This window comes from Trachypithecus francoisi, unplaced genomic scaffold (genome assembly GCF_009764315.1).
Source record: "Trachypithecus francoisi isolate TF-2019V2 unplaced genomic scaffold, Tfra_2.0 Lachesis_group0, whole genome shotgun sequence".
In the NCBI taxonomy this organism is placed as follows: domain Eukaryota; kingdom Metazoa; phylum Chordata; class Mammalia; order Primates; family Cercopithecidae; genus Trachypithecus; species Trachypithecus francoisi.
Genome location: NW_022681453.1, coordinates 146,513,495 through 146,584,799, shown reverse-complemented (window position 1 = coordinate 146,584,799; position 71,305 = coordinate 146,513,495). Strand labels below are relative to the sequence as shown.

The 71,305-nt window shown below is 45.1% G+C and overlaps 2 protein-coding genes across 2 annotated transcripts; one reads left to right on the top strand and one right to left on the bottom strand.

Moving 5' to 3' along the window:
• Positions 1-25,109: 25,109 nt before the first annotated feature.
• Positions 25,110-43,293, bottom strand: ZIC4 (Zic family member 4). The gene is given in 6 exon segments (XM_033212381.1): positions 25,110-27,914; positions 29,992-30,307; positions 34,971-35,588; positions 41,927-42,011; positions 43,160-43,206; positions 43,209-43,293. Coding segments are annotated over 6 exon segments (1,152 nt in total). The 3' UTR covers positions 25,110-27,913.
• A 5,284-nt stretch (positions 43,294-48,577) lies between these two features.
• On the top strand, positions 48,578-53,857 carry ZIC1 (Zic family member 1). Its single transcript, XM_033212380.1, has 3 exons — positions 48,578-50,341; positions 51,808-51,971; positions 52,649-53,857. The coding sequence occupies exons 1-3, from the start codon at positions 49,360-49,362 to the stop codon at positions 52,844-52,846; spliced, it is 1,344 nt and encodes a 447-aa protein (XP_033068271.1). The 5' UTR covers positions 48,578-49,359; the 3' UTR covers positions 52,847-53,857.
• Positions 53,858-71,305: the final 17,448 nt, after the last annotated feature.

Below are 71,305 nucleotides of genomic sequence, written 5' to 3'. Positions count from 1 at the left end.
GTAAATCAGATTCAGAAAAGAAGGGACAATGCCAGTATTCATGGGCCTGGGGTGGGGTTTCTCTTGGCCTTCTCCCTCCCTCTCTCTCATATTCTCTCTTAGTCCCTCTCATTCATACAAATATTTCCTCCCTCCCCTTTTCTCTTTTTCTCCTTTTCCTACCTTCCCTCCGCCCTCCTTCCTCTTTCCTCCTCCTTTCTTTCCCTGCCTCATTTTCTCTCCGTTGTTCTCGGGGGAACCAAAGTAGGGGTTGAGATTCTGGTCTCTTCAAGCCTTTCAAGCGCCTTCAACTTTGGCGGCGGCAGCAGCAGGTTGCGTTGCCATGGAGACTGTACTGTATGGCTGCGGCGGCGGCCACGGCGGCCGCAGCTCGAATCCCCTAAACAATGCCGAGCCAAGTGCAGGTTTCTCGCCCTTTTCCGTGCACTTTTCTCTTCTAATGGGGCTAGTGGCCTCAAATGGGCGATGCATCTTGACACGAAAACAATCCTTGCCCCTCCTCTTCTCCCCCCACCCCGCCCCGCTTTTCCTTCCTCCCTCCACGTCTTTGATCTATTAAAAATCAAAAGAACAAAGTCACAGAGGAAAGTTGAGTTTTGTTGTGACTGCCACTGCACAAAATGGAGAGCTTCAAACAGAGTGTGGTGGAACCGAGGTCTGACAATGCCGATCCAAGATTGGTTGTAGCTACAGGTCAAACTGGACAGCTCCATACAAGAGGACACAAATTATAATCAGGCCCGCCAAGGAGCAGCAAACCTCTCCATCCCAAACTGACTGTAGCTAGGAGATTCTGATGGCCAGAAATGCCTCCAGTCAGGCTCCAAGTGCAACGTGAGTGAGGGCTCTGAAGAGGCCCCCAGGTGAGGAGCCACAAGGACCCAGAGCTAGAATATCTGCTCAATCTTAAATCATTTTACAGAGCCCGTGCGTGGCACTAGACTCCACCCAGATCTGGAAAAGCTACAGCTTCCTCCACAGTGCTTGGCGCACAGCAGGTGATCAATAAATAATCGCTGGTGGTTGTTGCTTCTGCACTGCCAAACCCTCCACTAGGGGGCGCGAGAGGAGGTTTACCCAGAGAGAAGGGAGTGGGTAGACACAACAACTCAAGAAACAACAGCCACACTTTACTATAAAGGATAGTTAGATGGCTGGAAAAAATAACGCCAAAGCAAACAGATACTGAATTCAGTTTTTCTTTTCCAAAGGAACAGTAATATTAATATTATCATTATGGTCAGATCTCATTTGCCCCAACTTATTGCTAGTAAGACTAACACTGAGCCAAAACATACATGAGTCATTTTCCCAGAACTAAGATCACTGTAAGATCCTCAACCTTCAGATGCTCAGAGCATTTCTTTAGATAATGTATTCAACGCCCACTACTTAAAAATAGTATCAATCACTGTTGAACTGGTTGTGTCTGGGTCTAATACGCAGATCACACATTTATAGATTCATTTTGCCATGTTGAATGTTCCATTTAAACAGAAAAAAAAAAGAAAAAAAGAAAAAAAAACACAAGTAGATTTGCATTACATTCATTTTTATTTTAAGTCGATGAGAAATGTGGATACTGCATACTTCAAAAATTTACTTAGTTTCGATTCAACATTTAGTATCCAATTTTTTTAGCTACCTTTTCTATGTTAAAAATAACCTTGGAAAAGCTTCTATTTGAAATAAAATACAAAATACAAAAAGGGATTGTAAAGTAAGAGAAAGAAAAGCAGACTCAACTTGAACACCTTTAAATTCTGACCAATTGGATTGTGTAACGTAAAGCCTACCCCAACATTTTCTCAAGGAACTGGTGTGCTGATGATCCCCTGAACATTTTAGTAATGTCCATATACTTCAGAGGCTGAAGGACAGGAATCAAAATGTGCTAACAAATGATAGACATTTGGCAAGATAAATTTTAAATATTTTTATTTTTCAAACCAGGAAGAAAACTATGAATTAACAGAAAATTCTAGTCATTTCTAAAACAAAATTGTAGAAGAAACATGTTAATGTAACTGTGTTTTTTTCTAAGCCATGTTTGAACAGCATAATTATTTGTGATACAAAAAGAAAGGAGGAAAAAAATTAGAATGCAGAATTGTTGCTAGGGATTTGCAAACATCATGGAAAAAGTAGTACAAACCCTTACCAAGATCCCAGAACTCTAATCCCTGGATCCTGCTCTCCAAAGGAAGGCTGGAAAATTCTGCCTTGGCCTCAAAGTCTTGAGAAAATGAGATTGAAAACTGTTGATAAAATCAGCTAGGAGAAAAATATATAAATATTCTTGGCCCAAGTGACCAGGATTGGTATTTAAAACTTATGTTGTTAAGTAAATTCAAATATAAAATCAAAGAAAACTTTTGTCTAGCAACATGACTGCTTATGGTATGTGTTCTCTTACTGGTTAAATGTACCATAGACATATCCACATGCACACACACAAGAAAGTTCCAATTTGAAGAACTTTACCTTTTCTCTCTTAAGTATTTTTTCCTTCATTTATTTACCTTTGCAGTTCCAAATAAATTTAGAAAACTACTCCCTAGACAATTGATAAGGCAGAATGTTAGCTGGCCAAAAGTGTCTGGGCCACATTTTAGCCCTCAGGGAGAACTGAAGGGAGATATCTGTGAGGTCTCATCACAGGTACATGGAAAGGAAACAGGAAGTAACCATAGCAACCACTACCTAGGCTGGAAAAGGTGATTCTGTAGGGCCGTCCATTTTGAATGAAACTTAAATGCAAAGGCAGAGAGCAAGCCTACACACACAAACACACATATCCCCGGGCTCAAAAATAATAAACCTATACAGAGTAACTAGCATTTTCAGTGACTCAAGACCCAGTCCCCCACAAATTCTAAACGTCTTAGCTTCATTTTAAATGGTCAGCGGAAGCTTAGGAAAGGAGATGTCCTGGGTACAGTCTTCTTTCTTCCTCCCTTCCTCTCACAGAAAAAAGCCCTAACCTTGTAGAATAAATCCATACTTTCAAAGTACCTTCTCATTTAGGACATTTTTAGGAAACTGTTCCCATCTATCCATTGAGTGTCATTCTCCTCTTGAACCTCTGAGTTCTGTGGATCTCCCTGCGTCTTCTCACTATACAAATAGAATCACCTCATCCTGCTGAACATCGCTCAAATTGCCTCAAAATGTGGTCCCAGCATCACTTGGGAACTTATTAGAAAGGTAAATTAACATAAACTGTTGGAATGGGGCCAAGCAATTTCTAGTTGTGCTTTATTTTGTCTGTTTTTAAACAAACTTTGGGTGATTCTAAACCTCGATCAAATTGGAGAATCTCTAGTTTAAAGAATCTTTCCTACCCACTTACCCTGCTAATGGAAATGTTGAACATAGGAGTTTGTATCCCTGAACACTGAAGACAAATCTGGAAGGAGAGACAAGGACAAGCCCTCTGAAGCTGAGGGCTGAGAACAGAACAGCCAATGAGAGGCCCTGGTTTCCCACCCGCACCTAGCCCAGCACTGGATCTAGGGAACAACTCTTTAGGTTCCCAGTCCCAGTTTGCTGTGGCTGTGAGCCCTGGTGAGTGAAAAAAGTGAAAGGGAGATAGCCATGTTCTCTTCTCCAAAGAGAACACCAGAGACAGATATGCTGACACTCTGGTATGGAAGAAAGCTCTGGAAGGAGGAGTCAGAGGGGAAGACACTCGAGGCAAAGTTCTCCAACACAAACAGACCGAGGAGTTGAGATCCCACTCATGAAAAGGCTGGGGGAGGAGATGACTTGTGTACCTGACTGGGAGTAGGAATCTGAGTGTGGAGTATGTGTGGAAGGTGTAGAGGATGTGAATATGGTGGGTGTAAGAGTTGGGGGGAAGGGTTGCCTGGAGACATGGGGGGATATGAAGGCATGGGGAGGTGACTGATATGAAAGAGTGAGTGAAGTTCTAATTGTGAGGGGGCAAGGAGAGTCTGGGGACTCTGAAAGAGTGTGTGGGAGTGTAGGGTGTGGAGATGAAGAGATTGGAGCTGGTAAAGGGTCTGAGGGAAGTGAGGAGGGTGAAGTAGATGTGAGGGATTCATGGGATTCTGTGGAAGTGGAGGATGAGTAGTAGGAGGGAGTAAGAGGGGGAGATGGATACAAGAGAATATCAGGGGCTATGAGTGTGAGAAGGTGAGATTTAAGAAGGGCTGAGGGAGTATGAAAAGGTGAGGTGGTGTGAAGCAGTAAAAGAGGGTGGAGGAAGGTGAGAGGAGGGTGGAGTGGGAGAAAGCAACGGGTCTCCAGGTCTTCCAAGCTACTGACGAAGGGAGTGAAGGGTAAAAGGAAATGGGGATCTGATATATGAATGAGAGTCAGGAGCTAAAACAAAACCAAACCAAAAAACAACAACAATAACAACAACAACAACAACAACAAACCATACTTGTGGCCCCTTGTTCCCTCATGAGACAGCATTAGCTAAATCAGAGAATGAGTCTAAGTCCCCCTGAAGCACCTGGTACCTGCCAAATTCTCACTCCCTGTGGGCATCGACTTCTGTGACTAAATTAAGGGGCCCCTGAAATGTCAGGTGAGAGTGAAATGTGGGAGCTTTTCAGTTCTTCGGGCCCTGTACCCTTCTCTAAAAGCTGCAGTGCTCCCTCCCCCTTCTTTAGCTCTGAATTCACAGTTTTTACACCAAAGAGGACTTCTCAAAATCCCAGATTTTCCAGGACTGACCATAGGAAAGATTTCTAAGCATCAAGATCATAAATCTCACTTGCTTGCCAAAACTTGTGTGGCTTCTTCCAAATGCCCCTCTGGAATCCAGTCCCTGAACTATACTGCCTCAGCTTCTGCACTCTCTTTGCCAGAAGCAGGTGATTTGGGCTTGGTGGTGGTGGATGCAATAGGCATTGGAAATCAGAGCGCAATTTATTGGTAAGAGGTTGTGAATCAAAATGAGGGATGAGAACTATGTTTCTCTGTATCAAGAAAGCCACCAGAGAATGTCTGTTCTCTGAACCCCGACTCTAGCATGGCCTGCCTACTCATAGGCACAGACAAAGGACCTGTAAGTGGAATATCTGGGCTATTACAAATTAAGTTCAGTACTTGCTAGTTAAAAACACATGCCTCCAAAGCATCTCTAAATTTTTGCATACAAAGTGGAGTTAAATAAATAGCAAATAATTGTTGAGGATTTTTAGAACAATACAAGCCTCATCTACAAAAATTAGGGGGAAACAACTACCTTGGAAGAAATAGAATGCAAAGAGGGTCTAGGCTGCTCTCTCAGGTACTTCCAAGCCCTATAATCTGACTTTACTTCTTCACTTTAATTTCACTGCATAGTAAAATGTAAAAATTTCACAGACTATAGCAGGTGTCATTTTATAATCCAGTCAGTAAGAATGTTATTTATACAGAAGTTAATGTGTACTAGAGTCATCCAACAAATTTTACGGTGTCCTGTAAGTGCAAACATTTTACCTTTAAGAAACATTAATTTTATATGCAAACAATTTTTCAGTAGACAACTATCACATACTCAACTCTTACAAGAATAAATCAGTTACCTTAATTTTTCAATTATGAATATACTTATATTTTATGAAACATAAAAATTTTTTTCTCATTTCTTCCTCATTTAAGTTGTGTTATTTGTTTGAATAAGAATACTTCTGGCAATTGTGCTGTGTCTTTATTGATATCAATAAATCACTACATGTTCTCTTGAACACTTCTAGGTAAAACCATTGACAGAGTTCATAATATAAACATTTAATGATATTTTTAGCTCTGGCCAGTAATATGCACGAACTCTATTAATAGATGTCTGTCAGCAAAAAAAATGGAATTAACCACATTTCATCTTCAATTTTAGTTTCTATAAGTGAATGAATGGAGTAAGTACTTGAATTTTTGATACTAGAATATATGTGAGACACGTTTTGTATAATAGACAGATTTTTTCTAATGATTTTTTTAAAATGTATCTGTATCAAATTGTGCAAATTTGGAAATTTCTTGAATTCCTAAGCTGATTTTTGTAACAATTAAATTTAAATCTAAGTCCCTTGTGTTCATCATCATGGATTGTAGACTCTAGGTCCCAATTTACCCATTACCCTGAATAAACTTAACCCATCACACCCCCAGGTACAGGGAAGAAAAGGCTAGAAACATATTGCTGCCTTGCCTACACTATGTCACTATAGGATATCTCAGAGAATAGAACACTAATATTTGCATTTCTATGTCTTTCATTCCTAAATTTTCTGAAGATTGTAGGATATAGTAAGTAGCAGACAGTAGAGAAAATTTAGAGCCATTTTACTTTAAAATAAAACAACTTTGAAAAAATAGTTGAGCATACACTTAATAAAATGGACAAATACCCCCTGAGAATTGAAATATGATTTTTATGTATATTTAGTTGCCCATATTTCTGAACCTAAAGCCAAAATGCACAGACATTTACGTTTTGCATCTGCCTTAAGAAAGTGTTTTGAAGTAGTTCATACTTTATCACGTTTTTAATCAAGCAAGAAATGAGAATAACTTAACAAATTATTTCTGTTAGTTAAGAAATTATTATGGAGATTATTGAAAAATGGAGAGTCCCCTTAATTTTCTTTTAGGTGCTTGTTCTTAAATATACTATTTTTTTCATTCTAAGATTGCTGTTTTTACCTTTCTGCTACTTTTGTGCTGTACCTAAAGTCAATGTGGAACATGGCTTTTAAACGAACTTTCTTCTACCCTGAAAATCTCCATAGCCCAACAGAGAGAAGGCAAATTTTGCCCAGAAATCAAGAGAAAGGGCTTCCAAGGGAGAACTGGTGGCCCTCCCTCTTCTCCACCTGAACACAGTTCATGCAAACCTGAAAAATACCTTGTAAATGTTTGGAGAAATCACAGTGGCTTTCACATATTCAAATCTGCATTCCCAGGCTGTGGCATGAGTTGGTGCTACCCTGGTCTACTGCATACCTTGTACTGAAAGAAGTAAATACTCCTCTCTTTCAAAGGAATGACACTCCCTGAAAGAATATTGAAAGTATCCTCATTTTTCCTAATTTGCTCTCCCTGTCTTGGTAGTCCTATCTGCCAACACAATTGAGCCATGGAAATTGGTGAGGTTTTACCTTGTTGCAGATAATGAAAGGAATGTGGAAAATTCTGATCTCAGCTAGAAACCACAGTTGAGGAAAGTTATTTTGCTCCTATGTCAAAGTTCAGGGAAAGGCAGCCCAATTCTCTAAATAATTTCAGATCTACAGTGCGAGGTTTAAAGGACTTAAACCAATTTTAGATTTTTAAAAGGGACTTTTCTCCTCCTGCTAAAGTATTTGGTTTTACTGGAGGAAGTGCTCAAAGTCATAAAGCTCAGTAATCGGGATAACTTCCCCCGCAAGTTTCATGGGGTTTCTGGAGAGCTGAGAGCCTGTTGGCTGGCCATCGCTCCTTCAGGAACAATAAATCCTCCAGAATCATATTCCAAACCTCCCCATTACCAGTTATCCTAATTATTAGTTTCTCACAGCTTTCTCCACTCTCTATTTCTCCTCTTCCTTCATCCACTCCCCATCTTTGTGGAAAAGCCATTTGTGAGAAGACTACATTCATGCGCCCTTTGATCAAACAAGAACCTGTTGACTTCCACAAACATAAACTTTCCTTTGCTCTCAGTTATCTTACCGAGTTTTTTAGTAAGAAAAAAAAAGGCTAGAGAGATACATGTATTCCTCATCTAAATGATCTCTCTCCTATTTAACCAGCAGCTAGCAATCATCCGACATTAATTTATACAGTTTGTGCAAATACCTAAGCTATTTAAAAGGCTTCTCTGGGTCGTGTGTGGCAGGGAACATCTATCTGGTGAATAGGCAGTGTCACACGGTAGCATGCTCTCTTGTCAAGGCCGATTGTGTTTTAGGCAAACATTTGCGCAAACATAAAGGCAAAGGTCAAGGACTGTTCAGTCCCAGTATGTGCTAATTCACCTAGAGAACCAATGGGGCAAAAGTTGCATTTTACATGCTCGCCCCCGCCAGACCCAGCGCAGGAGTCGCTCCTGCTAATGAACAAAATCGCCTCTGATCAGCTCCCTTGTCAATTTCTTTTCCGCTCTCTGGTCCATGTCTCTGGGCTTCCTCAAAAATACAACTGGTAAAGACGTGTTTGCCAACATCTGGATCAGCTCCGCCCAACTTCTGGGACAGCACATGTTTATTCCACGTTTCTGGTAGCAGAAAGCTAATAATAATAAATAAAATGTAGCTTGCTACAGACGCTTGCAGGTACTCAAATGAAGGACCGCTCATTGCTGGCGTCTGAATATCCATGCCATGCAGAAAAATAATATTATTCAAACAGCAGAATCGAATCTCAAAGCCTCAGGTTAGTGGCAGGAAAGTGCATTTGTAACAGACGTTTGTGGAAATGTGGTATGCGCGCACACTGGGAGCCGCGTTTCTTTGGGACACTTTCCTATATTCAGCGAATACAGGGCATCACTTTCCAGTGAAATATGCCTCCCCCACCAATATATCTGAGTCATCTCCCACAGATCATGCCTAGTTATTTTTCCAGCCCTAAAAAAAAAAAAAAAAAATACAGATGATTTCAAGTGAATGTCAACTTGAGCAACTCGGAAGTGGAATATTTTTAGGGTTAAACAAACGTGCGCACGCACCAACCGGTAGGGTTTACTCTGCATCAATAGTCATTTGGCAAGAACCAATGGCTGAGTTTTTGCAAATCGTCCATTTAAGGCAATAGTTTTTTCCCTTGATAAACCCCAGAGTCACAGCTGTGCGCTTCCACAGGCAAGTAGTTTACATGTGCAAAATTCATTCCTGAGTCAGGCGACCCACAGGCTCAGCTGCGGCGCAATGCGGCGCTTGCCTGGGGCTAAAGAGTCCACGACTTGTTGCCTCTGCGACCCGAACGTGGCTCTCCAAACCCCGGCCACTCAGAATTTGAGGGCCTCTGGGTCTATGACGACAGGACTCTGGGAGAAAGGGGCCTCCCTGCGGAACACCCACAAAAACAGAGCAGAGTCGCAGGAGGAAGTCATCCTAGGAGGGAGCTTGGAGTATTCTCTCATTTCTTGAAAACAACAGAAAAACTCTCCCCACAGTACATTTTCACTGCGTTCCAAAACAGAAGAGAAAACAGAAGAAAATGTGACTTACCCCGACCTGCCACAATACTACATTTTGAGAGTCCTTTTAACACTTTGAGTCTTCCTTTAGTGTTGCAGCCTTTTCTTTCCTCTTGTCAGAAACCAACTTTCAAACTAGCTGCGAAAAAAAACAAAAAATAAAAAAATAAATAAATAAAACCAGATCTTACTTTTGTCATATCTTGCCAGCTAGAATCTGCCTCAAAGTCTTCTTACTTCTTTCTCTACCAAAATTTCCTACACACCACCTGGGCAGCTTCACAAGGCTTAAAGTTTGTGTGGTTTGTGTGAGCAAATGTGTGTGTGTGTGTGCGCGCGCGCGCGCGTGTGCGGATGTGGGCAGTTAGTTGCTTTTAAAAAGACATCCTTGTCCTTCAGAGTAATAAAAGTGTAGCCCCCATCTTTGGGTGTGGGGATTTTACATGCACTTCTCATTTCAGTTAACTTTTTTCGAGCTGAGAAAAGCTGCTAGCTTACTTTCGGGAGACTTTGCTCGTTATTCATCTGTTTAGTCGCCTCAGAGGCACAAAAGCGGATCTGCGGCGTTATGAAAAATGGCCTGGGCGCGGAGAATGTCACAGTGGTCGGCGTATTATTTTAGCCCTTCTTAAAAAAAAAAAAAAAAAAAAAACTCAGGGAAAGTTTGCTTTTGATGAATTCAATAAAAGCAAAGCTGCAACAGAAGAGATTTTCAGCTAAAATTATACAGCATGGGGCAGAGCTTAAAACAGCCAGATGGCCAAAGGTAGAGGGACCCTCTCGGTTTCAAACCCCAGATCTAGAATTCCACCGGCTGAGTCTCTTAGTTTATTTAATCCCGCGTGTATCTTTTTTTGTTTGTTTGTTTTCTTTCTTTCTTTTTTTTCCAATTGATTTACCAGCTCTTTTTTCCACCTCACTTTTGGTTTCCCACCCTAGAAGTTGCTGGTGAAACCCTGTCTTGGGATTTGCAGAAGTCACTTTTCAATTTCCCCTTTGATGATAAAGTTAAACTTTCCAGCGCCAGCAGCCTGGAGTGAAGCGAACCCCTTAGGCGGTAGGCGGGTTCATTGCAGGCCACCATTCGGTTCCGGGTTCAAATCCCGCAGCCTTTGACGTCTCAGGCCACCTGTGGCTTTTGAATATAAGGACAAATATGTTCATTCCAACCCCTCCCATCCCCACCGCAACGGGGGAAAACCCGAAGAGCTTGGCTCACCCTCAACCTTACACGCTCATGGATCCTTCCCTTTCCTGTAATCGCAACTGCAGATCATTGTATTCCCGGCAAATTCATCAGCACTTCTCCCCATAATTTTCTTAGAAGTGAGGGACACACAAACTGAGGTGATCACAGTGGCTTCTCAGATTTTGGAATGGGAATTAAGAACATGCATCCTATTTGAGCCACTTTCTTGGAGTCGGATGTTGGCAAAGCAGAAAAAAGTGGAGGGGGGGAGAGTGAGGTAAAGAAATTGGAAGTTTACTTTGAAAGTCTAAACAAAAATCAAACTTAGACCCTGAAGCCCTTCCTCTGGAAAGGAAGGAGGGGGGAGAGGTTGGGTGGTGGTGGGGGGACATTGGAAGCCACCCAGGATCCCACTTTTCAGCACCAGCCCTGACAGGATTTAGTCTGGTGTGTGAGTTCTGCTGCCACTTCCAGGAAGTCCTCCGAATGAACCCTACCCAAATGTAACCACAGCTCTCCAGCTAAGGAACAGAGTGTGGCAAGGGGCAGGTTTTCAAAAGGATTTGGCAATTTGAGGACCCTCAGCCCAGAAGACCACTCCTCGCCAATCACCCACTGGCAAGGATTTGGGGGTATGGTGGGAGTGGGGGCCAGAGAGATCCTGCAGGTTGAAGGTTAACACTGGGGTGATACTGGCTTCAAAGAACCTGCTGCAGTGAAAGGGGAGGTAACCACTCTGAACTGGATTTTCTGAGCCCCAGCGTTTCTACGCGGGGCGGGGTGGGGGGGAGAGGCAGTCCAAGGAAACAAAACAGTGGACCCTTTGGCAGTGCACTGCTCCAAGTGTCTGCTCTGTTACTTTCAGGCTGAGTGACCCCAGCAAAGTTTTTTAACCACTACCTCAACCCTCCATTTTCTCATCTGTAAAATAGTCATAAAATAAAATCTGTTTCAAATCAGTTTTTTGTTTGTTTTAAACAGGGCTGTGAGTACAAAGCATTTACAGCAAATCCACGGTAAATACTGGTGTGTTGTGGGTGTTGCCACTGTTGTTGTTTTGATTATGAATACTGAAGTAGGTTTTGCCGCGATACTACCACAAAATACAGGTTCCTAACGAGCGGTTCGTTGGACCCATGCCCTCACTCTATTAGCTCTGAAGATTGAAAAGTGTCCAGAGTTGGACACCGAGAGCCCTTCCTGCACCTCTACCATTCTGGAATCACACTCACAAGATAAGAGCCTCTCCCCGACTGGGATCAAGCCCACAAGCTGAGAGTTGTGAGCCACGACTCAGTCGTGGTCTGGGCAACTCCCTCCTTTCCCTGCGCTGGGCTGCAGAGCCCCCTAGAATACCTGAGGGTATCCCCAACCTGGTCTCTCAAAGATGCCCCGACACTGGAAGAAACCTTTAAAGATGGACTGGAGAAGCTCTTTTGGAAAAGATAAGGCGCTCACTTTTCTACTTTTGGGAAGTAAAGTAAGAGAACCAGAGGAAGGCGTCGCGGCAACTGAGAGGATCCCACCGGCGCACACAGCCTACTTCAGGTTCACATCTCCAGTATTCCCACTGAAGTATTTTTTGGCAGAGAATGCCGGGAAGAAACCCTCTTCTCCCAGGAGGACTGCTGGGGGTCTGGGTAGGGAGAGTTTGGTTCCTGAGTGGGAGTCGCGACCTCCAGCTGCTCCCAGGCCTGAGGAAAGGAGGCACAACTGCAGCTTGGAACCCAAGACACACTTTTAAAATACACTGCCAAAATTAATGACCTCATATTGTAGGACAAAGGAACTAAACAAACAAACAAACAAAACCCACAAGATTTGGGGGCCCGTTTACTCCAACCAGCACTTAATGACACGTAGAGGAGAGGTGCTTTGACCGCTGCTTGGAGTTTCCCCACTTATTTGTAATGTTTGAAGTGCAGAATGGTTTGAAGTGCAGAATGGTATCTACCAGAACTGAGGATTCAGTGAGGACTAAACTTTCTGTCAATATTTTCTCAATCTTGACTGCCACAACGACTCCCAGGATGTCTCATGCCTCAGACTCAAATTGGAGCCCTGCCTGGCACCCAAGTTAGAAATTGAGCAGTACTCAGCGTCCTCAAGAGAAGGGACTATCAAGAGTCTAATACTGCTAGCCCTGGCTTTGGACTCTCTCACCTGCAGGGAGCTAGGGCCAAGAGCTGTTGCTTAGGCTGCAGCAGTTGGTCTGCTAGCCACCCCACCCCTACTGCTAAGGCTCCTGACCGTGTAGACGATGGAATTCCCAGGAAAGTGTCATCGGAATATTCACACCCTGAAGAACGGAGATAGGACAGAGAGAAATTCATGGACAGAAATTGGTGTCTTGGTTTTTTGTAGATAAAGAAAATCCACTGGGTTTAAACCCAAAGGTTTCCATAGTTTAAACTCAGAAAAACAATCTGTCTGTGCCCAATAGATGTGTGTGGAAGTGGGGTGAAGCTGACTTAAATAGCTGTCCTGACAGATCCCTGAACTACTGAGCTGAAGATTTCTATGACTAATGAACTTTACTTTGTGCTTTACAATTTTCATGGAACTATCAGAAACTATGCCCACTTAAATACGTGACCAGTTTTGTACTTCACAAATTGTGGTATATCCAAAGCACTCATTTGCTTCACCTCAGCTTTTGTGGCGCTCCACTTGGACAATTCCAGAGACCCCAAAACTTTGCACAAGACAAATCATGTTCCCACTCCCAACCCACCATCTCTCTCTTAATTCTCACTTGTTTGTGACTTTCTATGTTGGGCAGTATCAGTGGAAAGGAACTTGGGCATTGGGTGGCTAACATTCCTGCCCACCAGAGGTGGGGTCCCGGCGTTAATTGTCCCAATAAATTGAGATATACTGTGCATAATGCAATGGAGCAATATGGTTATAGTCCACATGTATGACTTAATTAAGCTATTTCCAAGCAACTTGATGTTGCAAGTCAACGGGTGTGCAAGTGGATTAACAATTGCTGGCTTCCTTATCCTCAGAATGGTGCATAATTACTTTACTAGTGGTACATATCAATTTTTGATGATTGTGGAAGCTGTGTCCCTTGCACCAAGAAGCCGTTTAATAACTCTCCATTGCATATTTTTTTAAAAAGTAGTGTTTGGACATATTTTGAAGTCCCTCCCAACATTTGAATACATTCTTATTGTGGCTTTTAAAGGGGTGCTGTTTTATTCCTGATGTATTTTTTACAAAGGGGCAAAGGCTAAACTCTAAGTCCTTGCTCTGAGAGGGAATGGGAGTTCTTCTCTTGCCTTCCATGCAGAGAATGCCTCTCACCTATGCTCAATGTCAGGTTGGCAGGAGAGGATGTAGTGCACCAGAATAAAAATATGCAGCTGAGCAGCTGCCTCTAAAATTGTCTGTCTGGCCCCATCTCTCTCTCTCTCTGGATAGATAGATAGATGGATGGATAGATAGATAGATAGGTAGATAGATAGATAGATAGATAACACACACACACACACACACACTTCAGCTTAAAGATAAGTGAGGACTGGAAGTGCTCTGCTCCTTCCAGCACCCCTTTCCCAATTTCACCAATGCTACAATATCCCAAATGCTACAAAACTCCTCATGGTTGAGGCTTAGGAAAGCACGGAGTCTGGCAGCCCCACAGGGTAGTGTGTACCAACACGGGTTGATGAAATTTGCAAGAGAGCTAATAAAATTACCCAACCTGATGACAGAGACATCGACATTCCTACTTCCTGGGCTCCTTGCCCTTTGTTTAGAGTCAGATGGCTCCAAAACCCCAGCTCACTTCCATCCTGTCTGGGGATGAGTGGCGACGATGTGCATTTGTTCCATGTGATTAACTATTTAAATCTTAAGTCAAGGTTGATAATTTGACCTCTCTGGATTGAACTAAATTCATCACCTATAATTTTATTAAAAAGCCCAGTGGCCATCAATCATAATGGGAGCATGGGGAGCCAACATTTTCCAGGAAAATGTGTCAACTTCATTGGCACACGGTGCTTCCACCATCCCTTTTCTATCTTGAGTTGAGCAGGCATGTACCTGGGGTTTCCTCTGAAGATCCAAGGTCAATGCAGCACCCAATGGGTGGTGGCACTTGGGAGGAGGGTTTTTTTAGTTATTATTTTCCTTGACTGGACGAGATGGTGTCCCACTGTCTGATTTAAATCAGTTCTAAACTAGGTCCCCATCTTTGGACTAGTGAGATAATTTGGCAACTATGTGTCCCAACCTTAATCCAAATGATATTTCATATAATTCCAAAAGGTGACATCAGGATCAGGGCTGATCTTCACCATTTCTGACAATGCTGTTGTAAATCACTTTGAAATCATAGTATATCAGCCTGTACATATGCAGAAGTATTCATGTTATTGCCTGCTGGTGAAATAAATACAACAGCACTCTCATTAAAAAATTTAAGAAGGGTAAAATTTTCCAGTGATCTTTTAAACCCAACTCGGCATTAATTCTGTAAAACTAAGGTTGCAGAGTCCCTGTTTTTAATGTTTCCTGGTCAAAGTCGATTTGTTCTTATACCTGAAGCAGGTGATGTTTCTGTAGAGACATCTGAATGACAGCGGGAGTGAAGGACAAATGTAATAAAGCCTAATAAAGCGTGAGAGCCAAAATGTCATTAAACTTACAAAGATGAGACTCAAAATCACTAAAAAGGTAAATGTCTTCATTAGTCTGATCTCTGAAGACTGTCGAACATTTCATTAATTTATAATTTATGATTGTTTGACAAATATTGAAAAGTATGTAAATATGAGCTGGATAATGTCTTTTCTGCGGGAGATGAGGAAATGACCCAAACTGTACGTGCCTGCAAGATTACACATAGGACCTAGCTCTCTGTTATCAAACTGTGCCGCCCCTTTAGCCAACATATTGTGCAAGTGACAAGTGAAATAGTGCAGATAAACCAATGGTTTAAAACGTAATAAAGACAACAGCCATTTGCATTTTTTACATTTTATTACAAAGGTAATTTACTATGACACATTTCTGAATGTAATTTATGAAAACATGTTAAAGCAATTACATCGTGTATACAGCACTCAGAGCTACAAAATTCAGATAAATATTAATATTATAGATCTTTAGAGACTTTCACTATTGAAAACATATCATAAAGGGAATCTTTTATATAAAAAATGGTTTGTACAGAAGAAAATAATGACATTAAAATCAAAACTTTAGATAAAATCTTGAAGAACAATAGTAAATGAATACTATGCTTTGCTGGATTTGCAAAAATAAATCTTCATGATGCCAATTTGCTTATTTCACAGGGTGTGTTTTCAATTATTTTTTTCTTTTCTGGAGTTGTTAGGTGAAAAGTATTAAAGGCTTCTTGAGAGGGAGATACAAGATGAATATATGTTTCCTTTTTCAAATTTGTGAGGTGATTTCTTCTCTCCATTTCTCTTTTCTAAAGTACAGGGCTGTGCTAACTTTGAAAAGTAAAAGAGATATCTATTCCATTATAATCAGTACTGTGTGAACCAACCCTTCAAGCACACCAGCCTGTCAGGAGTTATCAAAATGGGAGAACATTTGATGGAGGAAGATGAAAGAAAAGTTTGCATAATAAAGCACAAAATGAAAACTAGAAATATTTCATATCTCCTCCTACTCCCCAGATCAAAATTTATATTGTAGTGTTTCCTTAATATGTTCTAAAACTGGTAGTGCATGATAAGATACTAGAGATTCAGTCTCAAACTATTCTTAACAACTTTTTTTTGAAAGGAAAGAATCTTCCTTTCATCTGTATTTATAGGTACAATACTTTTCTTAAATATTTTAGCTTTAAAAATCAATCCTAATGCAAGCCTGAAATGGAACCTTTTCCTGCCTATGGGGCACTGTCCTGAGTTTGTTTCATAACCTTGAGACAATCTACTGGGCCTTCTGTACTTTTATCTGAAATATCCCCTAGGGAACATTACCTGCTGTGACAGACTTAAAGCCACAACCCCCCTCCCACATGTATTAAATCTCTTCAACCTAAAAAACAGGCCCTAGACCCAACTTAGATCCAAATTACAGTGGCATTGGAAGCATGTGATAGTTGCACTGGTTTCTTCTCTTTCAGTTGGCTATCCTAGCAACCCACAGTAAATGGCCTCCAAACCTTCACCTTCCTCTGCTGTTCAAACATTCAACATCCTCAAGTGTGGGTGTGTATGCAAAGGGACTGGAGCCTTTGAAGTATGTCCGTGCCCATAGAGCCCATTCAGCTACCAAAGGTGGACCATCGCTAAAGTTGGACCACCGCTATGTTCAGGTAGCCAACTCTTTCTTTGAAAATGTTGGGCAGGTGAGTCCCAGATCTACCGAACCGGACTCCTGAAGTCCTTACTATAGACTCTTGCTCTAACCCGCCTTTTCCTGCTAGGTGTTTTGCGACCCAACTGGCCATGCTGTTCACGCTACTATCACCCTTAGGCAAAGCTAGCGCCCCTCTCCTATCAAGGATCAGGCAAGTCGGCATTCCTGGCGGATAGACAGGCATCTCGAAGGGCTTGAACTCCAAGATGCGATCACTGACCCTCTTTCTTGCCTTTCATTGGCGTGGGTCACCTTTCTATTTTGCATTGGAACCTACTTTTACATTCCCACCAGAAATTGCCCCACCACCGATCCCTAGCCCAGCAGAGGCAGGGGCCTAAGTAAGTATGAGAGCTCCTGACCCTAGGAGGGTCTCAGAGTCCCCACATTACCCTGCAAAGCTCTATCGGGCAAGAGGGTGAGCTGTGAGTTAGTTTTAACTAGGGTTAAAGTCAGTCCTCGGCTCCAGCCTTTGTCTCTCTTGGAATGTTTAGGGGCTGCATATGCTTTTGTGTTGCAAACAGCAAGCAGGGTCCCCAGGAGTCCCTGACCCCGTGCCTTGGCTGGAGCGCCGTTTCCCTGGACAACTGTGGCTGAGCTGGCCTCCCGGCAGTAATCTTGTGCAGACACACTGCCACGCGCAAAGACGCCAGCTCAGACACACAGCGCCCCGCGCATACAAAGGAAAGTTCCCTCTAGAAAGAAAGAAAGAAAGAAAGAAAGAAAGAAAGAAAGAAAGAAAGAAAGAAAGAAAGAAAGAAAGGAGGGAGGGAGGGAGGGAGGGAGGGAGGAAGGAAGGAAGGAAGGAAGAAGGAAGGAAGGAGGAGGATGGGGGAGAGGGAGGAGGAAGAGGAAAAGGAGAAGGAGAAAAAGAAGGAGGGGGCAAAGAATAATAATAGATATAAGAATGCATTTCTCAGTTGGTAAACTACCCACGAAGGGGGAAATGTAGTGGGGAGGAGTGTTGAGTAAAAGGAGAAGAGGAGAGGGAAAAATGATACCTGCTGAGATGTCAACACCAATAGTCAAATAATCTCCTAATAATAAATGAAACAATGAAATGGCTGCATTGTTTCCTATTAAGCTTTTGTACTTGACCCCACCTAAATCTGCACCTCCATGCTTTGATGATTTACAGTATATGCAAAAACAAAGTTTCCCTCAATGTTTTTTTTTTTTTCTTCTTCTTCTTCTTCCCCTCTACTTGTCAATCGTTTCCTTCCAAACAGTCAGATGGTTTTAGAAGAAGGAAAAGGAGAGGAAGAAAAAACCCTCCACCATCATCACCACCCAAGAAATGATAAATAGCATCGCATAGCTAATCGCTGGAGGGCGCATTTACCAATTCATAATCATTTATTCTTGGTGATGTATGGTTCTTACTCCTAAATCTGAAAAGCTTCTATTTGAAGGTATAAATAGCTTTTTTTTTTTCCTTTCCTGCAGTAAACCTTCCTGCATTAGCAGTGATTGATCTCATGTACAATTCGTCCCAGAGTGCTATTTTACAGGGGGAACACTAGCTTTTGGAGATTAACTGGGGAGTCTGTTACATATTAATGAAGCTGGGAGATATACTAACGTTTTGGTAATTTAGTTATTTGTGTCTATAGCTATCCTCGTTATTTTCTTTTAGACCCCTGTGGTTGCTATCCATCGAATTAAAAAGTGGTCCTTAGAATTTTTTTTTCCACTGGCAACTCATGCCATTTAATGTGAAAAACAAATGTTGACTTCTCTCTGGAAGGAAGTGTGTTTCTTGGCAAGACATCAAAGTGTTTTATACTGTATTAGTAGGTTATGTTAGTTTTCTTCCCAGAGCCTGATCTAAAGTAATAACCAAGGAGGAAGAAAAAAAAGAAGTCTTAGACATCTCTATACTAGAAAAATTATTTGATCTTCTATGATAAAGGGAGGAAGTTAAAACACTAGGAGAAAAGTGTTTTTGGCAAGAGGGTCCTTAAAACATGTGACAATCCAAACTGAATAAATGTTGGGAGTGGAGGTGAGGGAGGAAGAGCAGTGGTTGCTCATTGATTTGCAACCTGATAATTAATATCCACCAAATGAGACATCAACGTCATTAATGTCCCTGTGTTCCTAGAGAGAGACTGAGTGAATTCCCATCCGGAGTGAAAGCCAGATCCAACAGAGGTTGCTTCTCCACCCAGTATAAGATCGTATTAATCCTCTGTTTTCCTGTAGGATTTGTATGGGGTGAGAGCTTTCCTAAAATACTCAGTGGCCCCCCACAAAAGATCTGGGGCATTGTCTGTGGGCAGGAAGCTCCTCCATATGCCCCCACAACTCCCTTGGCTCTTTGGAGAATGCAGGACTACAGCCAATTGAGGGAGTGAGGTGAAGTAGGAAGAAAAGTTTGCAAAACGCTGTGGTCAGAGTGCAGTGAGTGCCAGCACCTGCCTTGTGTAAGAAACGTGGGTCACTCCTTTCCACTTTCATGAAGTCCAGAAACTGCCTGATGAGTTCCAGTTAGCCCAGGGGATCTGCATCACATTCCTAAAAGACACATCTTCCTCTGGGTTCCTAGTATATGAATCTTAGCCCAATTGCCCTTCTGAGTGTCTACATCCCCCACCCACTAAAAAGGAGGCCCCTCTACTTTTCCCTTTAAGGAGCCCAGTCGCCATCCTCCTCCCAGAAGCCCAGATCTGGAGCTCTGGAGAACTGGGGCCTTCCAGCCCAGTGTTTGCTGAGATGGAAGCCTCAAGAACCAGCAATCTTTCTGGAGCCCTGAAACGCTGAAGCGTGATAGTGCCAGTTGGCCAGGGCGCGCCCCTTTTGTTTTCGGGGGGCGATTTATGTCCTTTATAAAAATGTGGTTTGGAAAAATAGAAAGGGCCTTGAAAATGTTGTTACAATGAAAAAGGGACAAATTAGAAGACATTTGCCGTGATCAAAGGAAAGAGGGAGAGCACGCATGGACATTCACAAAGCTTGACTTATTCACTTCCCTCCTTTGCAAGCCAGGGCAACAAGCGTGTCCCCCATTGACAAGGAGTCCTATTCAGACTGCAGGTGCGAAGTGGGCCGGCGCGCCCGGCCACATTATGTCAAGGTTGTTGGAGATTAGTGTTCGGCCCTAATAACTAAAGCGCTTGATTTACATTGGAAAAAAGCCCCCTCAGCCGTGAAAGCAAAATCGTTGAACGCGTGATCATTGCGAGGGCGGCTGATATCCTAATACTTGCATTGTCTGGGCCTGGCCCAGGCACGTCCGGCCTCCTTAGGAAGGGCAAGGCCTGAGCTGCTGGCCGTGGATCAGGTCCCCAATCACACACCCTGTCAGGGTCTGAGAAGAAAAGGTGATGGGTGGGGCCTGCTTTAGTGACGCCCAAGGAAGGCAGAGTGAGGTCTTCCCTGAGAGTCCTGATCTGGGATCCGAACTCTGGCAAAATCGGACATAGGAGAATAGTGGGGGCTCTAGGGCCTCCACAGGTCTAACACAGTCAAGTGTTCCAAGGCTGAGGCAGCTCTAGCTTTACTATGGTGGAACAGCTGGGGAACTTGCCTTGAAGTATTGTGAGTAAGAACAATTTTACTCACAGGTGAAGAACACTTCGGGGTAACTAAGGAGCCGAAAAACTTACAAAGAACTAAGCCACCCCCACTGGGTTTGGCTGCCTCCAAAACCACTATGGAGTGTTCAGGCCAAATTTACTTCCTGCAAGAAGAGTCCACTTCAGAAAAGCCCAGAACAGCCTGCATCCCATGACTTGGGTGTTTTTTTTTTAATTTGTTTTTGCTGTTGTTGTTTTGAGTTTTTTCTGTTTTGTTTTCTCAGGAGTGGAGGGGTGGGGGTGTCCATTTTGGCCTTGGTTCTGTGTGCCCCTGTATGCCTATTTCAGAGCAGATTTTATTCCCTCATCTACTTTCTGTGCCTCCTAGACACCACCCTCCCCCACCCATGAGAAGAGATTCAGAGAACAAGAGATCTGTAGTTGGGACTGAAGAGCAGGCATTTCAATATGGATATGTATCCATTCTATCCATTCTAACTGCAATATCTTTTGTAAAAGTGAAGCTACTTAAGGCAATTTCCATAAGATCCGTCCTAGAAGAAAAGGTTCTGTGGGGACTAGGTGAGAAAGCTGTTAACTATTGTCTGGCCCTGAAAAGGTCGTAAGTCAGAGCCTCAGTAGCTGACCTGTCAGGGGAAGGTATAAAGGCTTTATTCATGCAGTTGCTGCCATGTTCTCAGCTCTCACAAAAGTGTTTTTATGATTCGATTTTCTTACCTCTTTTCTTAATTAAAAAGCTGAACCGTTAGAATAGCACCTGCATCGGTCCTGACAGTGCCTGCATACTAATTCCAGAGTCTTTACAGCTTGTAATTATAACATAAAATCAGAGATTGAATAAAACAGAAGGATTTTGCTCCCAAAGCCCTGCTAATCCCCTTTTAAAAGGGTCTGGTGAAATAATTCACAACAGTTTCCGGAAGTTGGATTACCACTCCTTTTTTTTTTTTTTTTTTTTTTTTACTTTTTACAATGAAATGATATTTTACACTTTTTAAAAGACTGTTTTTCTACAACAGGTTTTTATTTAATTTTTTTTAATAAAAGAAAGCTTTCCAGCCTTGGGGGCAATAGAAAACATTTCACTATAAATTTCTTACTCACTAAATGCAGTGGGGAAATGTAGGGAAAAATTCGTGGTATGTTTGAAACTATTTTCTCAGGTGAAAGTGGCTAAAGTGTGAGGAGGAACTGCTTATGTGCATCAGGCAACTCACTTCTCTCAGAGGAAATAAATAAGCAAATCTTTTGGGGGCAGATGCCTATTTTTCATGGCTTAGAAATATGAACATTTCAGGAAAAATGTTTTTCACCAAGATGCTGGGTGTACTCTTTAGAGGATTAATGAATACATTAATCAGTTCAAAAGCTAGAGGCCTCTGTTAAACCCTAAGTAAGACCTTGCAATGACACAAAGCAAGGACCTTGAGGTGTCTGCAGTTTCTCCTTAGTTTTGGCAAAGAATACTATTCTCATGTGGCTAATCTGGTCTAGCATGGGCTAGCCTTCAGTCATAGACAAGGGAAAACTAAATCATCCTTCTGATAGCCTATATACATCATCTAATGTTATTGGTAGATTATTTTTTCTTATTTTTGCAATTCTACAACTACATGTCACAGCTATAATGATAGATAATTCTCTAATTTTGCTTTATTCTCTCTGTAGACATTTCCCAAGGCTGTTCAGATTCAAGATCATGTACAGCCTTGTTCACCTTGTTTTGCCCTGCATTTTGGCTCATGTAGTCTACACTGGCTCTAAATGAGGAAAAAAAAAAAAAAAAAAAAGAAGGCAGGACAAGTTTCAAAGTGTATCTTCATGGTCACATTTACACTAGATGGACCTGTACCCATGCCCTAAGGTATTTTTTTCGTTCTCTTCTTATCCACGCAGTTGCTTTGGATGTTTGCAAAGCCACTAGACAGTTTGGACAATTCAGGGACAAAACTCAACACCTCCCCAAAGTGTCTACTGAATTTCTGTTTTTCCTGAAGGACTTTGGGTTCTGAGCTCCAAAACATTCCTAGGAAACTCCCGCTTGTTTTTCTCATTGGAGATATTTGGGTGAAAAGGCAAACCTATCCTGATGCCTAGAAATGAAGTTGGTAAAGTATGTAATTTGGGGATCTTCAGTCACTTGTTGATCAAGATATTATTAATTTTTCTGAAATAAGGATTTAATAAGAAAAAAATCATGATTGTGAAAAAGGTCCTGATGTCTTCTTGAGAAAAAAGTACTTTTGTGTGACTTTTGCCCAAACACCCTGTCCTCAGACCCCTAGCTGCCTGTCTCCTCTCTCAACTCACATTTTCCCACCTTACACACCCAAGACTTGAAAAGCCCAAACCGCAGAGGTTTATGATAAGATAAATTGACACAAGGCAGACTGAACCATTGTGTCTACTGCAATGCCAGTCTTAACAAGTCATAGAGGTGACATTAAGGCAATTGGTTTCTTCAGCTTTTTTCCTCTCCAAAATAAACTCAATTCTTTCTAACTTTTCTTGTGTCTTTAAAAACTAATTTACATTTTTGCCTCAGTGTCTGGGTGCCCTGGGCTCTGGAACTATCAGAGAATAAACTTCTTAGAGAGTTGATATCAGAAAACAAAGTGACATCGGGGCTCTCCGTTATCCTTTGGACTGCCTGAAGGAGGTGCACACTGCTGTAGAGTTTAGGGTCCTTGAGGGTGCCACCATTTCTGCTAGGGACCGAAAATATTCACCTGATTCAATGAGGAGCTAGGGGAATGTTTCTGAAAGACAGAATCCCAAGATAAGTAATAGTAATAACAACTAGCACTAGCAAGTACATTCTAAATGTTTAAAGGATTATCTTATTTAACACTCAAAACAAACTTGCAAAGGAGGTTCATTTTAATTTCATTTTACAAATGAAGGAACTAAAGCACAGAGAGGTTTCATCATTTATCCAGGGGCACAGGGCCAGCAGGTGGACAAGTGGGCAGACTACCGCCTCTTATCCAAGATCTTTTCACCAGGCCAGCACAGTTTCTACCTGGTGCTCTAATGAGGAATAGCGAAGAAGAGAGCAGGATGAGGTGGAGGGATCATTAGATGACTAAAGCGCACCCAAGCTTCTCTGAGCATTGTCAGTTCAGGGTGGGAGGTGGGTAACTTCCCCAGAGAGCAAGTGAGATAATTCTAGGGTGAGGCTAGCCAAGAGCACTTGGGGACCAGTAAATTCAACCCTCTGTCAAAGGTTACACTATTCAGCTCTGCCAAACAATAATGACTCAAAGGAAATCTCAGCTCTCCTAGTGGCTGGGGCACTGAGGTGTCTAAGAGCACTGTCTCTTTCCTCTTCTACTGCCTCACAGTTGGAATTTGAAAGTTTCGAAGACAGGCCTTTCTTTCTCCAAAACCCTTTGACGGAATGTCAAGGACAGCGGAGCCTCCTGGGCACCCTGTCTTTTCTCTGCATTCTAGGGAGTGATTCGGACCTCAATTCCTGAGTGCCCTCTCATGCAAGGCTTTCCTGGGAGAAATGGGAAGGTGTGGGTAGAAAGGCTGGGATCCTCTCTGGAGCCATGGGCAGAAACAGCTGTGAAGACTCCAGGCAGCAGGATTGAGCAGAGATCTCCGAGCCCCAGAAAAGCCTTGACTGGAAGTCCCGAGTTCATTCCTAATCCCCACTTGCTCCTTACCACAATGCTCAGTCGGTTAAAGGGCTTTAGTGAGTGCTCTTTCTCAAAAAGGCCGGGTTGAGAAGAGGCCCCTCTAATCCGTCCCTGAGACGGAGGAAGGGGGCCCTTCCGCGAAAGGAACGGGAGGGGGCGCTAACTCCAGTGTTAACGCCTAGGGACCTCCTTTCTCAGGGATCCCATTGACTGGGACACGTCTTGGTTTCCCCTCGCAGCCGCCTTTATCACACCCGTGCGTCTCTCTCACGCCTTTGCGCGCTGGGGTCCTTTCTCCCAGTGTTTTACCCAGGACTGCAGCCTTTGCCCTACGAATTGAGACTACAAGGTGTTCTCTAAGGAGACCCAGCATTCCCACCCTAGGAGTCATTGTCTTCCCACTCCATCTAGCCGCTTGCCCCAACCAAGCCCACGGGAACCAACTTCTCAGGAGTTAAAAAAGTGTCAGGCGAAAGCCTCCTGAGCGGTAGGTGCAGGGGCAACAAGGTATGCGGGTATCTAGAGGTCCAGTGGCCACGCAGTGGAGGAAGGAAAATGGCTCTGGTGATTCATTTGAAATAAGTTTCCCAGTGGCTGGGCCAGGTAACAGTGTGCGTGTATCAGATGCTGAAACTCACCAGATATCTCAATCGCGGCCCAGGGAAGTGTCATGTGGGCTGTAGCCCCCCAGTCTTCAGGCATAGAGACCTTCGCAGGTATCTGAAGGGAGCCTTGAGGTCTGAGCAATCACTTCTCCCAGATGGGGCAGGGTCTAGCTAGGAAGATCTCTGCGGTCAACTGTGCCTGAGACACTCCACCAGCGCTTAGTCAGGTCTTAAAGCCGAACTGTCCTGTCTTTTTCTTTCCTTGTTTTCATTCCCACCAGCTGTTGGCCTTTTCCCTGGGAATTCAGACGTGGTTTATTAGATGTTGCTCTGAGCTGGAAATGCAGAAAGGTAGCCTTTCCTGGCAGACACTGAGAGCATCTTTTCAACTTTTTCCATTCTATAATGTATTAATAAATTGGTTGATGATGTCAGTGTCATTAGGGTGAAACTGGGATGAGAGAAGTCTTTGTCACAATGGCTTCTTTAGGGGGTCCCTCCATTTTGCTGTCCTGAGACTAGGCCCCCAGAGATATTTGTGTGAAGCAGTGAAGAAAGACTGAGGAGAGTATTGGAGGCTTCTGGGGGGCCTCAAATCTCTCCCAAGATGAAGAAACAATAACAGGACACCAGGATTCAAAAGAGGAAGGGAAACATCGCATAATTTATTTCCAAAGAAAATAGCCAAATGGAGTGCCATGTACACAAAGGCCTTTGGAGGGAAAAGGAATCACAGATTTAATATCATTTATATTTACATATTTACAAGATCAAGCCATGGCTTTCAACTTTGTTGTTCATTCAACAATCACTTTCAGTCAAACAACTTTTTATCTTCAAGTTAGTTCATCATTTAACTGACACTAAGGAGACAGATGATAAATCACAAACAGTGTGGGTAGAGAGGGTACAAATAGTCTAAGGTTTCAGCCAGGCTTTTGTGTATATGTGAATTATGATTACAAAATGTTTGCCTGTCTGTATAATTCACATTCATTGCGATTATTACATTTTCTCATAAATTAGCAATATAAACAAACATATGGAGACCTCCAGTTAACAAATAAAATCAATATCAGAAACAACATTTTGCAGCAACTATAGTAACAGCATGGGTTACAGCTTGGAAAAACTTTACAAGTCATTTATTCAGCACACACAGTGTAGGGGGACTAGCACATCCTTATTTATTTAAACCACTTTTAAAACCACAACAGCAGTTTTGGGGAAACCTGAACTGGGTGAAAGTTTCTTTCCTGGGCACAATATAAAATGAACAACTGCACATGTGAATGAGGGGAAGGATGGGCATTTGCATGCATTTTCGATCACTATATTGTAGACCAAACCTTCTAAGCTTCAATTGCCAAGATTCTGAAGGAAACAGGAGATTAATAAAACATCTCTCGCCTTCAGCTATTCTCCTTCTTATTAATGGCAGAAAGGGCTTGTTGATTGCTGCTAGTGAGAAGAAATACACAATGGGTCTATTTTTAGCAGAAGTGGCTTTGAAGGAGCAGGAGATATTAACAATTGCTTGGCTGCAGTCTTAAGTTCCAAGGATCCTGGGCAAGAATATAGCAGCCTGAGGGGTACCCAAAGGAAACCCATCCAGGTGAACCAACTTGGGCTGATTGAGTGCAAGTCAGAGCAGAAGGAAGCAGACACACAATTATGGACTTAGGGTATGTATTCTACTTGGACCCTCTCTGCATACTTTTCCTCATGTCCTAAAGCTTGTCTCGAGGGTCCCCCAACTTCTGCATACTTCACCAGGCCAAGCCCTGACCCTGATGTCTACGCATTGCTTTTGCTTATCCCTTAGCAAGACTTAGTCCGAAAGTTATGTATTGGTGGAGTGTGTGGATATTTTTTTAAAAGAAATTTGATTTTTATCTCTTTAGAAACGGTTTGAAACTAACGGGGCAGAGGGAGTTTGACAGAGAGGAGAACAAATCGCTGACAAAGAACCTTTTACGTTTCATCAGCGTTGTTAGGACAACAAGCAGGAATGTCTCAGATAATAACTCCCACTTCAAAGATTTCTCAGCTCAATAGAAAGCGGACCATCCTTTTTATTCAACCACAAGGACTGGCACTAAAGAAGACTCCACTGTTTGATTTTTTTTCACTGTGTTTATTTTTCCCCTATTCACTGGGGTACTTGGATAAAATAAACAACAAGACAATTAAGGGAACATGGCCTTCTAACTTTCCTGCCATCTTCCCCATATCCCCTTGGCCTTGGGCTCTTGAGTTTGCATCTAGGACAAGTCCAGGCCTAAGGGTACCACACACCCTGCCTTAGAAAGAAACAAGTTTGAGGGGCTGCAAGAGACTTAAGGGATGGAGAGGAAGAAGAGTGGTAAGGAAAGCCAGAGTGGAAATGTCCCAAGAGCACAGTCTGAACTCCTCAGACTCCCCCAGGGTGGCTCCCTTCCCCACAAGTCCCCATTAAACTTAAGCCTCCATCCTACTCAAGAGTCAGAAAGGCGATTTGCACAAAACTGAGCTTGGAATGCTCATTTGTTAAGCTTCGGAGGCTGCTTTAAAATCTTTCACTCCTGATCTTGGAGCCTCTTTGGTGGACAGTCAAGATGCACAGAGTCCTTGTGCTCCTCCCTTTCCTGAAAGTGTCCCCGGCTCCAAAGCCTCCCATATCAGGGTGCAGAGTGAACCCCTAAACGCGGGCAAGTCGGGTTCTAGGAAGGAAGTATATACTGGAGAGCGCAGTGACAGTATTAAATGACGTGAAAGCAAAGGTCAGCGCAAATGTATCTTAATAGAGTGTCTGTAGTGAAGTGTGCCGCCTTTGAAGCGGCCGCTCCCCGCGCGTATTTCCATGGCGAGCCAAACGCGGCATGCTGATGCACCGTCAAACTCACACTTTCAACCCCAAAACCCGACTCTTTGAACAACCCAAGCTTGATTAGACCTTTCTCCTTTTCTTTCCCCTCTTACAAACCATTTCCTCGCCTTTAGAAACTCGCCATCAAACCCAAATGCGCCCTCTGATCACCGCAGAAAGCAGAAACAAAGAGGGCTGAGCGGCGATTCAAGCGGCTCTTTTCTTCCTTCACATTATTATCCATTTTTATTATGATCGGGTACAAGTGCCCATTCGCGTGGGTTTTGTTTACCGGAAATTAAATGAAAATGATTTAGTCCGCGTCAAACAAAAATATATACTTGTATACACAAGAAAAAAGGTCTGTTAGACGTAAATATTATGTCCTTAATGAAAAGCCTGGACGGGCTCCAGGCTTGGCCTTTCAGGATTTCAGTGCGACTTGCCCATTGCCATAGAAATCCTAACTTACCATGAAGATGCACCGTGGCGAAGAAACACTGCTTTGTGCGCGGGCCCTTTGATGTAGCAGGCGCAAGATGCGGGGCTCTCAGCTGCGCGGAGCGAGATTACCTTGCGAGCAACGCGATGGACATCTGTAACAAGCAAATGAAAAATTAAAGGCGATTAGTGGCTGACCAAACATTTTTGTTTTATTTCATTGTTTTAGATTAGGATAGAAGGCAAAATGTGGGGGAGGGGCTTAGAAACAGAAGAGAAAGGAAAGAGTCCTACTTCAGGAAGGGGGACTTTTTAAACATAGGCAGAAGCAGTAAGTTCCGCAAATGCCCTCTGTACCTTAGTGGTGGGGTTGGTGTTTGACTATGGGAGAGAGTTGTTTGTTGCCGACTGCTCGCGCTGGGTCAGGCAGCCTCTGGGCCCTATTGTATTAGGGGGAGGCAGGAATTTCAGTCCCCCTTTCTCAAGGACGGATTCACTAAGGGTGTATTTGGAAGATGGCATTTTTTATTTGAAGTCATGAAAATAGTTCCACTCCAGTTAGGATGTTATTTCATCTGATGAAAGTTGTGGGGACTGCAAGCAGGAGTGCTAATTGTCTAATGGTGTCTGAAGAGGAGAGAGCAGAAGAAAATTCATTAGTGACAGGGCCAGGACTTGTTTGTTGGGCTCAGATTTTAAAATTGAGCTCTTTTGTGGGGCCCTCCCCAGAGAGAAAACCCACCTCCCTCCCCAACACACACATACTGATTTTCAAATTCTTAGGGAACTGGGATGAATCTGCCATAGCTTTATTATTTTATTTTCTTTTACTTCTTCAAATCGTAGCTAGGATTTTGGGGCAGCCCTATTCTCCCTGCAGAGGGGGGGAGGGGGGGAAACAGGACCTGATTTTTTTCCCTTTGGCAACAATTGTAAAGGTCTTTCTCCCGCCCTCCTTCAACATCTGGTTCTTTTTTTCTGGAGACTTCATACGCAGCATATCAAATACACATTCAATCTAGACTCACTGGTTGTTTGCCTTTACAATATTTATTACTGTTGATCATTTCTCTAGTCTCTTCTACACCTTTTTAAAAATAAAACCAACATTGTGCAATTATTGACAAAGACCGTCACCGAATTGACGCGATTCACCCAGACACGGCCGCCTAGGTCAGGTCCCTCCACTTTAGAGGCCTCGACTCAGTGACGTCATCAGCTCGCTCTACACCCGGAGCCCAAGAACCTACAAGACTTCACAGGCAACGCCTCTACAGGGGATGGGGTGGGAAAAGGACCCGGGGAGGCCTCACAGCATTGAATCCTGAAGCCTCTCTGGTGTTCCTTTGTCTGTATTTCTTGTTGTTTTGAATTGACTCGCCACTCCACGTATACAATGTATATCGAGTCTGTGGACGACAGGCAGATATTTATCTGTGTGCCCAGGCCACTACATAGGGGTGGCAGCGTGTAACCACCACCTACCCATCCCCTGCTGAAAAGACGATGAATCTCCCTTATCTCCTTTATAGAGGAGGTCGGAAAAATTAAGACTTGTGTACACTTTGTTTCAAAGGATACCTAGGGAAGGGGAAACCATAGGAAGGCAAAGAGGAAAGAAACTGGAGTCAAGAAAACGGCTCTGGAATTCCCTTTGCCGCCTTCCATCTATCTGAACTTCTGAGGTTGGAATTAATGTGGGGGAGGGAAGTGTTAGAGTGGGGGTGGGAGCGGCCCAGTTCTCGAGAAAAATATTTCCCATCCTGCGAAGCATGCGGGAAATTTGTGGCTTTACTTTTGTCATCTGAAGTGGCCAGGATTGCACCTAAATTCTCCAATTTTTTTCCATCTCCCTGTCTCTTTTCACCCCTAACACTGGTTTTATGATACTCAATCATGAAGGCGCGTGTGGGGGTGATGGTGCTGAGTGTGACTATAGAATAAATAGGGGGACCATATTTATCTTTTAAAATAATGGACATTATATTAGCGTATTCAGTGAGCTGTAGCAACTATTACAGGTGGCCGGCCGGCCTTCCTTCCTTCCGCCCTCTCCCTCTTCATGCCTCAGAAACGTGGCCTACTCTGCATCCGGTGTGTGCGGAAGTAGCAACCACAGAGGCAGCCCTAATACCGGGGGCAGCGGCGGCAGCAGCAGGGCCAGGTGGTAGCTCTTGGCTGAGGATCGCGGCGGGGGTAGCCGCGGTGGGGCCCAAGCCCTGACACACGTACCATTCGCTCAAGTCGGCGCTACGCGCCGCCACCGCCGCCGAGGAGGCCACCTGGGACTCGTGGCCGCAGTCTGACGAGGGCGACACCAGGGCAGACGGTGTAGCCGAATCGTAGCCAGAGCTGGGCGGCGGCGAGCGCCCGTGCACCTTCATGTGCTTACGCAGCGAGCTAGGGTGCGTGTAGCACTTGTCGCAGCCCCGCACCTTGCACGTGTATGGCTTGTCGCTAGTGTGCACGTGCGAATGCTTCTTGCGGTCGCTGCTGTTGGCGAAGCGCCGCTCACAGCCCTCGAACTCGCATCTGAAGGGCTTCTCGCCTGGAGGAGGCAACGCAGAGACATTAGTGCTCGCCACCCTCCCCCTCCCCCCAATTCGTCTCTCATTTTCTGGAAAAGAACTGCAAAAGATTTTCAGAAATCTCTTTCCAGGTGCTCAGGTCGAGCACCCCATTCTCTCGTGCAGAGAGCGCCCCCGGTGCACTCTCCTGAGCGCCTCCATCCCTCCCGCCTTCCTGGTCTGGGCTCAAGGGGAGGGTAGGGAGGAGGAGCGACAGTGACTCCATCTTAGTCGAGTTTTCATCCTGGAAAATCCTATTCCACTCTGATTATTTCCTCCAAATTTTCTCCACTTGGAACCAGAAGCACCTCTGTTTGGAAATACATTAACGGAAGAGCTCACAATATAGTTAACGGGAAAGCTCACATCTGCTCGATTTAAAGTTGCCGTTTCAGCCAAACGTCTCTGCCCCTACCCTGCCCAGCCGTTCATCGCCCCCCGCCCCCACTCACATCCTGGCCCAAATTGTTTACTAAAGTAGGTTTTGCGCAAACGCCAAAGCGATGAGATAATTTAAGGATGCGCAGCCGATGCACATGTGTGTGCATAAAGTGGATTCGTGCTGCAGGGAAAGGTATTCTGAGCAATGATTCACTTCAGAGGAGATTTTTACTGGATGTGGAGCCCCCTCCCTCTCAACTTCTACCCCCCGAGGGCAAACATTTAGCAGCATTCTTCAAATCTTGCCTAAACCGTCCGGGATCCCTCCAGATACACTCGCCAGCAATAATATTTTATTACGCTGCTCCAGAGGCCTCCCGGAGACCTTGCTGTGGGCAGCTGGCCCTCCCAGTCCGAACTGACGTGCGATGTCGACCAGTCTCCCCAGACCACCCCCACCTGGCTGTCGGGTCTCTCGGGCCTAAGACGAGGAGTTGGCGCAGTAGGGTCCACACAGGCCGAGTGGGATCCGAGGTCTCTACCGCAACCACGCCCTTGAGCGCTGAGGCTTCGGGAAGAGAACAGCTGCAGCTCTTAGGGCAGGCCCGGCTCTGCAGACTGGAGGGCGACCGGGCGGCTGGGATAGGCCTGGGAGGGGCTGGGATCGGTGGCTGCGATGCCCTGTAGAGCCGAGGGAAGGCGCGAGTGCACGTTAGAGTGATAATATTGGCCGGACTGAGCCCCAATCGGGGAGCTCACGGCCACCTGAACTCGCTGACGTGTGGGAGAGGAAAGGATCCCGAGAATCCAGAAGCCTAGATTCCTGCCGGACCTGCAAGTGCTGCGGAAATGGGGGAAGAAGGTTCCTGGGCGCTTTAAACAAATGGCTGCCTCCCAGCGCTATGAGTTAAGGGACCGGCTACCTAGCATCTAGCTGAGGAGGAAGACGCACAGTTGGAGAACTGCTGCCTTTGTAGTTGCTTCTCCCGCCGCATCCAGGAAAGACAGGCGCTTTCCTGGGGCTGGTTAAAACAAACAAAGCCCCAATTTCCGAGCCCTGTCGAGGCTCGGACAGAGAGGTTTGCGCACAACCCGCACTTCTGCGCAATCAGCGCCTCCTGAGCCCGGGTCTCTGGCACCACCCGGTCGCTGGATTCCCGCTCTACAGGAGCACAGCTAGTACACTGAACCCTCTGGAAGGCGTTGGCACCTGCCATTTAGCAGAACACAGGCACCATTTTATAAAACAGTGAGAGAAAGATGCGGAATAAATCAGTATTCCTATTTACCCCTCGTTTTATCTCCTCTGATTCCTGCCAGCATTTGCAAACCCAAAACTTGCTTCCTTCTCTTTCAAAAAAAGAAAACTTACAAAACAAAAAAAACCAAAAAAACCCAAAGCAAAAAAACAAGCAAAAAAACGTACAATTCAAGGCCCGCAAGAGAAACCAAGGTTAGTTTAAGAAAACAGAAGTGAAATGGAATTTGAGGTTGGTGCCCCTCCCCAACAACCCCTCCCCGCCCCCGCGCCACAAAAATCCCGCCAAACGCTTATCCGATCTCGTGAGCGCCTCGCTGGACATTCACGTAAAACAAAAACAATTATTTCGCTCCAGACGAGGAGCAGAGGAGACAACAGCAGTGCAATGAGTGATACTGGCAGCCGGGAAGTTCGCAGGCCCCTAGGAGGCCAGGTGAGGCTGCGCCCCAGCTTGCTCCGGAGCTGCAGGAGGCGCCCTGGTCTCCGCGCTTGACATCACCCCCGCCCCCCGCCAACTCCCGGCCTCCAGTCCTTACCCCTCCCTCCAACTCCCTGCACTGCGCCCTGGGTGGGTGGGTGAATGTGAAGAGGCAGCGTTGGGCTAGGCCCCTGCAGCCAGCCCGGAGCGTCCTAGGCCTGGGGCTGAGCTGTGAGACACCCAGATTGTCATCCCAGAGGCTCCGCAGCCCGGAAAGGCCTCCTCTCCAACCCTGCGCCGGGTCCACTGGACAAAGTTCGGAAGCTCGGGGCAGCTGGGCCAGCGCCATTTTCTCGCACTTGTGGCTGGATCTGGTTGTCCCGGCGACTGCGCCCCGGCGCGGTCTCTTCTCCTCTACCTCGGATCCCCAGCGCTGACTCGCCCTCAGACGCCGGGGAAGGTGTGACGAGCTCCCGGCCCCGGCCGAGGGGTCCCAGGAGAGAAGCTGGGTGGCAGCGGCCAGGCAGACCGCGGTAGCTGGCCCTCGCCTCCCTCCTCGAGGCACCATTGTTCCGGGATCGCTGTGACCGCCGCAAAGTGAATCCTTTCGGTGCAGACAGTCGCCTTCAAAGCCAGGCCCGGGATTCAGGTCAGGGAGAATCTCAACTCCGGAGAAATTTGCTCCTGTTTGCCACTTCCGCGACTCGAGGAAATGAAACGCCATTAATATTTGAAAAGGCAATTATTTTCCTGTTGAATCGAGAACTGTCTTCATGAATTATTTGTACTGAGGTCTATTGCCATTTGAGATACATTTTCTCTCTCTCTCTCTCTCTCTCTCTCTCTCTCTCTCTCTCTCTCTCTCTCACTCTCTCTTTCCTCTTTTTATTACTTAGGAGGCGGATTTGAGGGAAATGCCCGAGCAGGCCAGACTCTGTAGTTTGTTGTTGGTGGTGTGTGTTGTGTTTTTGTTTGTTTGTTTTTGTTTGTTGTTCCCCCCACCCCCACCCCCACCAGGAATGAATCAGGGGAGCCGAAAGAACGTAACAAAATTCTGTCCTGAAAAGACGAAAACCTGAGCCAGCCGTGGCGCACTGAACTTGCTTCTCTGCTGTAGGTCGACTGTGCTAAGAATTTAACCATTTTCTGCTTCACAGACTTCAAACAGTGGGCCGGCAAAGAGCTGTAAAAGTTTGTTTGTTTTAAAAAACAACAACTCTGTCATTAAAGATGAGTTCCTTCTCCAGCTCAGGACTGCGAATCTACCTTCTGGGTGTCCGCCGCCAGCTCCCGGAGTAGCAGGCCTGGGACCAGGATTCGAGAGTGACCTACCGCCCCTTCCCGGAGCTAAAACTTCGGGTGAGGGGGTGAGATCCTTGTGACATTGTGGGAAACCCTGAAAAGAGCTCAGGGAAACTGTACACTTCCAGACAAGCTTTAGAAATAAAGTGTCAGGTTCCAAGTGGACTTTGGTCCGGTCTCCGCGTGTGCCAGTGTCCGGGCCATGGACCTTCCCCGGGAAGGGAGAGTTTGGGGAGAAGACAGGCTTTAGCACAACTAGCCTTAGTCAATTCTTTGACTCCAGCAATTGTCGACGTTCCAGCAAGAATAGGGCGAGTAAGGTAAGGCACCGGGCAGTAGGAGAAGTCGGGCACCAAGCTGGAATTTATTTTCTCCTGTCCCCACTAGTCCCCTTCTCCTGCCCCCAAAATGGGGGAGGGGAGAAAATGTTGATTTCTTAAACTTCCAGGGAGGAGGAGCGAGAAAACCCTAACTAAGGAGAGTACAAACAATGGCTGCTAAACTAATTAATGTAACTTCACAGGCTATCCTGGAAGTGTGAAAACTTTCTCCTTGCAGTTGCATTAATTAGAGATGCTCTGGCCAGAGGAGTTCAATTTTGCAGGCTCTTAAACGGGACTCCTTTTTTTCTGTTAACTAGAAATAGCAGATGTAGTTGACACATGTCCCCATTTCCCTTAACAACTTGGTAAATGATATTTAAGGTGGCTAGGTCCTATTAGGTCTGTGCTAAAGCAAAAGTGAGTGTTCACCAAACATCCCTAGTGTCTGGCCACCAAGGCTCAAAAATAGGCACAAAGTTAGCCCATTCGACTCCCAACTCCTAAAGAAGGCTCCAGGGCCTGGTAAACCCTCAGACCAGGTGGGCCAGGTTATCAGGAAGACAGGTGGAAGAGTTCTGCCCTGCAATTCCAAAGGGACCAGGAAACAAGTTAGACAGTTGTTTTTATGTCTTTACGACTTTGGGGAATAATGCTGTTTTTAAATATCTCAAAATCAAGCTCTTAAGCAGAGATCACATATCTGCACACACAGGGTCTTAGGCACGTTCACCCTTGTCCGCCCAGAACAGAAATCCCTCACTATCCTCCCTACACACAGCCTCTGGAAACTTCTGTGATTCTAAGAATAGAAGCGCATAATTAATATTTTATGGCCTTGTCTCATGGTAACAACACCAAAATATCTTCCCCCTCCCCTCAGTTGGGACTTGAGGAAATCCAGACCTGAGGGCCTGCTTCCCCAGAGGGTCCACACACGACAGACAGCGCCGAATACTGACCTGTGTGAGTTCGTTTGTGTATTTTGAGATTTTCTGATCTAGCAAAGACCTTCCCACACCCCGGGAAAGGACAAGGGAAGGGCTTCTCGCCCGTGTGCACGCGGATGTGATTTACAAGTTTGTATTTGGCTTTGAAGGGCTTGCCCTGGCGCGGACACTCCTCCCAGAAGCAAATGTGGTTGGCCTGTTCCGGGCCGCCGACGTGCTCCACGGTGACGTGCGTGACCAGCTCGTGCATGGTGCTGAAAGTTTTGGAGCAGAGGCTCGGGGGCGCGGTGCCGTCGACCGCCAGCCACTTGCAGATGAGCTCCTGTTTGATGGGCTGGCGCATGTAGCGGAAGAAAGCGCCAGGACCGTGGGGCGCAGCGAGGTTCACCGTCAGGTTCATGCCCCCGTAGCCATGCAGAGCTGCGGCAGCTGCCAGGGCGTCGCTGCGGGCCGCAGGCCCTGGCGGGAAGGGTTCTGGCCGTGCGTACATGTCTCCAGGGAGCCCCAGACGCAGGAGTCCATTCAAAGGATGGCTGGGGGAGGCCTGGGGAGGCTCCTCATGGAGGCCCGGGAACACCGAGGGGCTGGAGGCGGCGGTGAGCTGGGGGCCATGGTGTCCAGAGCTGCTACCTGTTGTCGAAACAAATAGCACGCATGAGAACCGGTGGGGTGGGCTGCGCGCTCTTCCCTGGGCCCCGGGGGGCAGGCCCAGCCCAGACGCACTACGGACTCTGCAGTCAGCCGTGGAACTCAGAGCCAGACCGCGCCAGCCGTGAACCCGGTGGACAGAACAAGGCCAAACACCTTCGCCGCCGTTGGGCCGGATTGCTGTTCGGCCAGGTCCCCTGCCGTGCCATGAGCTGGAGAAGGATGGTAGCGGCACAGTAGATGTAAGGGGTAATGGAAGGCGCAGGGCTGAGTCTGTGGGTTGCTGGGGGTTCTGCTCCAGAGGGGTAGGACCTGAGCCCCAAGCGCACTTTGGCGGCCAACACCCCGGGGCGCTCCGGGGCACGGTACCCTGCCGGGGAGTGGAGGTGATAGAAATGATGGTGTTGGAGGCGGTAGTGGTTCAGAAGCGCCCCAGCCATATATATTTTCAGTGCCCCGCTTGGTTAGGAGAGAGCGACCGGCTGCATGCCGGCCCAGGTTCACCGGAGCTCCCTTTACCGGGCCACTAACACCACTGCCACCTGACAGTGGGGAGGGGAAAGGAAAACCACACAAAAAAACTTCTGTAAAGTTTTTTTTTCTTTCTTTCGTTCTCTCCTTCTTCTCAAGGTTTGGATTTGGGCGCTCCTACCCCCTTGGCTATTAATGCCAACGCGAAATCCTGCACACTACAGAAGTAGCAGCAGGGCGCGTTAGGAAGTCAATAGAGATCCAGCGCCGTGGCCTGGACCCACAGAGAGGAACAATTGCCTGGGTCGCCCATTGGCCAGCGGCCGGGTTCGACGTCAGTGATGACAGGTCCTGCCGCACGCGGTCGATTTCCCTCTCTCTCACTTCCTCGCTCCACCCCCAACCCCCTCACACACCTCTCCCTCAAACACACACCCTCCTTCCCTCCCTCACCCCACCCCCACAGCATCTCACGCTTCTACTGCTCATGCGCTCTGACCTGGGCACAAATCCTTTTCTCTCCCCTTGAGCCTCCTCCCCCTCCTCTCCGGAAAGCTGAGTGGATCAGTTTTGACTCAGGGCTCCTGGAAGTACTCGGGACTGGGTTATGCCACCATTCACTACAACTTTGGGGAGGGAGCATTGCGCTGCTCCTAAAGTCCTCTCGGGACCTCAGTCGGGGCTGATGGCTGGCATAGTGTGCGCAGAGATGGCGGTCTGGTTGGGCAGTTTGTCCCTGTAGCCTGCAAGAGGAGGGGGTCGGGATCGAAGGACCAAAGGAAGCTGCTGACTCGGGGGCCAGGAGCTGAGAAACTCCTAGGCTAGCAGTCGTTGAGCCTAATTTTATTTTTTGGCTTTCTCCGAAATGTCTCGTTTCCCTCATCTTTCTGGTTCTTTTCGTCTCTCTTATTTTCCCCAAACCCTCTACCTCACTTCGTCTTCTTTGCTTCTCCCCTCCCCCTCTTTTTCCTCTATACTCTCTTCCCATTTAGCCTTGCAGGCCCCTCCTCCCCGGTGTTGGAGAGCTCAAAGACGCGCGAAACCCAAGGATCTGGCCCTTACCGGGGAAGGGATTAAGCGGGAAGTGGTGACGGCCTGGAAAGGCTGGGCTCGAACCCATGCCTTCCTGAAAGGACCCTCCCCTCCACAAGTCACACCCACCGGCGGGCCGGCTTTCCAAAGAAACAAAGGAGTCGGGCGTGCATCCAGGAGAAACAGGTTTTCACTCCGGAATCTCCCTGCGCCAATCAGGGATCCTGAGCGCTATACCCTGCAGTCGTAAGGAGCCTCTGGGAAAGGGGATTTAAGGGTGACTTCCACTTTCAGCAAGCTTCCTCTGCTTCCTCCTAGCTCGCCTTAGGCCTCTCTAGAGAGTGCACGCCGCGTTTCCCCGTCCAGGCTCTGAGAGGGCCTGCAGGCCGCCTCCCACAAGATGCCCTCCAGTGCTAGGGGGGCCACTTTGGTGGGAGGGGGGTCGGTCGGTTGAAAAAAACTTAAGTTCTGGCCCAGTCGAGTGTGGCAAAAGCCGAAGGGCGGGGAATTGGGGGGCTTTGGGGGCGGGCGGGAGTCCTTTGTCTGAGCAGACCGGCTTAGGTCAGCTGCTTGGTCCGGCGATTTAAAGGGCTGCTGACCTGGACTCCTGCCTTGTCGCTGCAGCCGAAAATGCCAGCCTAAGTGCTTGGGCTTCCCTGACGGCCATAAATAGTGCTCCCCAAACAGAGAAAGGCTTGTATTTTTAAGAAAAGTTTTAAAGATTGAGTAAAATATCCTATACCCCTTAGCAGAGGCTAGAAGTTCCGGCAGATTACCAGCAATGCTGAATAGAAATGGACTGAATTGCCCCTCCCCCCATCACCAGCACCAAGGATTATTCTTTTACATTTCCTGGTCGGTAAATAAGGGTTAAAAAAAATTTTTTTTAAAATAATTAACTGATGTATAACAGTTGGCAGATTCTTTGAGACCTTCATTTAATGCATTGTTCCTCCCTTGGGTGCACTTTAGGGAGGGATTAACTTCCACAACAATTTCTCTCCACTTAGACACGTCCAGGTCTTTCTGCTCCTCCTACAGGAAGAGCTTGGCTAACTCTACCAATAGATACTCTGTCAGTATTAAAAATAAAACAAAACAAAAAACAGAAGAGTATTTGACTGCCAGACCCCCACTCCCTACTCTCAAAACCAAGGGCTTCCACACAGCAGTTTTGAGACCAGACTCTCAGGATATGCCTCCCTGCTTTCATCTTCTCCCATGGTTTACTCCTCCACCACCAGGCACCAATTCTCTGATCCTTCCCCTGTCTTCCCTTCATCCAAGCAGTGGTGTGGCCAGGTTTCCAGTGAAAGGTTTCCACATCTCAGTGAGTCATTTCACGTCTCCCCACCTCACAGGTGTATGTTGAATGATGCAATTGTCTAGGCAACTCTGGACCGAACCCATGAAGGGCTCCAAAAAGCAAAACAAAAGACAGAGTGTGTTTTTCTCTGAGACTCCTTGCCCAGCTGTTTTTACTATCCACATCTTAATACTGAACGTATTCAGCTTCTGTGGTATTCAGGTTTAAGTGCAGGGCACTTCTGCAATAGTCCGGCAATTAAAATATTTTTTCTCCCCTGGAACCTAGGTAATCTACAACTAACAGTTCAGAATGTTTGTCAAACTCATTCACTTTAGCTTTAAGACTCTAATTTGCACAAACATGGACTTTTTTCTTTCTTTCTTTCTTTTTTTTAGAGAGAGTCTCGCTCTGTCACCCAGGCTGCAGTGCAATGGCGTGATCTCGGCTCACTGCGACCTCTGCCTCCCAGGTTCAAGTGATTCTTCCACCTCAGCCTCCCAAGTAGCTGGGATTACAGGCACCCAACATCATGCCCAGCTAATTTTTGTATTTTTAGTAGACATGGGGTTTCACTATGTTAGCCAGGCTGGTCTTGAATTATTGACCTCAGGTGATCTGCCCGCTTCAGCCTCCCAAAATGCTGGGATTAGAGGCGTGAGCCACTGCACCCGCGGGATTTCTTAATATATACACTGTGACCCCACCTCCATTAAAAGCTTGGAATAACAGTATAGACAGACAGGAAAAGAAGGGTTTTTAGTTGTTTGAGGCTGTGGAACCCTTAGGAAGCTTGGTGAGTCTGTTGAACTCCTAATAGTCCAGTATTTGCTGCACATATTCATCATAGAAGAAAACACTAACTTTCCAATAGAAGGTTGTGAAAATAAAGATGCATTTTTTTCTCATCCAAGTTTATGGGCCCTCTGGAGTTCTAACCACTGACTCTCTGGACTCCAGGGATAAGAAACAGAGGTTTCATACACATAGTCTGCTAGCATACTACACACTCTCTGTTAGTCACTTTGCCTTTGAAAAGCTTTGAACTTGTGTATGACTTTTTTGTGCCAGCAGCAAAAGAGCAAACACATCTGATTCAGCCAAAATCATGGAGAGTAGGCTGGCCCCATGGAGCTCCTTCCCAGATGCAGCCTTCTCTTGAAAGCTGAAAACATCTGGACCTATTTTGGGTAGCTGCTTCTTGCTTGAGTAGCCAGGGGTCAGTAGACCTGCAGGTCACTGAGGTTGCCTGATCTTTGGAAGTTCCTTAGAGGCATATGGTCTATATCTTGGTTGGCTAAACCCAGCATTGGGACCAAACATTCTCCTAGAAGGACATTTCCCCAGAGACAGCAATAAGGGAAAACCAATTGTACAACTAATATTTACAGACAAGGAACTTTGGGCAATTACATAAGGGTCTTCAAGGACCTTCTTATATTTTTGAAATAAGCCCCAAAGCAGTATCTAGTTGAAGGTGATAGGGCATCAACATCTGAGAGGCATAGTTTAGTCTTTAGAGAGATTATTTTGAGTCTTCCAGAGCCCGGGAAGCAGGGAACCCAGGCTACAGATATTATCAATTGAGCAGGCTAAGGAATGGTGTCTCCTCAGTGGTCTTCAGATTTTTTTTTTTTTTCCAGAAACGTCTCACTATACATGTCCCCAGCACCAAATGTTTGACTGATGCATTCTATTCCTACCCATGCCTGAAGCTATAGAATTGTTAAGTCTACTTTTCTGCTTCATTTGTAGAGAAAAAGAATATCTCACAACCCACAGATCTTTAGCAGATGTCAAAATGAAGCACTGGAAGCTTGTTTTCATGGGGACCTATTTGGAGTATATTCCATCACTAGACCCCAAATATCTCTCAATCTTCAGAGCCTCTGCAAACCAGTGCCCAGAATCATGCCCTAAGCACTTTTGCTCACCCTACCCAGACGAATATAATGGCATAAACAAGTGATTTCCTAGTTCTACTTTCTAGAAACAGAACATTCGGTTGCCCTACCATCTGCCAGAGCTTCTTAAATTGCTGGTTTGAATGTCTGATCTCACTCTCTTGGAAAGGGGGCTAAAAAAAAGGAGGATATTTCAAATCAACAGCTCGGCTATTTTTCCATTTTAATGTTCTAAGCAATGCTAAATTAAATGATGATTATTTGTTGTAAGTTATGCCCAGATCAGCAGCTGGGCCCTACTCAGCTGAGGGCCACTGTATAGAACCTGGCTAGAAACAAGTCTTGTCATTTGAATATTCTGCATCTGAACCAATTGTCACTTGTTCAGTTCTTTCTTCCCTGTTTCTGTCCAGGTTGCAATCCTACACAGAGGTAAATTTCTTTAGAGGCTAGTCACGGACAGACTTCAAGATTCCTACAGAGGGAGGTTGTCTCTATTCTTATGCAAAGAAATAACTTAAGCCCCAGGAGCCCATCCATATTTCTAAGCCCAAATTGTGCAAAGGAGATGAGATCTTTTAGGATTTTGGCAATAATGGAGGATATTCTTCTCCTCTGCTATGGAAATTTGAGTTTTAAACATCATTAATGGAACTGAGTATGGAAGAAAATATGCTTGGATTGGCTTTAATTTCCAAGCAAGGATTCTACAAAGCATCCTGTGACAAAAGCTTAGGAAACATTGCTTTTGGATCTTCCAAAACAGTATTAAGGAATTGAAACAACTGAATTTACATAATAACTCATACCTCTCTTGAGACTTTTGCCATCACATCATCCCCAAATAATATAGAGAGTCATTTCCTGAGTTGTCTATTTGACTTTGGTTAAGAAATTTCCTTTGCCTACCAATGAGGGAACATCTTTGGAGGCAACCATCAGCTAGTGATATAGTTGAAATGAGGAAAACTAGACGCCTGGAAGGGAAAACACCCAACCCTAAATCATATGCTTATTCTAAATGGAATATTAAATTAAATTCTTCACAATGAAGGTATTCCTGACAGAGCAGCTGTCAGTCACTCCCTGGTCAGACACCACATTGTGGGAACCTCGTTGCTACCACATTGCACAAGGCTGGTATCCCTGGTAAAGATGATGTATATCATGTAAACCCCATCATCCAGATCAAAGTCTGCTTCTTTCATGGAAGCCAATACATGTCAAACCTCATTCCAATCAAATTGTCTGGAAATGAATTCAAGATGAATATGTCATAGAATAACGTGACAGTGGAATTGCAGAAGGTCAGGGGTGGTTGTTTCAATGAGAGAATCGTCAAATATTAATTCTGGAACGTCCAGATGAGTAGGCATTGAGGGGGATTAGCCGGCTGCTGGTGGGACGTTGTGTCATTGATTTGTGTGCAAATGTATTGAACACCAAGGTGTTCTAAGTTTCATTTGAATTCAAGAAACTCCACCCAAACTCTCAACCCAACATAAACGAAAGACAAAACAAAAGTTCCTACTTAAAAAAAAAAAGAAAGAAAGAAGAAGAAGAAAAGAAACTAGCAAACCAATATTCAAAGGAGGATTTTAACTTACTTGACTCTTTCAGAGTGTTTCGATAAAGCCGTAATCGTTTCCTCATCACCAAGGATGTCTTGTATCTCATTTTCTGACTTTGAGCCTGTTTGGGAAGAAAAGAGTGACAGTCACTAGTTAAACAATTTTATACATCTGTGTGGCAACATTCTGTGGCTTAAATGTATGAATGAAAGAAGGTGTTGATCTGAAGATCTTTCGGTCTTTCTTTGATCATTTTCAAATTTTGAAGCTAAAGAAAAGGATTCTGCTGGGAACTGCCCATTTTGCAAAATAATATATCTTTGGTGATAAAAATATTGAAAAATTATAACTTCCCAGCTAGGTTTTTATTTGAAACTCCTTTGTTGTTCTGCCTTGCAATCAGAAGTAAGCTCTCTTTCAGTCAGTGCTCAAAAATCTGTAGCTTCTCGAATTTGAATTAATTGTATAAGAAATCTTATTATTTTTCTGAAGTTTATTAACTGAAATTTAGTGAGGTGTGGTGGGGAGAGTCTACTGAACTCTGAGAGGTTAGCAGTTAAAATTTGATTTATAACTGTTGGAACCAAGAAGAGAGGAATTTCTTTGCAGGTTTTCAAATCCTGCTCTGCCTGTGGTGGTGCAGAATTCCTTAGCCTCACATTTCCCACACCCCAGACCCATTTGGGATTCACCACCGGTTGACTTTTTAAAGTTAATACAAAATTTGTCAGATTAAAAAGGTATAATTTTAATCATTTGGTTCAAATCATCCACATTTCACAGTTGAGAAGGGTAGAAATAACACCTCCCATAAGATGTACACATTACTTATCAGATTCACTTTGCAGCTAAAACTACCAAGCCATTGGCCGCCTTAAATACTTAAAGCCATCCTGAGGACCTCTGCATCTGTCAGGCAAGGCTGAGGCAGTTGAGCAGGCAAACAGAAGCATCTACCCGGCCCCCACCCTCAATTTGGCCTAGAAAGAAAAACAGTCATTGAAAAGGTCTCAGGCTGGACAAACACAGCAAGTCCTCTGTGAATGGGGATGTCTGCCCACAGAACAAGCAGTTGTTTAACTTGTTGAACCACAGGCCAAATCCAAGTGGGACTCTGTTATCTTAAAGTGTATCTAGTTCTCTGTGCACAAAGATCTCTCTCTCTCCCCCTCAACCTCCAACAAGAATTCCAACTAGCTTGGCAGCTTTTACCCTTCCATCTCCCCTCTTTTCTAGGTCCAGGCCTGGGAGGCAGGGGGGTAGACTCACCTTTTCCCAGAGGGTATTATTATTTTCAATTATTTCTAACCAAAAGCATTCTTCCCCAAAGGTAATAAGCTCCTTCCAGTGCAAATCAGGAAAGAAAGGAGGCCTAACTTTGCATTCCTACAGAAGGGTGGCATGCTGGGCGTCCTCGCTCTGAAATTTCCTCATGGCAGGATGTCTGGCATGGAAAAGTCCTGGTTGGTTGGCAACAATAGAATTTACTCTTTTGCTTCTGGGGGAAATGGGTGTGAGCTTCCCTAGAGATCTCTGTCCACCCATAGGGCTGCCCCAACCCAACTTCTAAGAGGTATGGATCACTTCTGCTCCAGATCTTGTCAGCCTTTTGTGCACTGCAGACCCATAGGCATGCAAACAAATGCTGCAGAGGTCGGACTAGGGCAGGCAACTTGGACCTTAGGAGGCTCTCTGTAGCATTTCCATCACCCAGCCTACACAGGGAACCAGGGTAAACATCTCCTTTCGTGCAAACTCTGACACTGCTTAGCAAACAAGCCAGTCATCTTGCTGAAGGAGAGGTGAGAAAATTTGGGAGCAATCCTGAGGCCCCTGGACCTGAGGTCTCAAATAACCACGGAATGTAGAAACTCAGTTTCGTTTTCCCCAAAGGCTTGCTCCCCAAATCAACCACGGCCTCCTAATTACCAGTCCATAGCACATCCTGGAGACTTTTTGGAATCTGCCCTTCTGCCTCCACCTTGAGAAGAGGAACTGGTGCCAGGGAGTTCCAGTGATTGATAGTGCCGGAGGAGAGCCAAGAAGGTGGGGCAGCGGGTAGGTGCAAAAAGCACATTTTTATTTGGGGGAGCCACGGAAGCTGCAAGCTGTGGGGCCGACCTAGCCGGCGCAGGACTACCCAAGGTCAGAGGTCAGCTGCAGTTAGAGACTTCATTTCCCGAGCTGCTCCTTACTGATTAGCCGGCAGCGGGAAAGGCATGCCCACCTCTCCGCTGCAACTTGTCGCTGGCGGGCGCAGAGCAAAAACCCTGAAAGCTGGCTGGGAGCTCCGAGCCAGAGAGGAAACTGATCTCGGCCTTTGCCCGCTGCCTAATTTCCCCATCTGCACCCCGCACCATCCTGGCTTCCCTCCATTCGACCCTCAAGCGCCAGGAGTTTGCTGAGACTGGGTTGTGCAGGGGCTTTTACTCATTCTCCTATTCTCTAGAGGGAGAAGTTTGGGTTTCCCAGCTCGGGGCTGAAGTAAGTGTGGGCAGCCTCCGGGTGCCCAGAATAGAGTTTGTATCAGTAGATCACCTGCAGGATCAGGCTTGGCATTTAGCCCTCCTTTTGAATCACCCCTCCCCCAACCTGCAAGCGGCTGAGATAGGAGAAAAAAGAGCGGCGTGCAGTGGTGTGGGTCGCTGCGAGGCCAATACTGTCGGAAAGCGGGGAAAACATAACCTTGGAATCCAAAGAGAGTTTCCTGAAGACGGTGACGGTCGAAGTGCAACCCTCCAAAGTCCCTCCGCTTTTCTAAGACATTGCCATGGGCCATCCATCAACCCCAACTTTCAGATCCAACCTTTGAGCCAGTCCTAGCTTTCTTTCACAGCTCAGCTCTGTTCCCTCCTCACTTGCCCCTAATTTCCAATGTCCCTGGGCCTAGGCTAGGGGCCAGAATCCTAGGAGCTGCGGCCTGCTCCCCAGAGAGCTAGTTGCTGCTCTTGTTCGCACTGGAGATAAAGAAAGCCAAGTCCCGAACCCACTGCTGGCCGCGCGCAGAGAGCAGATCCCAGCAGTCAGCTTCCTGAGGCAGGACCAGGATGAGGGAGGGCTAGGAACCGCCCGGAGGTGGACTCAGGCGGCATCTGCCATCAGGTTGGGGCGGAGAAGTTCCGTCGTCTTGCTGCCATCTGGGCTAACTTGGCTCTTTGACCCTGGAGAGGGGAAGCAGAGACCCTCCTAGCCATCCCCTTGGGGGCAGAGCAGAGATACCGCCTGTAAAGCCCCCCTCCCGGCACCCGCCTTGTTCATTTTTCGCGAGGGAAGCTCTGGGCTACGACTTCCATTCTTGTGCCCACGGTGGGGCACCCAGGCAATTTACAAGGAGAGAAGGGAAGACAGGCAGGCAACAAACTGCTCCTGGTTCTTGTACCAGTGGGAGCCCCATTTGTCCCCCTTTTCCCTCCTCCTGGGAAGAAGGGATGGACTCATCCTAGGCGCTGCCCCTTTGCAGAAGGGCCCCCCTCCTCCCCTCATTGTCAGTGGGGTGGGGCCTGTATCCACGGTTGTGGTGGGGGGGATGAAGGAGGAGATGGGACAGAAAGACTGGCTGGGCCTCTTCCCCCACTGGGGTTTGGGTGCCAGTGGCCCGCTTGAGGGCACTTGCTACCCGGTCGCTGGAGGTACAGGTTTCATCTGTCTGTCCCCTGGACTCAGGCACTTACCCCACTCCACCTGTTGCCAGGATCGCCTCATTTCTGCACATCATTTCGGGGTGGCTGAGAGGGGACCACAAACCCCTCCAAGCCTCTCTTTTGTGGTTCCAGCGAGGCGGTCATCCTTCATTTCTCCTTTTCCAGCTTTCGGGAAGCAGTTAGGGAATGTATGATGAAGCAGAAATGAGCCGTCAGGATGATATTTTAATGGCTTATATGTCACGTTGGTGCATGTGGCTTTGAACTGGAGCCGCTCGCGTTTCCTGCAGAGAGCGCCGCAAATCCCACTTGATAACTTCTACAACCCACAACTTTTTTTTTTTTTCTCACATTCACTCTTACCCCTGTATATTTGGATGTGTTTCCTAAATATATCCTCTCGTAAACGTCCCCGTTGGATTTTCCACGGACTGGAGAGGAGAAGACTGACTTTTCTTTTTTGAAGAATTATTTTCCCTCTCCCCCTCCCAACAGCTACCCTTCCCCCTTAGGTCCCCTCCCTTGTTGTGTGTGTGTGTGTGTGTGTGTGTGCGCGCGCGCGCGCGTGTGTTTCCTGAAAGGCGGGCGAGGTGGGTTCAATATCTGTTCTCCCTAGTGAGAGGAATACAGCCTCTAGAGAAAACTTCTTGCAGATGAGGTTTTCTCAACTCCAGGGGAAGTAGGATCCAAATTCCCTTTGTAGGTAGAAAGACTTAGTTGCTCCGAGGTATACACACACACACACATATATATATATATATAGTTTTTTTCTAACGAAGTGTATAATAATTTTAAAAATGCCTCAGTCCTTTCTTTACCTCCACTCCTCATTCCATTCCACTCAAAGTTGGTGGGAAATGCTGGGCTGCTAGACTCAGACTTGTTAATGGGAACAGGACAATTGATTTTTTTTCTCGAATTTCTATTTCCCAGCACAAGCACAAATGCTCAGTCAGGTCCCTTCAGGCACCGGGAAATCATCCCGGATACCCAAGCCGACTTTTGAGCAAGCACAGCCCATGGAAAGTGCAGTCCGGCCGGCCAGCCCCAAGCGAGAATCTAGTCGGTGAGAAGACGAGAAAACCAGAAAGGCGAGGAGCGGCGGACGCTGACCCTGCCTTCCTCCAGCCCGTGCAGTCAGCGCTGGCGTCAGGGCAAAAAATATATTCATTTTCATTTTCCTCTCGCTGGGGCACTGGTGAGTTTCCTAACCGGGCCGCCTGTGAAAGGATGAGTTGAGGTTTCTTTGTCTGAAAAAAGAGTTTAGGGCGTTGATTCAGCTGCAAAGAAGCCAAATGAAGTTAGAAACAAAGGGTAAATTGAAGGATTCCGACTCTTGGCTTTTTGTGTTTTCCTTACTAGAAAATAATTAGACCTAATGAATATGCAGACGCTTCAGCTAAACCCTCGGCCAGGACTGCTGGGTTTTAAACAGAGCTGCGGAGAAATGCAACCTTCATCCCCACAACCCCCCGCATCCGTGTGCATTTTTTGAAATGCATAAATGTTGCTCGGCTTAATTGATTGAGTCACAGGGATTTTTTTTTTCCTGCTTTTAAGTACCATACTCCCCTACCTTTCAACAATCATTTTAATATATAGTCAATGGCTCTTTGTGGAAGGGACAAAAAGAAACTACGCGCAGTTGTTGAATAGACTTTGCGCTAGGCAAAGACAGGTTAATCGAGGGCCGCATCGCGAAAACAAGCGAGTGTTGTATGTTTGCACTGAATCCAAATGTCTGCATTTTCCTAACTAAATCAAAGGGAGTGTTATTTCTTTTTCTGCTCACTCATCTGAAGGTAAGTAAATTTTCTCTGGCGATCAAAAGCCTGGTCGGCAACAAAGACCGCGCCCGCTTTTTCCACCGTCCTGGTGTGGCGAGTTGCGGAATTTCAATAACTGTGACAAGGGTGACTGATTTGTGAACTAGAAAAGGTTTGAATGTCACAAAATTTACATTGGTCCTATCTACTGGGGATTTAAATACCAAAAAAGTATTCGGGGATCTTTAGGGAGCTTTGGGCAGCCCAAGGGAACAATGGCGCACTGGGAAATTTACAGTTTTACCTGAATGAAAGGGGCCCAAGTAGGGAACAGGAGTGAGGAGAGACAGGGTTAGCGGGGGCAGTCGAAGGAGACAACGAAAAGGGAGAAAAGAGAAAAATAATGCAAGACAGGGAAAAAGTAAAGGACACTGACAACAACGTTTCAAATTTGCCATTAAAAAACTCAAACCTCAACAACCTGGGAACTTAAGCGTTCATCCACCTGTGTGTGTGTGTGTGTGTGTGTGTGTGTGTGTGTGTGTGTGTTTTTGGGAAGGGGTGCGGTGGTGCAGGAAGTCTGATTAGATAAAAGCGAGAAATACAGAGGCTACCGGTTACACTGAGAAATTACATTTCTTGTAAAGAGAGCATAGTGCCCGTGTGCTCCCAAGATCTTAAATTATAAACAGGAGGGGGACCAAGCAAGAGGGAAACAAACTTCAAAAGGAGCAAATAACAAAAGCCTCTTTTGCTGCCCTTGAAGCAGGGGGAAGGGGGAAGAAAGAAAAGAAAGTTGCTGAATCGGGACATTCTGGAAGTGCCTTTGCTGTGTTTACCAGCCCCATCCCCGCCTCCTGCACCCGGAGACGTCCGAAGTCTCTAATCGCTCAGCGAAGAGTAGGTTTCGGAAAGGGTCGCGCCGGGGTGGTGGGGGCAAGGGAGAAGGAGGAATGCATATGACTGTGAGAAGGAAAAGAAATCATGGCAAAAAGAAAAAGAAAAAAAGAAAAGGAAAGGAAAAAAATTTCCGTGAGAAGAGGGAAAAAATTTGGCTAAAAAAAAAGTTGCTACTCCTGGCAGCCCTGGTTTGTCAAAAGGGGATGTCAAGCGCTTTACAATACCTGGGATTGATGAGGCGGGCGGGCCAATGAGCTGCGCTCGGCGGCTCGGCGCGCCCTCCGTTGGCGCGGCGGCTGCTGGCGGGGGGAGTGCGAACGCACCAATGGGCGCCAGCGTCGGCAGCACGTGACACCTCCCCCTGCTCCCATTCATCAAGGGGGGGACGGTGTCGTCCTTTCAATTCATTTATCTGCAGGAATGATTGCTGCTATCAGTCTCGCGCTCACCGCCCGGCTGAGGAGGTGAAAGTTTCTCCCCAGGAAGATAAACCGCAAAAGACAATATTGTGCATGATTTGCGCCTTTTCTTTGGCTTTTTATTTCTTTATTCTCCCCCCACCCACTTTTTTTTTTTTTTTTTTTTTTTTTTTTTTGCAAAAAGCAGAGAGGGAAAAAAGGAGAGTGAAGGAGCGAGGAGGCGAGCGTGAGAGAAAGGAGAGAGAGAGAAAAGAAAGAGCGAGGGGCTAGTGGAGAAGTGAGGAGGGGCGCGCGGCGCGAGGCGGAGAGAGAGCGAAGCTGTCGCGGCTCTGGCGCTCACATTCCTCTATGCTACAAATCCAGGAGGAAGTTTTTTTGGGGGGCTGAGATGCTCCATGCCTTTCCCCGGGCAGCCTTGACGCGCGGCCCTCTCGGCAGAGACTAAGCGGCGAGAAAGTGCGAGTCGGGCCGGCAGGGTCTGCCTGGCGGGCGCTGGAGCCTGTCTTACTCGCGGCCCGCAGCCGTCCGGCTACTTTGCGTTTGGCCGGGCCAGCGCCCGGGCGCGCAGCGCCGTTGCCTGCAGGCTAGGACTTCGCGAGGTGGGTCGACTCCCCCTCCCTCCTCCTCTTCTTCCTCTTCTTCCTCCTCCTCTTGTTCCTCCTTCTCCTCCTCCCGAATTTCCCTCCTCGGCTGGCGAGGGTGGGGGGGGCGGGGGAGGCCGGGGCTCGCCCCGAGCAGCCACGATGCTCCTGGACGCCGGCCCCCAGTACCCAGCGATCGGCGTGACCACCTTTGGCGCGTCCCGCCACCACTCCGCGGGCGACGTGGCCGAGCGAGACGTGGGCCTGGGCATCAACCCGTTCGCCGACGGCATGGGCGCCTTCAAGCTCAACCCTAGTTCGCACGAACTGGCTTCGGCCGGCCAGACAGCTTTCACGTCGCAGGCGCCAGGCTACGCGGCTGCTGCGGCCCTGGGCCATCACCATCACCCGGGCCACGTCGGCTCCTATTCCAGCGCAGCCTTCAACTCCACGCGGGACTTTCTGTTCCGCAACCGGGGTTTTGGCGACGCGGCGGCGGCAGCCAGCGCACAGCACAGCCTCTTTGCTGCATCGGCCGGGGGCTTCGGGGGCCCACACGGCCACACGGACGCCGCGGGCCACCTCCTCTTCCCCGGGCTTCACGAGCAGGCTGCCGGCCACGCGTCGCCTAACGTGGTCAACGGGCAGATGAGGCTCGGCTTCTCGGGGGACATGTACCCGCGACCGGAGCAGTACGGCCAGGTGACCAGCCCGCGTTCCGAGCACTATGCTGCGCCGCAGCTGCACGGCTACGGGCCCATGAACGTGAACATGGCCGCGCATCACGGCGCCGGCGCCTTCTTCCGCTACATGCGCCAACCCATCAAGCAAGAGCTCATCTGCAAGTGGATCGAGCCCGAGCAGCTGGCAAACCCCAAAAAGTCGTGCAACAAAACTTTCAGTACCATGCACGAGCTAGTCACGCACGTCACCGTGGAGCACGTAGGTGGCCCGGAGCAGAGTAATCACATCTGCTTCTGGGAGGAGTGTCCGCGCGAGGGCAAGCCCTTCAAAGCCAAATACAAACTGGTTAACCACATCCGCGTGCACACGGGCGAGAAGCCCTTTCCCTGCCCCTTCCCTGGCTGTGGCAAGGTCTTCGCGCGCTCCGAGAACTTAAAGATCCACAAAAGGACGCACACAGGTACGGAAACAGCTGCAGGACCCCTACCCATTCCCACTTGGGCCTGGGACCCAAACCGAAAGTCAGCGGCCAGGTCGCACAAACGCAGCCTCGGTGGGATCCCGGGCGTCAGTTTCCGGCAGGCAGGCAGGGAAAGTGTGCGCTGATTTTTAGTTTGGGGCTTGAAATTACGGAAAAAAAAAAAAAAAATCATATATATATAAAACCACACAGAGGGCGGACGAGAAGGATCTGGGGATACAGATTTTTTAAATGAGAAACATAAAAGGTCGGAGAACAGGAAGCCAAACCTGTTGGCGGAGACCTTGGTGCTTTCGAAGCCGGGGAAAGTGGCTGGCTCCGGGCAGCCGCGGAGGCGCCAGCTGCTCAGGCTGCAGACAAATCTAAACGCTTGCTTGCTGCCAACATCTCTCTCCGTGCACTTCACTGAGGACTTTGCCAAAGGAAAGAGCTGAGGAAATTGAGGAGGCCGGATTAAGGGCGTAGAAAGAAACAAAATAGAGACAGAAAGAATTGAGACAGAGTGGGGAAAGGAAATAATTTGGGATTGAGGAGACTTTTGGAGATTTATGCACATTTGAAGAGTTCAGTTTTAGTAGTGACTAGTTTTAAGAGTGGGCTTGAGGGGTGGAGAAAGTCCGAGGAAGGCAAGGAAGACCTTTTTGTTTGTTAGACTCCGTGAGGGTGGTTTTCAAAACACCGGATTCCCCGTTTTTGCCTTTAAAAATAATCAAGACACAGGTCCGGAACAGCTTAAAAAAAAAAAAAAAGTTCCCGCGAGCTCAGGGTTGTAGCCTGGCATCAGGCAAAAAATTCTGGACCCTCTGCCCCCACGAGGCCAGGAATTGGGTTTACTCTCCTATTCTGATTTTCCCGGGTGAGGTCTGAGAACCGTGCTTGGGACTTCGGGTTTTACGCCCGAGTCAGGGAAGAATTGTGGCGTTGAGTTCTCTACGGCCCAGATTACGCTATAAAATGCGAGTGTATGTAGAGAGTGGGGTGGGTTGGAGGAGGCGACGAGGGGATGCGGAGCGTCGGGGAGGGGGCAGGGGGAGGAGAGAAAAGCAATAGGGCAGGAGAATAAGCCGCAAACGTGAAAACTAGAAACCGGGAGCCAGGTGGAAGCAATTCGAAATCGTGTATATAACTCTGGGTAATACGAGTTTCCAGATCTGATGCTAAAAACTGACTCCTCCTACTACTATTTTTTTAAACCTAAAAATAAAATGTAGATCTATTGTATTAGGGATTAAAATAGAATTAAAATATTTATAATTCAACTGCAGATATAATAATTTATTGACGTTCCAGGTTTTTAAACTTGCAAAAAGTGCTAATCCTGGGCTGCTGGCTTTTAAAATTTATTTTATTTTATTTTATTTTATTTTTTACATTTGTTTAGTTTTTGAAAAACGGCCGCTGGATTTTTTTCTAATTAGACCCCTCTCATTCTACTTTCGCACCAGGGGAGAAGCCCTTCAAGTGCGAGTTTGAGGGCTGTGACCGGCGCTTCGCTAACAGCAGCGACCGCAAGAAGCACATGCACGTGCACACGAGCGACAAGCCCTATCTTTGCAAGATGTGCGACAAGTCCTACACGCATCCCAGTTCGCTGCGCAAACACATGAAGGTAATCGCCGCGCTCTTGTCGTGCCCTTTGAGGCAGGAGCTCTCTCGGCTCTCGGCTTGGGGTCGAGCGGCGAGTGGCAGCCAGGCGGTGGCGGGAGCCAGAGGAAGTGGTAAGGCAAAGGTTCCACTCAGTGGAGCTGGGCAGAGAGGGTAGGGCGGGACCTGGAAAAGGGGATGGGAGTGATCAAGGCCGTTTTAAATTCTTGGTTTCATAATAAAAGTTAAAAGAGGCGAGTATGAGCCAAGGCCGCCACTGAATTTGGCCCGGAGCTAGGGCTTTTGATGGGGGTTGACGCTGCCAAAACTGCGGCCCTTGCTGCTGGCCGGTGAGACTCAAGAGTTGGACTCCTGCGCCCAGGCCTGAGCTCCAGCTCACCTAAACACCGGCAAGCAAAGTTCAGGGAAAGAAAGTGCAGTCTGTAGCCTCAAATCCACGCTCCCCCTTCTGAGACCTATTTTTCTTTTTTGAGTCTTGGGGACGCTGACTTTCCCGGGAGCACGGTGTCTGCAGGCCTGTGAAGGGGAACCAAGCCCAAAGTCCCGCTGATCGGGACTCGCCTGTGTTCAGGGGGCTCCAAGAGGTCCAGGAGGAAGGGCACTCGAGGCCGTTGCCACTCTAGGCGGCCGCCACACTGGCTGGCTCTTTATGTCCGTAAAAACGCGACTTTATTCCTGCAGGTCCACGAATCCTCCTCGCAGGGCTCGCAGCCTTCGCCGGCCGCCAGCTCCGGCTACGAATCCTCCACGCCTCCCACCATCGTGTCTCCCTCCACAGACAACCCGACCACCAGCTCCTTATCTCCCTCCTCCTCCGCAGTCCACCACACAGCCGGCCACAGCGCGCTCTCTTCCAATTTTAACGAATGGTACGTTTAAAATCAGAAACAAAACACCGAACAAAACCCTATTTAAGAGACTGATCACACACGTATACACAACATTACTGAAAGAACCCTGCGAATCAAAACAACCCCCCCACACAGACCCCGCAATCCTTTTTAAAAAATCTGCCAATAGACCCAGGACGAGTAACAGAGGAAATATCAACCTTTAAAAATTTCCTTTCGCTTTCATTATTTTTCCTTTTTTGGCAAAGGCTTGGTACCCAAGGTGCGGTAGGGGGTCTAGGGGGAGGAGGCCACCTGACCAAATGCCGCCAACCCCCAGGGCCAGTTTCTTGTCGGATCGGTACGGGCTCTCTGGGGCTTCGGCCTTTTTTTTTTCCTTTGTTTTCTTGTAAATACAGAATTATTAGCTTAAAACTGTACTGTTGAATTCTGTAAATAGTTATATCGCGGTTGGAGCGGGTGGGTGGGATTGTGGCGTTGTGGTCTTTGCATTGGGGGAGGGGGGAGGGGCCGGGCGGGTGGGGGGAGGGGGAGGGGTAGGCGGCCGAAAGCCAACTGTTTGTACTGAATGGCAAGAATGTTCTAGTAAATGTGTACCAAAATGTGAATTACTTTGTACGATTACAGTCTCCACGTCGACCTAACCGAATATTATTGGTATTAATGTGCTTTTTTTGTATAAAGTGCAAACATTTCGTCCCAAAGTCTAAGTACTTTAGTGCAGTAAAATGTTGTTTCACGTCCTGTCAAGAATTCGTATAGTACGAGCCTGGATCTGCGTGTCAAACTGTTCCATTTGTTTCTGTAAAGTGATATTAAAAAAGATATAAACTATAACTGTCCGTTACTTTTGGCAAAAGATACAACCACATAATGTATATAATTCCTAGTTTCCATATTTATCCGCATGTAAAGGGCCGGTTTATCCATGTTACAGCTCTTCAATATTTATGGTTAGAAGAACTCGTATGTACACTTTAGTTTCCAGAACTGTTTGGTAACCTTTCGTACCTTATTAAAGATTCTTAAATCTCAGTGATTGTGGTAGGAATTTCTTCTTCACCCACCAGCAACCTGCTGCCTCTTCTGCCAGTCTTAAAGGGTCTCCGGAAAAGCTCTCCAGTCTCCCTTGCCTTCCCTTTCTGTCATTGCAGGTCGTATAAACGTGATAAATGAATGCTACCCTGCTGGCTCTCCGAGAGAGTGTAATTAGTATTTATATCAAAATTTATGAAACAAATTTTCGGTCGCGGTATAATTTAAATGACCTTTGCAGATGTAGAATAACAACCATAAAAATAACAGAAATAGATTGCACAGGCGACATCAATATTAATGTAGACGAATTGTCAGAAGCTCAAGGGCTCGCCCTGCAACATTGCAAATGAACTTGCAGCCGAGGGTTCCGCTGCCCCCTAGATTAAATTCCCCGGGCTGAAACCGAGTTGCCGATTTACAATATCATATTTTAAATTGCTGTCTTCAATTAAACCGTTTATGACCATAACTAATTTTCAGGATGTCGATGCATGCTTTTCCAGGCCTTCCTTCTTTGTACAAAAGTAAATGTCTATAAAGCGTTTCACTTATATTCTTCAAACATGATGCTAATTTAAATTAATTACTTCCTATGATATGTTATTATTCCTATGATTTTGCCAGTGTTATTAGTTCTCTCAAAAATACATCTAGGGAAGAAGATTATTTTAAGTAATTTGATTATCTTTCTATCTCTTTTATTTATTTCTCATTTACTTAAGAAATTCGTTCCATTGGTTGGCGTTGATACAGTAAATTTGTAAATGAGGAGACAATATAAAAAATCTAAATTACTTGTGCTTAATGACTGTGGCAGAACGCCTTTTCTCTAAATCAGATTGTCTTTCTTGCAGTTTAGTTTGATAGATTTGCAAGCTATGCTGCTTCCATGAAGTTAGCTGCGCTGGTAGGAACGCAGGCTTCTTTGTCTCTGGTTGTAGCTTGCATGATCACCCCATTAGGCAGACAACGTAGCCGGGGATCACAAATCAGGCCCTTGGCTGTAGCTGCTAGGGTGTGGAGGTGCAGAGCAGGCGGCAGAAACTGACCTCACTGGGCAAGGAGGGCCGTGGACCTGATTCTTTAATATATTATATGTGTTCAGGAAGCCACAGACCATATTTGACTCTGAGAAAGAAAACAAGAGGAAAAACCCCACAAAGTATAATAACCCCTTAGGATACATCTATTTTAAAGTGAAATTAATTTTTCAGATTAAACCATTGGCCAATTACAAGATAAAAATGTTCAATTCTCTTTAAGAATCCTTTGTTGACTTGTCTTTTCATCTCTTACTATTTATATTTGTCACTGTTAGTCAACAAAGTCTTATATGCTGAGTAAGGACTTTGCTGCACATCAAACACTGGGGAGGGTGGTGTTTAACTTTTTTAAAAATGTTATTCTGATTATAACAATATTATTGGCTTTTTCATGAAAAGAGCGCCACCTTGCAAGGTTTAGTGAGATGTGTGGAAGTTGAATACCTAAGCAGGAACTGCTGCTAGCTCCAAAAATTTGTGAAGCAAAAGCTAGCCCCAGTTGGTTTGGAAGTTTGAAATTGATTAACAGAGTTGCATTTGAAGTGACTCCAGACATTAAGTACAATAGTTAAAAATAGAGGAATAAAGAAATCTCTTCTCTCTAGAAAACACTGCAATTAATAATCCTTCCCACTTTCATTGAGATCAGGTTGTCTGATAACCTGATATGAGTGTGATAATGACAAACATGATCATAATGATACTTTTGTAATTTTGCTGGTTTTTAAAGGAAAATAGTAAATGATGAGTTCATCTTTTCTTTGAACATTCCTATTCCTAAATGTAGTTTACCTCAAATTTGGAATTATAAGTGTCTAATTTTTGTTATGTACCTGATGCCTCTTTTGCTTTAATATCATAGTGTAATCATTAAATGTCACACTATGACATATGATTTAAGTAGGATATTTTAACGATAAATTTTAGGGGTAAGTGTGTACCTCAAAATGACTTCATATTTCAAATATCTATTTAGACTTTGAAGGCCAAATAATTTTTAAGAAAACATTTGAAGAGTAGTGTGTTAGCATTTGTGAATAATCTCACTCACAGCAAATACACGTAATAGAAGCCAACATTTAAGGCAACCCTCCTGTGCATTCTCTTTTCCAACACCTATCACAAAGAAAAAGTCATTAATGATGTAGGTGGCCTAAAATAATGCTTCAAACTTAAATGTAGTCTATTATTTTGCTGGTACCTTTAATATTTGCTTCTTGAGATGTATTCTTCATACTTTTTTTCATGGACTATTAGGTTTTGAAATACACAAATGTGAATAGCAAAATATATTGTTAGACTCTGTTTAGCAGGAGCTGAAGATGCTGCATATGGCCTGTTTCCTGTTTCTAGATTCTGACTTAGGCAGAATGCTTTCCTGGTTCATTTTGTAATTGCATTGTATTCTGAATACTATCAAATGATTAGAACAGCTAACAAGTTATTAAAAAGTTATGTTGTGTCAACAGAAAATGTCTGAGTACAAGCAATCATATTTGAGAAATGAGTTGTGGTATGTGTGTATGTGCATTTATAGAGCAAGCATATAAATATACAAGCACCATTTATGTGGGGGCTAAGTAATTTTCAAACATTTCAGATCCTTTGTTTTCTTCTTCAAAAGCTACCCCCAACTGCTTTAAGCATTTGCAGCTGATGATTTTGATTTTTTAAAGTCAAGCATTCAAGTTAACCTTTAAAAAGCAAACCACCTCCAAAAGAAAGATGTAACCTTTCAATTGCCCCATCTGCTTATCTTTTTTTTTTTTTTTGCTGACAATGAAAGTAGCACTAACCTTCTTTGCTGATGGGCCTGGCATTTAGATGCTTTTATTGTGAAGTTTTCTCAGAACTTTTAAAGGGCTGGCCAGAGAATTATACCCTCAAGTATCTCACCTAGCCCCAAAACCTTCCAGAAGTTTTCTTTTTGAGGCCAACATTAAATCAGTGTCTGGGACCCCTTGTGAGTCAGTGCTGTTGGAGTTGTTACCTGAGCGTACTGCTTTTCAGGAAGTGAGTTGGAGAAGGCCCTAGACCTTAAAGAGAGGATTTAGTTTAAAATGTTATGAGGAGTTACTCTATGTGGTCTGGCACACTCAAAATAAAGGCACTTGTGCCCTTGGCTGTGGACTAGATATAAAGACATCAGCTCTTACACATTCCTAACTTTCATTTCTTTTCTTTTTCCAACTTAAAATACTGATTACAAATTTATCTCCTCCTCTCTCCGTACAGAGTTCTGTCTTCCTTGTAGCATCAAGTGTAGTTAGTTCTTAGAATTATGTGTTCATATTTGAGGGGGGAAAGCGTTTTCATAAAGATAGTCACAGTTGATATCAACTGTTTTAGAATTATTGAAAATAGTGTGGCAATGGAAGGATTGATCTTGTCTGTGCCGTGAAGCCGCTAAAGGTACAAGTTATCCATGAGAGTCTCTCTTTCAGCTTTTTAACCACCCTGTCCATCCTCTGTAATATATACCATTTAAACTAGTTAAATATAGAAAGTAGAATTATTATGGGTAAGCATACAGCAATTTTTAAAAAATGATAACCACTATTTTGGTGCAAGAAATACAAAAAATGTTAACTTCTTATGTCACATTCAATCCTTTTCCTCAAAGTTTATTGCAAATATAATGGCGTAATAAGTGCAAAATATGAATAATGTTCTCCTTAATCTATGCAAGGCTGGTTTGCTCCAGAGTCTCTTCCTTAGCAAGAGGAAACACACCAGGCCAAACCAGAGGCTATTTTTACTGTGGAAGCTGGAATCTGTCATCAGTTCCTAAAGTTGATATCCATTTTAGAGTGAAGAACTAAAACAGTATGAAGTTTCCAATTGATGTTATGTACTAAAGGTGAGTTTTTAAAAAACCGGACTTAGCTATCTAGAGTGGAAATATCATTTGGCAGTGAAGATGCCACAGACTGACAGTGTGTCAACTGTCCACAATACTTTGGTTGCCTCTGATGGTTGTGAGACATCCCTGTAAGCATATGCAGGAAAATTCACGTGTTGTGAAAGTTACACAGTGACATTTTCACCTACAGTACACACAAGAATCAACTATTGAACGTGGGTTTAAACATATTGGAATCAATCTTTAAAAACAACAATAGCAAGCAAACCCAAGCCGTCCGACCTTAGCAAACTTTAAAAACTTGTTATTTTACATCTTTCTTTTGTGTATCAATGTCCATTAAGTTACAGAAAGCGGGAACGTAAACGGCGAGAGAAACTCGCATCGCGATTCCTTTTTAAATGTGTTCCGTTCATCCGGGAAAATCCTAGCCTCTAAGAAAACTGAAAGTTGTGGAGAAAGGACAGGGGTGAGATGAAGTGCGAAAAGGGAAATTTTTGCATTGGTGGATTTATTAAAAGCATGGAAACAGTCTTCGGGGGTAGGTGTAGGGGGTGCAACAGCGAGACTTCCCCAAAATACCTCCACGGAAAGCTGAGTCGTCAGCATTTGAGGGACCCTCCAGTCACCCGCAGCCCGGCAGGGCGCTTTCCAAATCATCGCGGCAGGCTCTGGCCGGGTAGGGCGAGATGTGCGCATGCGCGGCCTGCGGCCCGCGGTTCCACGTGCTGATGAATATGCATGAGACTCCCCCGCCCTCGCGGGCTGGAGAGAGAACCACGCAGAGGCTCCGGCCTGTGAAAGTTGCTGGCTAGGCTCCCAAAATAGTGCGGCGGGGTAGCTGCACGTGTTTGTTTTCAAACCGCACTGGTTTAAGTGAGTTCACAATGCCGAGCCGACAGCAGAGGCTAGAGCAACCTGGGGCTGCTGCCATTGGAATGGCGACTTGAGCGGGCCTGTCAGGGCCTCTCCTTCGCCGAGGGCCGGGGGCTGCGGCCTGCTGGAGCCCCAGCCGGCCACACCGCAGTGCTTCAGGTGGCTGGGCTTCCGGTTCACACCGGGCCCACCAAGGAGGCCTTCTTCTCTTATCCTCTCCCAAGCCGGAGCTGTCGCCATGGCTGTTCTCATATCCCTAGCCCCTGGGAGAAGACTTAGCCTGCCCCTAGTCAGAGCTCAGGCCCGAGGTGACCGGGCAGCGGCATGGGGGAAGTTTCCTAGGCCCTACCCTCATCCCTTGCCCAGATCCAAGTCTGGGTGTCGGCTTGTCTTTGTCTCTCCGCCTCTTTCTCCCACTCTTTTCTCCTAGTTCCTCTTGTTCTCTGGCATTTCCCCAGCCTCCCACTGCCCCCTTCGGGATACTAGAAGCCATTTGCTTGAACGACTGTTCTAGGGTTTCCACTTGACCCTTTGCAAATAATACTAGTCAGCTTGCCTGTCTTGGAGTTGAAATGGTGCTGTTAAATCCAAACGTGCTTAAGTAGTGCAAACGTCGGGACTGGAGGATCTGCCCTGGCCTAGAGACCAGAAAGTGTAGGGTTTGGTGAGAGACACCTGAATTCAGTCGCTGGATTATTGCTTTCCTCTCTAGTGACATCCTTGGGGATCTGCATGGTATTTTGTGGCCAATGTGCTGACATTTCCAGAGTGAGCGTATAATCTGTCTAGGTGGAGTGGCCAACGCTTGTAAACAAAGAGGAGGGGCAACGGAGGGTCCCTGGGTCACTCCAACCTCTGACCGACGAACATCTACACCTTTGGGTGTTTTAGTCAGCATCCTGGGTCCCATAACAACAGAAGTGGTTGCCAACAGATTCCAATCCTACTCTAGATTTTTACTTTCAACTGAAGAGATAGATCCACTTTGTGGAGGCTATCATTTCATTTCCCTTACTGAGAACAGGAGATGCCTAGGTCAGTGTCCTGGTCGCACTGCAGTTTATCCCAGGGCCAGCTCCATCTGTGCCAGTTCTGGAATACGGGGACCACAATATCATTTCACCTGACAAACGCAACTCCCCAAGCCTTCAGCGTGGAACCTGAGGACGCAGGGAGGGAGGCTTTGGAAATGTTCCTGCCAGGACAGTGCCTTTCTTCCTACCTAAACTCCCGAGTCTCCGAGCTCAATAACGCAAGGATGGCTGAAGAGCCTCTGCTCCAGGTCACTTTGCCGGACTCAACGACCCTCACCCACTGCTACCGAGTGCTAGGCCCACAGAGGCCTGGCAGAAGCCACTCACCCCTCACTACTCATGACTAGGAGGAAAGTGGCCGGGGCATGAGGGTTCGAGTTCTTCTGTCCTAGGGTTCTGGAAGCCAGGGCTCCCAGCGTCTAGTCAGGGGCACAGAAACCCTTGTTTCTCCAAAACCCCGCCACAGGGACCACCTCAGAAGAAACCCATTCGTGATTTGGGTCCCTTTGTGTTTGAGTATTGTGAAGAGTGGGCTATTTAGACTCTGCGGACTCCAAGCTAACGATGACCTGTGTGGGCCTCGCTCTGAACGGAAAACTCAAACCCAGCGTGGGTTCGCGCGTCTTTCCCAAAAGTCCAAGGCCCAAAGAACCCTTTTCATTTGGCGAGGGGTTTGTGGGAAGGGAGGGGCGGGGGCGGGAGTAGGTCGGGGTCTGCAAGCCGGCGGCGGGGCGCAGCGGACTTGTCCGGCTGCTCAGCTTGGCAGCTAGCGTCCGTGCCGGCAACGCGGTTACCCTCTCCCGGGCTGGAGAGTGGCGCCGTCTCTCCCCCGCCCCCAGGCGTCCCTGGGGTCGGCGCCAGAGCCCGGGAGCCCCGGAGGCTCTGGCTCGATGGCGGCGAGGCGGGCTCTGGGTCCTCTCCCGGCCAGGCCGAGCTTAGTATGTGGAGGCGGCGGCGGGAGCGTGGGCATGGACCAAGGGAAGGGGGACCCCCCCAAACCGCAGTGGTGCTTTCCTTTCCCTCCACTCGCGCCCTAGCCCTCCCCAAATTGCCCGTCTCCTGTAGGACTGAATCTGTCTGCTGGCCTCTCAGCTACCAACTTTGCCCGAAATCTAGATCCCAGACCTGGTAAGTCGCGTTCCTCCCCTACCCCGCCCCGCCACCTTACTAGCTGACGCGGCCCGCGACAGCGTGCGCGCGCGTGGCCTGAGGCGCGCGCCGAGAAGTTTTGGGCTGATTTGGAACTGCCGCGCCAATTCGGCCTCTGCCGCTGGGGTGTATCCGTTTATACGCGGTACACTCCAGGGTAGTCAGGATTGTCTCGGGGCCCCCCAGTGAGGCGGGAGCGAAAAGAGTACAGGCCCACTCTTCTGGATCCTCTTGGTCCTGTGGACACCCAAGCCATTTTTTAAGAATAAGCTTTCTGCTGGTCTCTAAAAGAGGAAAGGGGGAGCAGGGGAAGAGAATTGTCCCTTTCCCTAAGCAGTTTCTAATCACTAAGGTCTCCAACAAAGTTTACTGGGCGGTTTCCATTGGAATTCTGTGAAATTGTTACTATTACTATTTTAAGTTAAGGTTTCTAAGAGTCACAGCTTTTCAAATATACGTGCCTCTTGAGGATGCTTCGACAATTACCTTGTCCAGTAACTGCACTCCCTTCCCACTGGAAAAAATAAACTTAATTTTTCAATAGTTACCTTAGGTCATGTCGTTTACATGTCACTAATGTGAAGAAAGAAGTAAATAAAGAAAAACAGCCTTGGCATTTCTAGTTGGAGCTCCGTACGCTTTATTATTGAAATGTGAAAGATGGATTTTGGGGTGGGAGGGGGAGGTAGGGCGCTGGAAGACTGCTTTTGAACCACGGTGCCCTGTTGCAAGGGGCTGACCTTTGGCTGACACGGCCACGGAGCGGGCCGTTCGTTAACGAGGATTTGATACATTAGACATTCGAGCTGGGCGTGTAAACCTACACTCTCAATCCAGATTTCGCTCAAATTAGTGTTCGAGGAAATGATCTTTCTAAGTCCTGAGGCTTACTCAAGTGTGAGGCAGCCCGATCGCTCCCTGAAAAGGGCAGCGAAGGACACCGGGTAAAAGACACATTCCTAGCTCCTTAAAAACAAAACAAAACCCCCCAAATAAAAACGACAGCAAACATACAAAACAAAGCAAGACAACAAAACAGAAACATTTTTTGAATAATTCCTAAAGTCCTTTAAGTCGCCACTTTGAGGCAATGCTTATAAATAAGGTTAATCACCTCTTTTTAATGAATTCTGTTCTGAGAAATCCTAACACCAGTCAAGACTGTGAAGACAGTGTCACAGTTATGGCAATACTTTTTTTGAGATTCATGTGTCTGTGTGTTTGTTTTACTCGCTGGAGATACTAGAGTGTGACAATTTATATCCACCAGGCAGTGGGGCACATGGAAAGGGGATAGTCACAGGTTTTTAAAGCCTTTTGAAAGTAGATGAGTCTCGATTTAATTTGGTTCGACTTATTCCCAGACTTTGGAGCTCAGAAAGGGAAGGCAGGCTGGCCACTAAGTCCCTGGTCTGGTGCTCTGCGGCTGAACCTGCAGCGTTTCGGCCTCACAGATGGGGCTGGAGTTGGAGACGTCGCTGCGGCCAGGACTGGGAGGCCACTTGCTTGGCGGGTGAGGGGGCTCACCCGGTATTTATTGACCGGCTCGGCAAAGGGGTTCTTTTACTTCAGTTGTCGTTAAAACACTAAGTTTTAAAAGCGCATTCCCAGAAAATGCTTTTATTCTCTTTCCCCCAATAACAGAGCCCGCTAACTGCTTTCAACAGGAGAAGGGGAGAAATTCACTCCTGCCCGAGTTCCCAGCCACTGGTGGAAGCGGGAGGGCGAAGCGAAATTGTGTTCTAGCTCTGAGCCCCGCAGCCCTCCAATGGCTGACTTCCTTCAGCTGCTGTCCTGGGGTGCCGATCGCAGCGGCAGAGGCAATTTTCCGCACCTAAGTGTTGTTTTCTGCCGCCGGGTTTTGCCGGAGCCATGCAGGCGCGGTTCCTGGGACCTGAATTTATTCCAAGAGAAAACGCAAAAAAATCAGTTGTGGTCTCAAGTCTTTATTCAGGGAGTCTCTGCCTCACTCCGCCCTGTCCTCCGGCTGTAGATGAAAAGATGGAAAGTTAAATGAGAAAGGCAACCACTGTCATGAAAAAAAGATACTCTGAGGATTCCAGGGAAGAGAAATTATTCCCCAACAGCCTACGTTGAAGAAATCCAGACAGGATAGGGCCCATGAGAGCTACAGGATTTTTTCCAGACGTAGTTCTGTAGACTCAGTCCCAAGCATGCGCCAATGGCTTCCCAAACTCGGGTCCCCCGACTCTCAGTACATGGGCAACTGCGGGGAATTGAACACACTTTTCTAGACGATAGAGTCCAAGGTCCCCCTTGGAAAATCAAACCTTTTCGTAATCTTGATAACTCCCCAGTGTGGGAGGGTTGTAAAAGGTGAGAAGAATGGGGAAAGAAGGAAAAGTTGGAGGAGGGTAGGAAGGTAGAGTAAGGAAAGAGGGAAGACTGTGGTTAGTTAAGTGCGAGGTCAAGTTCATTTTCCCTTAGTGGCGGGTTCTAGCACCAGCTCACGGATGAGAAACTCTCCGGGATCTCCAGCTTCCAAGTTGTGTCAAGTTGAGGTAGAAACGGTGGGTCCATTTCGTTTAAGGTCCACGTTTTTGGAGTCAGTGGAAAACAGTATTACGTTGACCCATGTAAGAGTGGAGGGAAGGAAGCACTCACTGTTCATAGACTTGCCCTGTTTCTCCCTGGTCTTTTTTTTTTTTTTCTAGAACTTTAACCCCGTTTTATCCCAGGAGCCTATAACGGGTTTGGGCCTCCAGACTCTGTTGCAGTCTAAAGTGCCTGTGAGTCCCCCGGAGCAGCAAACGCTGCCATTCTAACTGCGACAGGACTTTCGGGCGAGTGCGAGGAAAGCCCCTTTCGCCAGTTCTGAGGTTTTATCCGACTCTGCCCAGGACTCCCTCCCCGCATGCCCCCGGAGCTCCAGTCCAGGCCACCCGGGGGCTGCTGGGGACCTGACGCAGGCAGCTCAGCCACTGACGTCAGGGACTGCTGGAGGCTGGAACCCGAGTCCAGGCCACAGGCGCCCGGCGTGGGCATCATTAATTATCAGGCACGAAATGTTGCAAAGAAAGCGCAAGCTATTCAGCTGGCAATTGATAAATATATATATATTTTTTCTTCTGGCAGGAGGCAGCGGGAAAGGAAAAGGTAAAATGCAATAAGAAACAGTGATTTGGTTTCTTAAGGCGTTGTTACTAAGTTCTCAACCTCCTCCCTCCAGGTCTGCCCCTTGGGTCCACTCTTTTGTAGGTATGAGCTCCGCACTTTCCACTTGGTGTGGGGGATTCCTAGTGGAAGTGTCAATATTTGTTCTTCTGGGAACCGCATTGCTACAATTTCCTTGTAGATTCCAGCACGAGAGGCTGTCAGCCGAGGGGTATTTGCTTCCTAAAGCTGGATTTATCTTGTTCATATCACCCCTTCCGTTTGGTCAGATCCTTAGCCAATATCTGATATTATTATTGTTGTTATTAAGTAAAAAGGAAACAAAAACAGCCCCTCCTCACACCAACAAGGCCAAAAGAAATGAACAGTGAAATTCGGCATCAGGAACATAGCCTTTCATTTGTTACAGCAAAAGCACCTTTCCTTTTTTTCTTTTGTTTTAAAAAGAATTATAAGAAGTAGCTTAAAAAAATAGAATTTTAGGGAGCAATAAAGTCTTCAAAATCACCTTCGTTCTTGGTTCTAATTCCAATGCATTTTCAAAATCCTTCTTCTGAGGATCATTGCCGAATGAATACAGGACAGAGCAGGGTCATTGTGAAGTGAATTCTCTCTTGGGCTCTTCCTTGCAAAGTGAAAAAAAAAAAAAATGTCATTCATAACGGAATTCCACAGGTGATAGTAAAGTGATTTGCTGGAAAAAGAACAAAGAGAAATTAGAATTAAGCGTTAAAACCCACCCAAATTTAGATAATTTTTATATAAGTGGAAACAATGCTCTGCAAATTCCAATGACTTGACTATTATCTCATTTGTCATAACTAATTTCCTTGAAATTAACTGACTGAATTAAAAACTCCTCCTGGAAGAAACTGTGTAAAAAAATAGAACTCACATGTATCACTGCATATTGTCAGTAAATAGCAGTTCTTGAAAATATAAGATTATCTTTATAAGTATGCATGTAAATGTATTTGTCAGTTATCTACAGGGTCAGAATAAAAAGCTCTTTAGTTATATTTTATAGGAGGTACAAATATCCAGAAACGTACTTTATAGGGCAACTTGTTTAGTGTTTAATAGACAGAAAAATCAATGAACTAAATTTTAATTTTCTTTTGGAAATTTCGTATCACTGTAGATGGTCTTTTATCCAGAATTATGTTGGTGATGATTTTATTCTTAACTTAGTGACTTATTTTTAACCATTAATTACATGGTAAACACTTAACACATATATATTGATTTCTCAGAAATGTGTAATAATTATTTTACAAAATAGGAGTGAAAAGGAAGCTCATTCTCATATAAAGTATAATATATTTGTGGTATTTAAATCTTTTTGAAGGTGAATTTTAGAAAGCTAAATTGGTCACAATAATACATGTATAAAATTTCATAAACATGCATCAATAAAAACATTCAGGAGTTGGTGTGTTAAGATGTTAAGAGTATTAGAAAAAAAGAGATACCTGCACAAAAATAAGAACAATGAAAAGAAACTTCATTTGGGATAAATAAAAAACAAGCAAAAGTTCAGCATCCAATTTTGTTTAACGATTATTAACTATTTTTATGGCTTGTAATACCTAGACTTTTATTTAAAATTTCAAACGTGTGTTAATGAGATTGAAAAAGATTTGGAATTGAGGGCAGCAGTTAATCAGCATTCAGTAACTTCAGTGCTGTGTTTCTATTTTATCTACCACTTCTTTCACATACTATAAATCTTTCTTGAGGACTCTGCTATTTTTGGTAGAGCAGGCTGAAATTTATGGGTCTAAGATATATTCCAGAATATGTGTATAACACTTTGGCCAGAAAAATTTCCAGGAAATCCACTAGATTAAAAAATTCAGCTAATATTATGGTTTTTAAATCAATAAATATTTACAGATTTACACCAATAATTAAATGGAAGTGCCAAATTTTAATGTCATTATGTGTATTTGTCTTCAAATAGGTGATTTGTACAATTTAGACAATATTCTATCAGGGTTATGTGATTTTTGGTGATGTTTCAGTTGTGATTTCACTCTCTAATCTGGTCAAGTCAGTTGATGTCCTTGGCTCTTAGCTTTTTTACTTGTGAACTTCAGTTTCCTGGACAACATGCTTTCTAAATTTTTGTACAGTTCTGAAAGGAGTGATTTGGCTTACTCTTGCTTATCGATTAAAAGAAAAAAAACTTTTAAACATAGTACTTTATTCATAAAAACACTTAAATAAGGGTACTCTACTTAATTGACTTGGGTATAAATGCAGTTAACTAACAATTCATACTGTGAAACCTCATTGTTAAAATTTTTCTTTTTCTGAGAGTCTTGTTTCAGAAATAAGCACTCTGTTAAACAAGGGAAATTACAGAAAACCTACCTTTCTCTCTTAGTTTGAAAACAAAATACTGTCCTAATGTTTTATTTATATGAATAATAATGCATAATATTTTTCCGAATCGGGGATAGAATGTACCTACAAGACGGAAGCAATGTTAAATTCAATTGTTAAAGGGCATGCATTTGGTAAAGTGTGAACTTTAGGTTCTGGACATTCATAAATATATGTGAAATATGTTTGCTATATTCACTGAATACTATATAAATCTCACTATGTTAACCAATAAAAATAAGAGGAACGCGTAACAACTCTTCTACATATTCTCACTGCTGGATCAGTGTGAAGAGTAAAATATGTTGAGTACATTATTCAACCTACAGGTTCTGCAGCTGTGGCTTGTTACTTATCAGCTGACTGCACCTGGATGGATTAATTGATTGATTAACTAATTAACTTAACAAACATTAAAGACAAATATGACCATTGTTATATAGACTATGGCATTTCAAAAATAAATTCCAAATACTTTCTTCACTCCAGGAATTTAACAGGAGAGACATATATAGTTAAACCATATACAAAGTAAAATATAGTATTTGCCATAAGAGAAGCATACATGAAATTAGAATTTTTAAACTTTTTGGTTCCCTTTAGAAGATGCTGGGTGTCACGTGTTCTTTTCAATAACAACAAAATATATCCCAAACTTCTCCTTCATCCATCCCCTGTTCCCTTCCCCTTCTTGCCTCTTCCTCCTTCTCTTCTCCTCATCCTAGCTCTGGAACCTAAGGCAATATGAAATTTTTAAAAGGTGCTGTGAGCTCGCTGTCTGAATCCTCGCTAGGCCTCTGTCTTTTGGAGGCAGTTTTGTCGGCGTGCCCATCTGCAGTCAGCTAGCTTGGACTCCCATGATGGGCTTAGGCTCTGTGAATGCCGGGCCCCAGGGCTGGTCAGAGCATTTTGCTCCCAGGATGTCCACTTCATGGTTGAAGGGTGTCAGACCAACCAGAGATCAAGTTCTAACAACTCCAGAAAAAGATTTGAAAAAAAGACACTGCTTGGCCATCAGAACACTTAAACTTTGCAGAATTATGCAGTATTCCTCCCCCTTTTATTACTTGTTAGATTTAAATACAGATTTCCTTGTCACTAGCAAATAAGCCTTTTCTTACTTTTATTATAGCTCAATTGTTCATTTTTATTAAGCTTAAAGTATTTACTATAAAAGTGTTGGGACTCACAAATTTTTCATACATTTTCAATTTATTCTGAAATATTAAGTCACATTTTTCCTTTCCCTGAGACTGACTTGTTCTCTGGCAGTATTTTTAAAGAAAATGTTATGTCCTGCTTTTAACATCGATAGTAACCCTCATGAAACCAGGGAATAATTCATGTTCTCTGAAACCGGTTGCATTCAAATTCTATAAATTCCTGTTTTCACTCCTTTGTTGCTGTTCTTTGATTCAATTGGAGAGTGGTGTAACATACAGCAGTTTGATTAATACTTGCTAGCTGTTTAGATGAGTGGATTTGGGCAGGAGCATTTGCAAAGAGTGTTTGAATACTTTGTTTTGTGTATATTTTGTCATTTTCATGTGATTCATGTTCCCTTTATAAAAAATTATTCTGAACAATTTTAAACATATATGCAAATAGAGAGAATAATATAATAAACCTCTATCATCCAGCTTCAACATTTATCAATTTATGGTCAATCTCATTTTGTTTATACTTCCATTCACTATTCTCCTTCAAGATTATTTTGAAGCATGTCCTAAATATCATATTATTTATGTGCAACTATTTATTATTTAACTGATATATAGTTAATGATTGTTACCAAGCAAATGGCTTTCAAAGACAACTAGTATGTTTTCTGAACACTGCCTGGTTTGAGGTTTTGCGTCATTATTCTCACTCCTTTTAACAAAGTGGTGCATTCGATACCAGAGCCTTTATTAGCCGCTGGAATCAAGAAGCTCTGTGGTTCTCTAGAGGAAGAGGATAATTTAGTTGATTATCATTATAATCAATGAAAATGGAAGCTTCAAGTGGGAAATCTCATAATTCTCAGGGCCCAATAAGTATGGTAGAATAAAAATAATTCATTCAAAAGTTTCTGAGTGTAAGAAGATATGATAAGAATTTGTGGGGTTTTTTGAAAAAAAAAATCATATGAACTTGTACTGGTATAAAGAAAACTATGGTATGAAAAACTGTCATTGAAAACCACTGGATTTCAGCTTTGAGCTACTTACAGCAACCTCCCAATTATCAATAAAATAATTCATATGTTTATGCCTGAGATTTAAATGTAATTTTTTAATTTCATTAAATTATATAAAACCATATGTTGTGGCTATTTTTTTTTTTTAAGAAATAAAGCACTTATCTTTTGGAGAGCTATGCTGAACTATTTATGCATGAAATGATATGATACCTGGAATTTGTCTCAAATAGGTGCGGTTGAGGAGGGATTGAGTGAATGTAAGAAGAACCAAGATTTTCATTGCTAGGTGATGGGTACTTGGGAATTCATGATAGTATTTTCTCTTCTTCATAGGCTTAAATTTTTTCTTAAAAATTGTTAAATATGACATGTAAAGACAGGAAAAATCCCCTAAATGTTGACATATCCATTTATCTATCAGCAGAGAAGTCAGAAGTTTTAATGAAAATGTTTGAACTTTAAAATTTGAAGGTTACAAGTTTGTTTGTCTCATCCTGGGAAACCTAGATATGTAGTTCAACAAAACAGTGAACCTCTCTCAATCTTGAATTTCACATGTATAAAAATACTCCCTGTGGTTTACATAGGGACTAATATTTTTCCAGGACCTCTTATATATTACATATCAATTTCTAACATCTTGCAAGAAAATGATATTGTTTAATAATTTAAACTTGCAGTTACTTGAATGTTTGTTATCTAATTGTTCTGACATCTATGGAAATATCTAGTTGTTACATTCTGTTAGTGGTTGTTTTGTGCATTGATTATGACAAAACTTCTCTCAGTATGTGGCAAAAATAATGATAGTTACAGATTTTAAAATGAGATTATTGCTATAGCATAATGCTGGGCCATTCACTTTCCTGGTGGGAAACGTGGAGTTTTGAAGTTCAGAATTAACTCCTGCCTCATTGTTTCTTCTTCCATAACATAGCTGATCTTTACACTTTATTTCCAGGTCATTCCTGCTGGAGTTTGAAAACACATTCACATGCTCAGCTATAATTCATTATGAAATGTGGGATTAAATGACAATCTTTGGATTTGGGTTTTTATGGTAGGCTTTTATTTTTAGTTTACATTGTTGTTCCCCATTTTATAACCAGATATGGAATATTAGAGATGAGAACAAGCAAGTCCTGCAAAGTGGCAAAATTATCTTTCTGGCTCACAAAGTGTAATACTGTCTTAGTTTTCTTCCCTGAACTTGCTATTACCAGGTTTTACTGTCTGAGACCTGAATCTCTTCTAAGGTCTATAGCCCTAGACCCTACCATGAGACTAGGACATTAGAAGCATCCTAGTTCTGTCCTCATTGGAGCTAGATCCTGGTAAACATATCTCCAGCAGCAGTGGTTCTTTTTATAGAACTCAGAAAAAGGGGCTTATCACTGTGTTATGCCTGCCATAACGGAGCTGTGGTACCAAACTATATCTGAACATGCCCAGTTTGGCATCAAATTGACTGACCTTCCCTCGCCCATTCTTTGCAGTCAAATAAGCTTTGTCTAGACCAGTGTTTCTCAGGACTTGCATCCAAATCACCTAGGAGGTGTTTGTTAAAAATTCCTGGGCATCACTTTAAGTCTAATAAACCAGAATGCCTGGGGTAGGGGTGGTGATCAGAAATCTGCATTTTAATAAGTTATATTTAATATTTTTTTGAGACAGAGTCTTACTCCAGTCTCACAGGCTGGAGTGCCGTCAGTCTCGACTTCTCATGCAATCATCCCACCTCAGCTTCCTGAGTAGCTGGGAGTACAGGTCCACCACCACACCTAGCTATATATATATATATGTTTTAGTAGACACTGGGTTCGACCATGTTGCCCAGGTTGGTCTCAAACTCCAGGGCTCAAATGACCCACCTGCCCCAGCCTCCCAAAGTGTTAGGATTGCAGGCGTGAGCCACTGCTCCCTGCCTAATATTGTGCTTTAAAACTGCCTGATGCTTGTACTTTCCACAGTCTAAATTTTGTTAGGTATTCAGAAAAAGCAAAAGAAGACTCTAGTTGGGCTCTTAGCAAACAAAGTTGGTGGTCTCAAACATACTACTTGTACTATGCCCCTTACTGCAATCCATAGCATTCTTTTTGATCTAGCATTAGAATGAGAACATGTACATGTTATTCATAATGATAATGTACATGAACATGCCTCTAAATATTTAAAGTTTAAATTGATATATGATAATCATATATATATATGGTACATAGTGATGTTTCAATACATATAGTGTATAGTGATCAGATCAGTGTAATTTTACCTGTCATTTATCCCTCTGAACAAATATTTGCTGATTGAAATATCCATCTTTTCAATTCTTTTTGTTGCTATGTATCAATTCTTTGTGTTGGGAAAATTCAATATCCTTCTTCTAGCTATTTGAAGCGATATATTATTGCTAACTACAGTAATTCTGCAGTACTATAGAATACTGTAACTCTTTCCTCCTATCTAGCTGTAATTTTGTACCCTGTACAAGTCTTTCCCTATTCCTCCCTTCCCGCTACTATTTCCAGCCTCCAGTAACCTCTCTTCTACTTTTTACTTCTATGAGGGAAAGTGCCTTTTAAAAAGTTAAAAAGCATTTTATAAATGCAACGTATTATTTAACAGTCAGTTAATGAGCTCATAGTCTATTTGCGGCACCGTTCAACTTGCTCCCCAAATAGAGTACCAAGAAAGTGAAGAACATACTTTCTGCCCAAGGGAAACCCATAATGAAGATCACATGCAGACATAATGTTACAAGAAAACAACTGGAAAGCAGTAT

Excerpts from the sequence above, each read along its gene's own strand:
- ZIC1 (XM_033212380.1), top strand. The coding sequence starts at position 49,360 with ATGCTCCTGGACGCCGGCCCCCAGTACCCAGCGATCGGCGTGACCACC. Across the intron at positions 50,342-51,807 it reads CCACAAAAGGACGCACACAG|GGGAGAAGCCCTTCAAGTGC; the intron begins GTACGGAAACAG and ends CTTTCGCACCAG. Across the intron at positions 51,972-52,648 it reads CGCTGCGCAAACACATGAAG|GTCCACGAATCCTCCTCGCA; the intron begins GTAATCGCCGCG and ends TTATTCCTGCAG.